Source organism: Humulus lupulus, chromosome 1 (assembly GCF_963169125.1).
Source record: "Humulus lupulus chromosome 1, drHumLupu1.1, whole genome shotgun sequence".
NCBI lineage: Eukaryota > Viridiplantae > Streptophyta > Magnoliopsida > Rosales > Cannabaceae > Humulus > Humulus lupulus.
This window is the reverse complement of record NC_084793.1, coordinates 267,294,004-267,366,092: the sequence shown is the minus strand read 5'-3', so window position 1 is coordinate 267,366,092 and position 72,089 is coordinate 267,294,004. Positions and strand designations below refer to the sequence as shown.

General features: G+C 38.9%; 2 protein-coding genes across 2 annotated transcripts; both read left to right on the top strand.

The window, feature by feature from the left end:
* Positions 1 to 36,152: 36,152 nt before the first annotated feature.
* LOC133834036 (protein XRI1-like) lies at positions 36,153 to 39,580 on the top strand. The gene is made up of 9 exons (XM_062263563.1): positions 36,153 to 36,543; positions 37,383 to 37,438; positions 37,539 to 37,661; positions 37,786 to 37,925; positions 38,332 to 38,392; positions 38,481 to 38,586; positions 38,705 to 38,745; positions 38,865 to 38,945; positions 39,456 to 39,580. Exons 1-9 carry the CDS (start codon positions 36,524 to 36,526, stop codon positions 39,578 to 39,580), a joined length of 753 nt encoding a protein of 250 aa, XP_062119547.1. The 5' UTR covers positions 36,153 to 36,523.
* Positions 39,581 to 41,322: 1,742 nt separating this feature from the next.
* On the top strand, positions 41,323 to 42,607 carry LOC133832920 (uncharacterized). The gene is made up of 2 exons (XM_062263196.1): positions 41,323 to 41,792; positions 42,303 to 42,607. Exons 1-2 carry the CDS (start codon positions 41,463 to 41,465, stop codon positions 42,309 to 42,311), a joined length of 339 nt encoding a protein of 112 aa, XP_062119180.1. The 5' UTR covers positions 41,323 to 41,462; the 3' UTR covers positions 42,312 to 42,607.
* The last annotated feature ends 29,482 nt before the right edge of the window (positions 42,608 to 72,089 follow it).

Genomic DNA, 72,089 nt, shown 5'->3' with positions numbered 1-72,089 from the left:
TGATGCTCAAAACTGGCTTTCCTTAGGCCAAGTTGATGAATTTCGTTGTGCTGGATCCTCTTACACATGGTCGAATAAACAGGAATTTGGTGACAGAATCTACTCTAGACTAGACAGGGTCTTCATTAATGAGAAATGGTTGGATTTCTTCCCCAACACTGAAGGTTTTTTCAAATGGGACATTCATTCGGATCATAGCTACTGTGTGATCAAAAATCAAGTTATTGGCAAAGTTGGTATCAAACCTTTCAGATTTTTTGATTGTTGGATGTACCATAATAATTTCAAATCAGTGATTCTTGACAGTTGGAACAAATCTAGCCATAAAATTGGTCTTGCTGGTATTGTCCTCAAGCTCCTTAGAGTTAAGCATGTTCTTAAGAAGTTCAGCAGATCGGTAGTGGGTGATATTGAGCACTGTTATCAGTTAGCTAAGGAAAATCTTAGTATGACTCAGGGTGCTTTAGCTAATGATCCCAGCAACACTGTGCTTCAGTTAGCTGAACAGGCCAATATGCAGGAGTTCGTTTTAGCCAGGAAGAGATATGCTAGTCTCCTCCATCAAACTAGCAAGATTACCTGGTTGCAATTTAATGATGAAAATTCTCATTATTTCCATGCTATCATGAAGAAGAGAAGATCTGAGAATAGGATTACCTCTTATATGGCCAATGAGGAGGTGATAGATGACTATGATAAGGTGATAGAGCATTATTTCAGTCATTTCAGGAACTTTATGGGGAAGAAGAGCTCGGCTAATAGGCAGATTGATCTCAACAGTTTGAGTTTTGGTGAAAAACTTACTCTTCAGCAACAAGTTAACTTGATCAGGCCTTTCAAAAAGAAAGATGTTCAAGAGGCTTTATTTGGCATTCACTCAACTAAGAGCCCGGGTCCGGATGGGTTTGGTGCTGGTTTTTTCAAAGGCATGTGGAAAGAGATAGGCAATGACATCAGTATGGCAATTTTACAATTTTTTCATGATGGTTTTCTTCCTACTGATCTAAATGAAACTGTCATATCTCTTATTCCGAAAACTGATTCTCCTAAAACAGCTGCTGATTATAGACCTATTGCTTGTTGCAATACGCTCTATAAATGCATATCCAAGATGCTATGCTCTCGTTTGTCTGAAGTTCTTCCTGTTTTGATTCATGGAAATCAAGGGGCTTTTATAAAGAACCGCCTCTTGGCTCATAATATCCTCATTTTCCAAGACCTTCTCAAGGGCTACACGAGGAAGAATATCTCAGCTCATTGTCTCATGAAGATTGACCTCAGTAAAGCGTACGATACAGTAGATTGGCAGTTTGTGGCTGACTTGCTAAAAGGGCTTTGTTTCCCCTCTAGGTTCATTCATTGGGTGCTGGTTTGCTTAAAGGGGACTTCTTATTCTTTGATGCTCAATGGCCGGCTTCATGGCTCTTTTAGAGGGGAAAAGGGTCTGAGACAAGGAGACCCTATATCTCCTCTGTTGTTTGTCCTGATTATGGAGTACCTAACCAGGCTTTTACTTCAGACTTCTAATCTTAAAGGGTTTGGTTTTCATCCCCTTTGCAAGCATGTTAATCTTGTCAATCTCTGTTTTGCAGATGATCTAGTTATTTTTTGCAAGGGGAATGTGAACTCTATGAGACTTACTCAGTCAGCTATTGCTAGTTTTTGTGCAACTACTGGCCTCTCAATCAATAATACCAAATCGCACATATACTTTGGAGGTATCAATGCCGACTGTAAAGCTCAGTTATTGGAGATCTCTCGAATGCAAGAAGGCTCGTTTCCGCTTAAGTATCTTGGAATACATCTAAGACCTTCTAAATGGAGAGTTGCTGACTGTGGGGAAATTATTGGGAAAATTGAAAGGAAACTTCATTCTTGGACTAGTAGGAACCTTTCCTTTGCGGGCAGAGCGCAACTTATTCATTCTGTCCTTCTTGGAATAAGAAATTATTGGATGAATATCTTTATTCTTCCTCAGAAAGTAGTGGCTGCCATTGATAAATGTTGCAGAGACTTCCTGTGGGGGACAAAAGGGCATCGCAGCAAGCTTCACCTTACTTCTTGGGAGCAAGTCTGTCTTCCCAAAAAGTATGGAGGAGTTGGTTTCTGTGAAGGCAAGAAATGGAATATTGCTATGATGGCTAAGTACATTTGGGCAATTTCTAGCAAGAAAGATTGTCTTTGGGTCAAATGGATAGATGCCATCTATCTTAAAGGAAAGAGCTTCTGGTCTGTGCCATTAATTCATGATACCAGTTGGTATTTTCGAAAACTTCTGAAGTTGAGGACTGCTGTAGATCATTATGCTATTAACTCTTCAGTATTAAGAGGCAAGTTCAAAGCTAAACTCCTTTATCTGTCTCTTACAGCAGCTTCTGAGGTGCAGTATGCCTCTGCTGTTTGGCATCATATCTGTGTTCCGAAACATAGATTCATTTCTTGGCAAATGATAAATGATCATCTTCTTACTCGTGATAATCTAGGAAAAACCTTGGAGCTTCCTTCTTATCTTTGCCTGGTATGTGAGTGTTTCAACGAGTCACACCAGCACCTTTTCTTTGACTGCTCCTTCACTAAGAACCTCCAGCAAGCAGTCAGTTCTTGGTCTGGTTTCCAGGGTTGGCCTCTTACCATGGAAGCCTGGAAGAGTTGGTGCTCTCATGTTGGTTCTGATCTGCAGCAGCTGGTTTGGAATGCTATTTTTGCTGCAATGATCTACTCGGTCTGGTGTAACAGGAATAGATGTCTATTTGATCTGTGTTGTAGCTCAGTGTTGGTAGTTAGCTCCATCATTAAAACTGATATCAAAGCTAGAGTTAAGACTATTTCTTGTACCAAGGCTAAGAAAAAAGTCAGAGATGTTATTAGCTTTATAAATTCCCTGTAATTCGTGCTTTTGTTGTGTGTTGTAGCTGATTGCTACTATTAATCTTGTAATTGGTTTGTGCTAGTTGAATATATAGTCCTTCTTTTCCAAAAAAAAAAAATAAGGTTTAAACATTATGTTTCTTGCATGCCTTTTTTTATACGCGAGTGTACAAAGAATTTTTCGAAAGATGGTGGGATACCAACTATAACTACAATATACACAGTCATATAAAAGAAATTGGGATTATAACTATCCATATGCTGAAAATACTAGGGCATATATTGTTGGGAGAGAGTGAGATTGCACCACTAAAATAATATGAATATACAATAAATTATCCTTGACAGAGACCAAGAAAAGATTGAGTTAGATGATAAAAACCTTAGTTGTAGAACAAACTCCTTGAGTCTTCTTAAAGCGTCAAACCCTTGCTTTAAAACACCTCCTTAAACTTCTTCTTCCTTATGTAAAACGTAACCAAAGGCTTATACATGAGGTGTATTGCTGTTCTAATAATCTTATATTTCCTAGCCCTCCATGAATGCTTGAGGCTTTTCTAAGAGGAAATTAGAATTAGGATTGAACAAGCTTTTAAACTCACAAAGTCAAGCACTTTCTTTACGAGTTTCTTCGAGAAAACTTGAGATCTTGAAAGTTGGGGAGAGAGAGGTTAGAGAGAGATTTGAAAGAGTGATCAAGTCGATCAAAACTCTATGAGAACCCTTTTATATAGTAGGCACAATCATTAGTTATAACTAATAGGATTAGAGCCTTAAAAACTAACTTTGGGAGCCAAAACATGTGCCTGTACGGAAAAGCAGGCGATGCGTTGCCTGCTGGGTTTCTTTGAAACCCTAAGTTCCAGGCGACATGTCCCTTCCTGGTTGGCGATGCAATGCCACCTAGGCATGCCAAAATTCTCAAAATCGACCTTAGACCCCTCCAAATGCTCCCAAATGTTTTTGGGCAACCTTATATACCTCATTCTATTACTTTGGACCCAAAAACACAATTTTTAAGTGCCTACAATTGAAACTCAAATTTCATATCTTCACTGTGTGAAATTTACTAAGTGTTTTATACTTAACTTGCACGCCAACACTTACTCTTTGTATTTAGCTAATTATAACATATAAGGGGAGTACCACTCAAATTTGTAATTTGATTATAGATTAATTATTCGCTAGTGAGTTAATGGTACTTAAGGAACAAGAGGTAATTAGAAGGGTAAAACGATAATTTTCACCAACACTAATTAACGAACCAATAAATGGAGGAAATAACAACATTTATTGATTATATCAATGGTCTACAAGAGAAAACTCTGTAAATATAATTCTATAAATACTTCGAGTGCAATTCCATATTTATAAGGGAGTAATCATGGAATTAATAAATAAGATGATTGAATTAAAGAGTTTAGTTATTAGTCTGCTTTATTGGAGCTTTGTATTATAGCTTCATGGTCTCCAAGTCGCATCTGTCCTACACTATCAATGGTAAGGATGTCACACGGAAAATTTATAAAGAGAATGACTTAATTGCAAATGAATTAATTTTTCAGGGCAATGAAATAATTATGTGATAATTATGGGTAATTGATTAATTTTGACTTAATTAATTAATTAACTATATAGTTTTATTTGAAATTTTTTATATTAAAATAAATATTAATCATGTTTGGATTAATATTTGGGAGAGTTTATGTAATGCCCTGCTATTCCAGAATCATTGCATTGTGTGTTTAAAATAGTATTTAACTCGTTAAGCTAGTCATTTGGACTCGAAAGTGTAATTAAGTTAAAATATGTTTTAGGTACTAAAATTTTTTGTCAATGGAATTTCAACTTCTCATTTGAAAGATTTGAATATACACAAGGGATCCCAATGGTTTTAAACAAAAATATAATTATATCAAAAGTTACAAAAATAGCCGACCTAAGCGGCAAAGCTGGACTAACATCCTAAGTTCCTCAAAATATATCTCGATCGTGGTAAGCGAGGAGGTTGAGTATGTATCGCCTCAATTTATTGGAACATTAATTACATACATTTAATAAGCTTTTAAAGATTAAATATATAATTTAAACTAAATAAAATCAACTTTTCTAAATCAAAATGGCGTATTCAACATTCCTTAAAACAAAAGAAACTCTAGAATCTCATTATTTAGAAAATAAAACAAATGATCCAAACTACTAATCAAAATTCTAAGAAAAAAACCAACTAAACATTTTCACTAATAAATAAAACCAAATTAAAAACATAATTCAAGTAGGCCCAACCCCTAAGGGTCGTTAAATCTTGAACATGTACGCCCTCCGCCAACGCCATCCAACTTGTTGCTACACTACCAACTCTTTCCCCTTACCTACAACACATAGCATTCATGAGCTAACGCCTAGTAAAAATAGATGTGTAGGAAACAACCCCCCCAACCACGACTTAAAACAACTTAATCACACGTATATAATCAAATTATAATACATCACAAAAACTTTTAGAAACAAAAGCTGTAAACAAATACTGGCTTGGTCAAGTGTGCAACAAAGCACGGAAACGTAAGCATGCATTATACTATACACAAGCATGGGAAATTTATCGTAAACATGAAAATTTTCCTGCCATAAGCAAGTCACGCAAAACATACAACAGAAAAATTCATATTACAAATATTCATCTCATAGACAAAAATGATATTATAATCACATAATAAATAGACATACAAGTACACTAAGTGTACACCCTGTGTGCAGGTCTCCACTGTTCTTACCTAAGGTCCAAGCAACGACAATATTCTTCGTTCCTTCAAGTTTCTTTACCGAGCCCTAAGTCACAACGTATACAAATTAAGTTTAAAATTCATAAACCAACCAATAATCATGAAATTTTACTTCCCATTCTAAAATCCAAATCACCTTTGCTATACTCTAAATCTGTAGATCTTCAAACAAGATTTCCAACCATATAAAGAACATCAAATTCTGATAACCAAATAACAGGTTATCCTTAAATTACTAAACTTAATTTTCCTTCAATTTTGTTACAAACCGGTCGACCGATATCCCTCAGTGGGTCGATCGACTTCAAAAACGTCGTCTGTTTGGTACTTAAAGTTCCATACCCTATCGTAAACCGGACGACCGGTTTGCCTTGGCCGGTTGAACCCAGAAACTTATATCTTCGAAAATTCAAACTCCAAATCCAACCAAACGACTTTCAAGTCAAATATAAACATTCAAAACAAATTTTAAATGAGATTATGCCGCCCTATAAATAATGTTCATGCACTCATATCAATTCTTTCATGATTAGGGTGTCTAAACCCTAATTCTATAACTTTCTACTTAAGTTTATTCAATTCCAGCATCATCAAAACCAAACTTCCACATTAATGAATTCCTAAAATGTTTCTAACATCACTTTAATAACCCTAAGCATCTTAACATGAAATTCTATCAATCAAGTCATATCAATACTATTAGATCCCCAACAACAAACATAAACATGATCTAAATGCTATAGAGTAATTAGATCTTACCCAAAATTGTTCTTCAATCCTTCAAGCCTTCTAGATCACACCAAGAATGATTGAGATCCACTTCCGTCAGACAAGAGAGAGGCAAATTAATGAGATATGCTTAACCCTAACTTGATCTCATTCTGTTTATACTAACTCCTCAACCCCAAAAGACTAATTTACCCTCACCCATAGTTCTCTCGTCAATAGAATCAAGTCTTTTTAGTAATTTCATTCTAAGCTAATAGTTTTGAAAACTCTTAATTAATTATTTTTAATGCCCTGGTTAGCCAAGACCGTTACACTGTTGTTGACCACGATTTTGGCCAACGGCGAGTAGATGTCAAAAGTACAATAAACCTTCAAGAGAAAATATGACACTGATAATTTTATAGTGGTTCAGCCACAATATGTTGGTAATAGCCTAATCCACTTAGAGTTGTGATATATAGATCTACACTCAAGATCAGATGAACCTGTGTCAACTGAGTTTCTTAAGTGTAAATAAAAAAAAACAGAGTTTCTCTCTCTAGAAAATACAAGCTTTATCTCTCTAAGCTCTCAGAAAATGCCCCAAGAATGCCCCAAGTAACAATCCCAAAGTTTCAAAACTAGAGAGTTTTTTTTTTCAGTCTAAAAAGATTAGATCCCCTTAAATGATGCCATGAGCCATTTATTTATAGGCTTATGGATCGTACATCAGATGTATCCCTTTGATTAGGTCCTTGGTTCTTCCAATAGAATTTAATTAATAAAATATAAATGAATTTAAATTACAATAATATAGCTATTATTCTGGGATATCTGAGAGATTCCCGCGGCAGTTGAGAATGATTCGGGTTGAAGCCGTTACTGAAGAGTTACTAGACGGTAACTTCTAAGATTCTGATCCGTGGACCGACCAAATCCATCCCCAAAGTGACTGGTTGGCCAAGACAACTCACCGGTCGGCATAAGTAAAGCACTTCTCTAGCACACCTCTGGTCTAACATGACACATCTCTGGTCTAGCATGCCACGTCTCTGGTCTAGCAAAACACTTTAGAGGTTGGGCAAAACAAATGACTGGTCGGGCAAAACAAATGACTGGTCAGCCAAAATACTCTACTGGTCGGCCAGATGATTTTACCGGTCAGTCAAAAATCTTCACCGGTCGGACAAAAACTCTACCTGTTCGGTCAACTCACTTCCAAACCAGATAAATAATTGTCATGACCAGTAATATCACAACTCCGAAGATCCAATACATTTATTGACTATTAATGTGCCATTTACTGACCATGCATTGCCACTTGTCACTTCTGATTTCCATGTCATCGAACTGAAATTTTGGGGATAACATTTGCCCCCCAAGTTTATTATATGATTTACTCGTATAATAAAAATTTTCTCTAGCAAAATGTTTTTGAGGTCATCCAAAAGCTTCCATCCGGTCAGTAACTTTCACTTTTGTAGTAAACCCACGATTGAACTTTTCTTTTGAATTCTTCAAATTCCATTTTTTGATCTTGTTGTAGTACCCCATGAGTAAGAAAACATGTTTGTGCCCCATGCTCTTGAGATTTGTTGTCGCCTTGGATCCTCTAGCTGATCGGTCATTTTCTTGGCCCCTTGAATAAGGGCGTGACTAATAGGATATGATTAGCTCTTCAGTCCCTTCTCAACTCCTCAGAAACATCTTGGCCGATCGAAACATACACTCATTTCTTCAAACCGCTCGAACACTCGGACACGCAGCCTCGGATGCAGCTTCTCAAATGCCCAGCCAACAGCTCCTCGGATATGCACCCCAGCACTCAGACACCACCCAGCCGCTTGGACGCATCAGCTCCTCGGATGCACACTTCCAGCCGCTCGAACACACGGATTGCTGCTCGGACACGTGCCTCTGCTCGAACACACACCCTGCTCCTTGGACACATGCATCCGCTCGGACACACACCCTATTCCTTGGATGCAACACCATCGTCCAGCCGATCAGACATGCTCAATTGGCTCGGAGACGCTACCAGCATCTACTCGGTGGCACCCTCTAGGCTATTTAGACACGCCCCATCCGATCGAACACAACACCATCACACTCGGACACATCCCCAGATGTGCCAACTCCTCGGATGCCCCTCAGCTTCTTCGGATGCACCAGTTTCCTAGCTCCTTGGGTTTGTACAAAACTTTATGGTTCATACATTTATACTTTACTTTTCTTAGTTAACTTGAAACATTCTAAGTCCTTTTATACTTAAAAATGTTATAAGTTTTTTGTGAATAGTAAAGTCACTCTGATGTATGCCTTATTTTTTTGCATGAGTACTTAGTTTTCTAACTTAGAAATTCTAGACATTTCATAAGTCCATACTAAGTATACTTTCTCGCACTCTTATTTCTCTAATATTTTATGAGCATAATGTTTATTGTCACACGAATATTTGCTTCTAACTTGAAATTTTGAAAAATTCCAAGTTACATAAGCTTTGTCAAACAAGTTAGTTTAATGGCCTTTTTTGACTTCAAAATTTTACAAGTCAGCCTAAAAACAAATATGTTTACTCGTACTCTTATTGCCTGTGTTAAATTATATACCAACATACCCCATGTGCCCCCCAATCGATCGAGGGTTGAAAGATCCTGGGTCACTTGCTACTTGACTGAATCTGTTCGAGCAGTTAATTGCTCGTGAAACACATAGAATATATAGACAATATTCAAGCAGTTGAACACTGCTTGAACATATTGACCAGTTGAACACTGTTCAATTTTACCGACCAGTTGAACACTGTTTAAATAATTAACGCACATGCACATTTGTAGCAAGAATCGACCACGCTGTGCGTAATCTTTTTTATTACTTGTAAATTGAAAAAGGACAAAACGTGTCTAATAACGAGTCTTAAACAACAAAAATTGTTCAAAAATAGATGTCTGGTCAGCAAATAACCAACTCATAAACCAAATTTAAATAACAAGTTAAACAACTTGAAATTAAACTACCACTCTGAAAGCGGTATTTAGTGATAATATATCCTCCGATGCTCGCCATTCCAGTGGTTCTTGATCAAGCTCCGTTCACCCAATCTGATCCTAGCACTCCAGCTTATGTCAAAGTATATGGGCATACCTCTCCCTTGCTTTGTTACTATCTTCAGCCAAGTGTGGACCTCCACATATAGTGTCTAAGGTAAAGTCCACAGGCTCGAGTTGCAAGGGTGGAGATCTCTGTCGTTTGAACCCAGGATTGCTGCTGCCTCCTTCTCATTGGGGTGTCTCTGCCCGGTACTTTTTAAACTAGCTCGACCGGAGAAGAAATTCTATCTCCTCTTTGAGGTGATTGCATTCATTTGTGTCGTGGACATAATCTCCATCGAATCGACAAAATTTGTTCATGTCTATCATAGATATCTCTTTCCTCATGGGTGGGGGTTTCTTGTAGGGAACCTCTTCATGACTAGCATGATGTATTCCACTCGGCTAGTCGAGAGTGTAATTAGTGAACTGAGGCTCATACTTGGTTGGCTTTTCGTTTGAACTCAACTTAGCCTTCTTTTCTTCATGGTGGTCAGACTCGTTATTCCCACGTTTCTTTCCACCATTCTGACTATTTCCACCATTCTTAGGAGGGTCAGATGATCTGCCCGGATTGTTTGTGCCATTCTCCTCTTTCTCGATTGCATCATCCAATTTCATATACTTGTTTGCTCAGTCAAGAAATTGTTGAAGTATCGAAATTGGATTTCTATGTATATTATCCCAGAAAGGGCTCCGATAAGTTATCCCAGTGGATATGGCAACCATCTTCCCCTTGTCTCCTATAGTAGCAACTCTATTGGCTTCTCTCATGAATCTCTCTATATAATTCTTTAAAGACTCATCTTCTCATGCATGTTCTCTAGTGTGGTCTCCAACCTTCGATTCTTTTTATGTAACTTGCGAATCTCATCCTCATAGAAGCGAGTCCTTAAGCTAGAACTCACCGAGTGCACTTGGGGGCTCTTGCCTGGCCTGTGTGTCGAGGGACACGGGTCTCAGTGGCAAGAGCATGGTGCCACCGGGGGTTGAGGATGTTGATGCGCTAGTGGCTCTGAATGATCTCCGCCGGGTTGGACATCCTAGGATGATACTTCCTTCTCCTTCCACGGGGCAGGATGTTCCTCCGGCATATCTCCATGCTTAGGTAGAGGAGGGTCTTTCCTGGAGGCTCTTAGCTGTCCTCCATCCAGGTGAACCTCAACATCTTGTAGTTGAAGTAAGTGTTTCGAACACCTTAGCATTTTTCCTTGCTGGAAGTGATGAAAGAACGTTGGCTTGATACTTGTACTTCCCACAGACGGCGCCAAATTGTTGATGACAGAAACTCATCAACGATATATGGATGGAAAACTCAAAGCTTGTTACAAAAAATGCGTAGATTGAACTTAGGGAAAACTTAAGAAAGAAACATGCAGAACAACAATGGAGTAAAATCTCGTTTATTGCTTTGCTATCTCTCTCTACAATGAATTTTTCCAACTCCTTCATTTGAGGGGTCAAAGCCTATGTATTGATGGGCTCTAATGGCCTCTGATAAAAGGTGGTCCCAAGGGACAAGTTCGTACGTTGGTACCCTGTCAGAATAGTGGGGCGTGATGTAGAGGAGCAGAGGATCGTGGTGTCGTTTGTCAGTACAGGGTTAGAGGTATGCAGGTCATGTCACCACCTCTTGTATTGATTCGTACCACAACTACTTGTCGGGCACTGGTGTCGGAATCATGCCCTTGCCTCCCTCAGGGCCATACACCTCGTACATGCTCACGTCCCCCGTACTTAAAGGTCCTTCTCCCATTTCCAAAATATATCTTCTCTCATCACCTTCTAATATTTTGGTAAGTGTTGGACACGCTTACTAGTTCTCCTTCTCTACTTAGGAGGCTTGCGACATATGGTACATGATGCAGCAATGAAGCCCTCATTACGTATGGCCTTCCTCCATGCCCTGACACCATGGCAACAAGGCCCTTTCCATATTTTTCATATAGGCGAAGTGTCTTTTGCTCATAGGGGGTGTCAACATAATATGAGCAATACAGCGAGGCACTTGGTGAGTCGAGGGGTGCGCGAGGCTTAGTTAGCTGCACCATGTGAAGCCTCTTGGTGCAAGGCCCTTGGTATCGCGCGGGGTGTGCGAGGCTGGGCTAACTGCACCATGTGAAGCCTCTCAGTGCGTGGCCCTTGGTGTTGCGAGGGGTGTGTAAGGCATAGCTGGTTGCACTATGTGAAGCCTCTCAATGCGAGGTCGTTGGTGTTATGAGGGGTGTGTGAGGCTCTTGGTAGTTTGTGACATGTGGGGCCTCGCTGTGTGAGGCACTTGGTGTCGCGAGGGGTGTGCGGGGCTTGGCTGGCTGCACTATGTGAAGCCTCTTAGTGCAAGGTACTCGGATAGTGCAAGGTACTCGGATGTCGCGAGGGGTGCGTGAGGCTCAACGAAGCCTTGAGTAAGCAACTCCAGCCTTGCTATGGGAGGCTCTCCCTCGCTTGGCCAGCCTCGCTATGTGCGACTCCAAGGCAATGAGGCCTTCGGAATGAGATCCTTGGCTTCGCGCATGGGCGGGGTGTCTTCGGCACACGGCTTCGCGCATGGGCTGTGTCGCGGCATCCGGAGCAACATGGCAAGGCACTGGGGCCTCGTGTGATGTCTTCATGGGCACGAGGAGTAGTCAAGTTGGGCCTCGCATAGCGAGGCCTTCACCCTCAGATGCTAGTCTTCTTCAATGGAAGGGACATAACTTGTAGAAGACTTGACACATGTTGGCTAGAGCAGGCCTCCTTCTCGGGTGCCTTGCTCCTTTAGCGATTTTCCCACATTCATAGAAGTCTCAGAACTAGGGCTGTAATCAATCGCTACTTCAACTCCTGGAAGATGTTCTCATACTTATCTGACCATGCAAACTTCTGATTCTTGCATGTCAATTCAATCAATGAAATAGCAATCCTTGAGAACCCTTCGACAAAATGCCCGTAATAACCTGCCAATCCAAGGAAGCTCATAATCTATGAGGCATTCCTTGGCTTTGGCCAATCTCTGACTGCCTCAATCTTAGCTGGGTCTACCTTGATTCCATCCCTACGGACAATATGACCAAGGAAAGTTACCTTAGGTAACCACAACTCACATGTCTTGAATTTTACAAACAGTCTATGTTCCCTCAGTCTCTGTAGAAACAACCTTAGATGTTGTTCATAATATGACTCTGTCTAAGAATAAACCAGAATATCATCGATGAAGAAGATCATAAACCGGTCTAGATAATCTTTGAACACCGTATTCATCAGATCCATAAAAGCAGCTAGGGCATTATTCAACCCAAAGGACATGACTAAGAACTCATAATGCCTATATCTAGTATGAAGGGCAGTCTTCGGTATATCTCCATCCTTGATCCTCAGCTGGTGATAACCAAATCAATGATCTATCTTTGAGAATACAATCTTACCCTATAACTGATCAAACATATCATATATCATTGGTAGAGGATACTTGTTCCTGATTGTTAACTTATTCAGTTCCCTGTACTCAATGCACATCCTCAGAGAACCATCTTTCTTCTTTACAAAAAAGAACTTTACCTCTTAAAATTTGACTTCCTTGGATAAGTTGAGATGTTAGCAGCTCCTAATCTCCTCATAACACCCTATTTCTTAAAGAAATTCATTCTGAAACACTTGATCTAAGCTTAAGTGCCTTACATGCTCTTGGTTGAGTTGAAAAAAACTAGAGTAAGAGAGAGAGAGAGAGAGAGAGAGAGAGAGAGAGTGTTTCATGTGTATGAGAGAGGTGCATAGAGTGACTGTTAACACTTAGCAGAATTCTCTAATCTTTTGGATCCAGAGGACAATTTTTCCCTGTTGTACCCTAATTTCAGCACGAATCCTTCATTCAACTCGGGTACAGCTGGCAAAAAAAATGCGGAGAAATAACCATGGAAATGGTATATGTTTATTATCCACGTAAGCAACTCCAATTTCTCATGGGCACGTGTGGTGTTAGGCATCCTGGGTTTTATCCGAGCTACAAATGTGAAGGTTGTGAAGCTTGAGCTCATGATATTCAAATGGCTGCCAAAGTATGAGCTCGGAGAGATATCCAGCTCGTGATAATTCAAATATATTGCGTACATGCATATCCCCAAAGACTCGGGTACTTTTATACGATTATTTATGACCAGCCTATCATATTTAATGTCCCAGATATTAGGAGACCATTTATTTTGTGATCAAATCATACCCCAATATAAATGGGAATTGTTTCTATTAAATGTAATAAATGTGTAAATCTGTAATTGATTCACGCAGTTACCCAAACCTACCCATGGAAGTTCTCTATAAATACTGAGAATATTGGACAGTAAAGGAACAATTATTCTGTAATATTGAAACTCTGCCAAAATAGAGAGAGAAACAACAATATTATAGACTCGTGGACTAGGTGGATTTTAACCACCGAACCACATAAAAAGATTTGTGTTCTTGTAAATTCATTTCATATTTCGGTTTATTATTAAGCACTAATCAACCTTATTATTTCTTAAATACACTGTTGGTGAAAAATCGTGTCAATAGTTTGGTGCTTTCATTGAGATGACGAAATTAGTGCTTTCATCAAAATCCTAGTCAAAATCCCAGTCAAATCTCGCTGAATGCACGACAATGAGATAGAACAGCCTGCTGGGCGGGAGGCCCATCATACAACTGTTTCGAACAAGCATGGCCCTGAAATTCAGCAACGTCTGGGAGAGCAAGCGGCGGGTCATGGCGATACTAGGAATTCAGCGCCATTGCCATTGAATCCAAACCAAGACTACTTAACTGCAGTTGAGTTGGAAAATATGCAGTTAAAAAGCCATCTTCTTAAGGAAAAAAGGAAAATTGAGGAGGTTTTGGCTCGATTACCCCCTCTTGCAACCGACGTTAATGTCGGAAAGAGGCAAAGTGGGTCTCATAATTCCCACGGGAATAACTGATCCAAACCAAGTCAGTCAGTTAGAACTACCACCCCAAGTTCTGTGCCTATAGCGCGAGATCGCCAAAATACTTAACCTAGTGGTCCTCATAGGGGTCATCAGTACGTCAGTCGATCGGTTAGAACTGTGACCCCAAGTTCGGTGCCTCCTTCATGCGTGCCAGGGAATACCCATGGCAACCCATGAGGAGAGGATGAAATAGGTTCATAGAGACAGAATGTTCTAGCTAAACCTCCTGCGTCACGATCGGATCATCAGGCACAGAGAGCTAGAAATAATAGGGTAGAACAGAGGCATGTTAATTTAGTTCGCCTTGATGGCACAAGGATTGCCTCGCTAGTAAGGCATTCCCCATCACCTATTAGACATCCAACACCACCTCGGCCTACGCAGGACATTCCTGCTTATGGAGACAGTAGGAGAAACCTTCCTCTGTCTACCCATAGTTATGTCCCATGGACACGTGTTGAAAATCTAGATCCTTGGCCTCAACCTTGAGCTGTAAGCTTCGCAAATGAAAGTTATTGGACTGAAAGTCGTCGAAGTGGTAGGTCCGAGGGTGATCTAAGAAATCATCTAAGTTTAGTACAAAGTCGTTAATACGATCCACAACTTGATCTGCGAGATCACCTGAATTCGCAGAGAAGAAATTCAGCCCGAGATGAGGGTGTTAGTTATAATCGTCAAGAGGGAGGTCCTTCCGAAGTACGTGATAACGAGAATGCCCCACCAAACCAAGCTTGAGCTTAGAGGGACAACAACCTGTCAAATGTGTACGATAGAATGAGAGTTGTTAAACAGCCCCAAAATAACCTAGGGACTAGGGACCAAACCCTCAAGAGGCTAGCTCAAATGGAGGAGAAAATGAAGAAGCTTCTATCTGAAAAAGACAAAGACGATTGTGACTCAGAGGATGAGCTCAAACTTTTCGCGCCAAATATTTCGGCGCCCACATATTCGGTGGGCTTCAAAATGCCACACTTGTCCATGTTTGACGGAGATGAGGATCCATCTGATCACCTTGGGATCTTTAACACCATGATGATGGCCCACAACGCCAGACCCAATCTAAGGTGCATTTTATTCCCCTCAACTCTAAAATGGCCAGCCAGGCAGTGGTTTAAACAGTACAGGAGGCATTCAATTAGCTCGTGGAAGAAGTTTTCTGCTGATTTCAAGAGAGCATTAAGGGCTTCCCAAATAGCTCGGGTTAAGGCTGATTCATTAGCTAATGTAAAACAACAACCTGTCGAATCGTTGAAGGCATATCTAAGTAGGTTTGCCAATTTCGCTACATGAGCTAGAGATGTCGACAATAGCTCCAAGATTATGGCAATGAGGACAGTAATTCTTATTAGAGGCGACTTGTGGCAAGAATTACAAAGAAATGGAGTTAATAGTGTGGACGAGTTCTTGGCATGAGCTCAAAGATGGGTTAACCTAGAAGTTGCCAGAGCTTCTGTAGCAGGAACTATCCAAATCCCTATCTAGCCTGTTGGAGCGGTAACAGATGCTGCAGCTACGACTCAAACTGTTACCCAGAATACCCAAGGGGGAAATAATAAGAAGAAGGGAAATGGTGAGGGCAACCAAAGCGGAACAAAGAAAAATAAGTCCGTGGAAAAATTCAAACCTATTTACGCAACTAATGCTGACCTCACGGATACTAGAGAATGCATCTTTTTGGCCAATTCTACTTGCCTTCCATGGAAGAAGCCAGAACCACTGAAAAACCAAAGAGCGAAGAGAGATCCTTCGAAGTTCTGCCAGTTTCACAATGATATCAGTAAAAACATTGATGTCTGTAGACAGCTGAATGATGAGATCAAGACCTTTATTAGGGTAGGACCTTTGGCCCAATATGCCCGAAATTGAGTTCTCCCTAGTCAGCCCGCTGGACAAAACCCTCTGTCAGCTCCTGCACCTCCAATGAATCAAGTCGGAGTTCAGGCGAATCAGGACAACCCTCCTCTGATAATAGGGGGAGATATAGCTACCATTTCGGTAGGACCCCATCTTGCAGGCACGGGCAGAGGTTCCTAGAAGAAGTATATTAACGAACTAAAATCCCATAACAGAGTGGAGTTCATCCCAGAACAACGGTTGTCAAAACAATAGCGATTGGAAAAACAACCAATCATATTTACAGAAGAGGATGCTAGTCATGTACAATTTCCACATAATGATCCTTTGATCATAACTGTTCAGCTCGCCAATCGAAGAGTACAGAGGACACTAGTAGATAACGGGAGTTCTGTGAATCTTCTTTTTAGATCTACCTATGAAAAAATGGGGTTGTCTGTAACAGAACTGAAGGCGACCTCAATGATTCCGTACGAATTTTTTGGCGAAGGATCAACAGCCATCAGGACGATTCAGTTAGTGGTAAACTTGGGAGAGGGCTTGCGAACTGTCTCCAAGTTACTCGAGTTCGTTGTGATCGACTGTCCAGCTGCATACAATGCAATTTTGGGACGACCTACATTGATGGCGTTTGAAGCCATAACCTCTATCCGCCACCTAGCAATCAAGTTCCCCTTAGCTGCGGGGATATGCACTGTTAGAGGCAATCAGCTCGCTACCAGGGAATGTTATAGCATTTTTCTGAAGGGAAAATCACAACCCAGGCAACAAGCTATGGCCATAAGTGACGGAGGTGAGGAGTCCCAAGAAGTGGAAGACACTTGTGGGACGGAAGAATCTCAAGAAGCAAAGGATAGCGATGTCGTCCCACATGATGACATTGACCCACGAATGGGTGACGATAGGTCAGAGCTCCAGGCCATCGAGGAGCTCGAGGAAGTAAGTATAAACCCCAAATAAGCTTCAAGAGTTGTTAAGATTGGGAAAAATCTTGACAATAAAAGGAAGAAGGAGCTAGTCAATTTCTTACAAAAGAACCTGGACGTCTTCGTCTTGTCACGTGAAGACATGGTGGGAATAGTCATGCACACTCTAAACTTGGACAAGAACGTGCCTGCGAAATACCAAAAACAGAGGCGTTTGGGAATAGTATGAGATGAAGCACTGGAGGAAGAAGTAGCTCGACTATTAAAGTGTGGGTTTATTCCTGAAGAAAAATACCCGATCTGGGTTGCCAATTCCATGCTGGTCCCAAATCCATATGGGAAATGGAGGACATGCGTCGATTTCTCTGACCTAAACAAAGCTTGCTCCAAGGATTGCTTCCCACTGCCAAGGATTGATCAGTTGGTAGATGCCACGAAAGGTCACGAGCTCATGTCCTTCATGGATGCGTATTCTGGATATAACCAGATTGCGATAAATCCTGCGGACCAAGAACATACTAGCTTCAGGACCCCGACTAATGTGTACTGTTATAAAGTCATGCCCGTCGGGCTGAAAAATGCTGGAGCTACATATCAGCGATTAGTCAATAGAATGTTTGCGGATCAGATTGGGAGAAATATGGAATAATATGTCAATGATATGCTTGTAAAATCCAAGACTGTCGATAACCATGTATCCGATCTGAAAGAATGTTTTGAGATCTTAAGGAGGTATGATATGAGGCTGAATCCCCTGAAGTGTACTTTCGGAGTAGCATCAGGAAATATTTTGGGATTCATAGTTAATACAAGAGGGATAGAGGCGAACCCTGATAAAATTAGATCATTGTTAGAAATGCCCTCGCCTAGGTCACGTAAAGAAGTTCAAAGCCTGACGAGAAAGGTGGCAGCCTTGAACCGATTTATTTCAAAATCCACTGACAAGTGCTTGCCGTTCTACAACTTTCTCAGAGGAAACAAGAAATTTGAATGGACTGAGGAGTGCGAACAGGAAATCCTCGACCTAAAAATACACTTGGTCAAGCCCCTAATACTGTCTAAGCCTATGTCTAGAGAGCCTCTGTTCCTTTATTTGGCCATAATAGAAAATGCAGTCAGTGCCATGTTAGTCCGAAAAGAAGACCGTGCTCAAAAACCAATGTATTATATAAGGAGAGGACTTCTCGGTGCTGAATCACGATACCCACTGATAGAAAAGGTGGCATTCTGTCTGATATTTGCTTCTAGGAACCTCTGGCCATATTTCAAGTCTCATTCAATCAACGTCATGAATGACCAACCTTTAAGGAAAGTATTGCCAAAACCTAAAATGTCGGGACGTCTTTTAAAATGGCCAGTTGAACTTAGCCAGTTTGAGATATTGTACGTGCCACGGACCTCAATCAAAAGTCAAGACCTTGTTGATTTTGTGGCTGAATGCACCGGTTTTCAAGAGGAGCTTTTAAAGGAACCAGTGCAAGAGTTGTAGAAAATATTCGTAGATGGATCATCGAACGAGAACGAATCAGGAGCTGGGATAATATTAATCTCCCCAGAAGGGCATCGATTCCACACAACTCTAAGATTCAGATTCGAGGCATCTTACAACGAAGCCGAATATGAGGCCTTACTGGCTAGACTGAGAGTGGCGAAGGAGCTCAAAGCGAAGGTCATCCAGTGTTATAGCGATTATTAGCTCGTGGTTAATCAGGTGTTGGGGGGAGTATCAAGCTCGAGGCACCAGGATGGTGGCTTACCTAGCTAAGGTGAAGGGGGAGCTAGCCAAATATGGTACAGTACTGTTGAACAGATACCTCACGAGCCAAACTCTAATGCTAACGCTTTGGCAAGGCTTGCCACCACCAAGGAAGCTGAGACTTTGAATGTAGTGCCAGTGGAGCTCTTGGAGAGTCCGAGCATGACAGAAAAAATGGTAGAGGTCGAGATGATTGACACAACACCGACCTGGATGACTCCCATAATGGAATACCTCACAATGGGAAGGCTACCTAAGGAAAGAAAGGATGGAAGAAAAATACTCTATCAAGCTCCGAGGTATGTGATAGTGGATGGTACATTTTACCGACGTGGTCATTCATTGCCTCTCCTACGGTGTGTTCTGCCCGAGGAGGCTAAACCATTCTACAAGAAGTACTTGAAGGCTTTTATGGAGATCATCCTGGGGGGCAAAACCTAGCATTGAAAATATTGAGGCAGGGCTATTTTTGGCCCACCTTAACGAAAGACTCCATCTCGTATGTTCAGAAATGCGACAAATGCCAGTGCTTCGCCACAGTTGTCCGAGCTGCTCTAGTCGAGCTAACGATGATCTCATTCCCGTGGCCATTTGTAGTGTGAGGAATCGACCTAATAGGGTCCCTACCAATGGGCAAGGGAGGAGTTCGTTACGCGGTGGTTGCAATCGACTATTTCACGAAGTGGGTAGAGGCAAAGCCTTTGGAAACCGTCACTTCAAAGAGAGTCCTGAACTTTTTGGTGAAGAATATTGTATGTTAGTTTGGGCTTCCTAAAAAGATCGTGTCGAACAATGGGACCTAGTTCGACAATTATCTCTTCACTAACTTCTATGAAAAATACGACAATATCAAGAGTTTCTCCTTAGTAGCATATCCATAGGCCAATGGGTCGGTCGAGGCTATGAACAAAACCCTAAAGGCAAGCCTTAAGAAGAGGTTAGACGAGGCCAAAGGAGTATGGCTCGAACTTTTCTCGCAAGTGCTTTGGGCATACCAAACTTCTCACAGAACCTCTAGGGGCACACTCCTTTCTCCTTAACTTTTGGAAGCGAGGTCATCCTTCCAGTCCAGTCAAAGCTATGGTAACCACTCACAGGAAAAAGACATTTATCCAGAAATGGAATCATGAATTACTTAACGCATCTCTCGACCTGATTGATGAGAAACGAGAGGATTTGCAATTAAAACTCGCCCATTATCAACAAAAAATCACTCATTACTTTAATTCTAAAGTCAAGAGATGAAGTTTTGAATTAGGCGACCTAGTTCACCGAAGGGTCTTTCTGGCGAATAAGGATCCCAAGGATGGCGTTATAGGCCCGAACTGGGAAGGACCATATCAGATCGTGGAATTTTTGTGTGAAGGAACCTTCAAGATAGCTTGGCTGAATGGGGAGATAGTCCCATGGACCTGGAACACCAAGCATTTTAAAAAGTATTATCAATAGTATGGTCATCCATGTAAGGCTTAATTATAAAATCAATTTAATTAAATAACAGATGGATTATTAAATGATTTTTCTTGTTAAGGTGGTTTTAAATAATTTTTCTTGTTAAGGTGGTATTAGTTCGTGTATTGATGTTTGTAAAAGCAACCAAGAAAGTCCCTACATTCTGGTTACTTGGGGGGCATATAACCTGAGGTGGATCAGAATAATATTGCTAGATAAGTTTAAATTACTTAAAACCCTGGATACAACCAGGTACAAAACTACCCTGGATACAACCAGGTCCAAAACTTAGAAGCTTGGAAAATTGAATATTCGATGGATTTTTTAAGAGCTTGAGATGTCAATAAACCTAGCATAAAATTAGTTTTACTCATTTAAAACCCTGGATACAACCAGGTACAAAACTTGGAAAGTTGGGAAAATTGTTTAAATCAAGGGCTTTTTAAAGCTCGAGTTATTAATGAACCTAACACGAACTAAGTTTAAAATATTTTAAATCCCGGATCTAACCGAGTCCAAGGCCTGTTTTTAACAGGTATGATATAAATCAACACATAAAGTTTGGATATAACCGAGCTCAAAATATCTATCCCGATCTAAAAATTGATTCCTAAAATCTCGAATGTACAAGTCTAAGGAGTCATAAACATGAGAGATAACAAAGGAAAAATGAATGGATAAAAGATATTAGATATATAAATTTAAAATAAAATTGTCTTTAGGAGAAAAACCTCGAACTAAGCCCAAGGGAAATTGTTTACAAACAAAAATAGAAGAAAAAGAGATTGTCACTGAGCTCCTACAGGTTGCTCTGAGGACGTGACCTCCTCGCCTTCCTGCTTGCTCGCCGCAGAAGCATCCCCCATTTCTGACAGTTCTAACATGATCATAGGCTTGAATTTTTCAAGGTACGAATCCCACAGCACGGGAGCCATGAAAGAAAAGTTGCCATTCTAGTTAAAGGCCCAGCAATGGTACAACATATCTTCCATGGACGATAGTGAGGCCGCCTTCTCGTCTTTGACTGCAGTCTCGACCTCGAGCTATTTTGCTTTGGCTTCATCAACCTCAGCCTGGAGTTGTGCAGTTTGATCCTGGACAATAGCCGAGGAAATCTTCACAGCTTGCTCGCTTTCCTGGGACGAGGCGAGGGCAAACTTGGCATCGTACTCACTATTTTGAGCAATTGCAAAGGTAGCTTTGGCGGCCTGCTCGGCCTCTTGAGCAACGGTCAGGGAAGTCTTGGCGACATTGATTTTGGCATACAGCTCATCATTTCTAGCCCTAGCTCGGCATATACTACGATATTGAGCCAGGGCAGACTACAAAATAACAAGGTAAGTCAGAAATATCCTTAGACGCGATAAAAAGAAAGATGTCACCAAGGAAGGATAGCTTACTGTGGGGTTCATCCCCAAGGCTGACTCCAAGACGTTCTCCGGGCTTCGCTCATCGATCTTCCTCAAGTTCCTCGAGCTGGCCTTATAGGCGTGCCCCACCTTGTGGCTCACCGTCTCATAAAGGATCCCCCAAAAGGCTTCAAGGATCTTCTCTAGATCTTGGGGATCTATTGGTATTTGGACGGTCGTAGCTGGGGCAGGTGGAGCTGGAGGATCAACTTGTATTACTTGATCCTGAGGAGGCAGGAACCGAGATGGATGAAGAATTCTCCTCTCAGTAACAAAAGACATCAGAGCCGTCGAGCTCGTGCCTTTCCCCATAGAAGGGAATTTTGAGACATTTCCTGCTGCTGGAAGGGCCTTCTTCGAAAGTCTCGGCCTCTTCACAACAGGGCCTGAGCCAGTTTTCCCGGCCTGGAAAGCAGTACAGTGGTCAGGAGCTCCAGTTTGTTCCATCTCTTCACCTGAAAAGAAAAACATGGGAATTAGTTCACAAATAAAGTAAAAAACATACACAAAGAAAAAAAATAAAGATCCAACCCTCCAAGCTGGAGGAGGAGTCTATTATCACGACCTCGACCTTGGGGCTACTAGAGGAGAAGGAGAGCCTACGACTAGTATTTCCTGGATTCTAGGAGGTTCAAGCTCTGGTTCTACCTCGGGGCTGGACTCATCTATGTACTGCCTAAAACCAGGGGCAAAGGTGCCCTGGAGTAGAGAAGGCCAGGTCCTATGGTTGGTCTCGTACTCCTCAAAGATGGCAAACCTAAAATTTAAACTATTATCGACAACAATGGTGCCCTTAGGGTAACTATTGTCATGACGCACCACCAAGTGGTCTACACACTGGAGCAGGGTGATATTACAGTCTGGGTTGTGAGGATGATGGTGGACTAGCTGATTTGGATTACATCTAACTAACCTAAAATCGGCAATAACCCTATCTAGTACCCTATAAGGATATGTGTTACCTTGGCCGGAGGGACCGACTTCTGCCCCTGACGCAACTGGCTCTAAATTGAGTTCCTGAACAGCCTCGGGAACCCGCCTCTTTCAGAAAAGAGACACCACATCCTCATCCTCGCCTTCGATGGCCAGCAAGGCTTCTTCTTGAGAGGGCGGGAGCTCGTGGTTTATTGGGAGAGTAGCCCGGGTCCTTAAGGTCAACGTCTGGCCTTCGCCAATGAACTTACACGCCAGCATCATGATTTCATTCACAATCTGGCGGTAGTCCTTCTCACTAGGGGGCAGCCCAGAATATTTCTCATACTAACCCCAAGGGACACGGACTTCGCTGTCCTCGTAAATATGGCTGCACAAGAAATAAACTCAGTTAATACATGTATAAGGGAAATATCTTAGAACAGATAAAATTTCATGAGCTGAGGTCAGAGTATAAAGAACTTACGAGGACAGTTAAAGTATCTGTGTTCACAGTTTCAAAGCCCGTTCGACATAAAGAACAAGTCTTTATAGTCGTTAAGGTGGCTTGAGAGCTCAATGACAGGAGCAGAATTGGGAATCTAGTGAGGTAGTAGAACCCGTCACCTCGACCTCTTTGCACCGGGCTGGCTTTGAGGCAGAAGAAGTATAATATATCTGCCGGAGTGGGGACCTCCCACTCATGCTTCAGAAACAACTATTTTAGCCCCGCCAAAAGCCTATAAGAATTTGGGGGGAGCTGAAATGTAGCCAACTTCAAGAAATTAAGACAATCCGCGAAGTATTGGTCCAAGGGAAGGAAGGCACCAGCCTTGATATTGTGGCTCAGCAGGATCTTGTTCACCCTTCCCCTGAGTCGTGATCTTGGATATGATTATTTCCGCCTCGAAGAAGGCGTTGGGGTCTACCACCACCTCTTTCTCCACCCCTGGACCGAAGTGGGGAATAGGAGACTCAAGGATGACCTCCTTCCCTTTGTTCTTTTGTTGAGTAGACGAGCTGGGTGCGTTCTTCTTGGGAGCCATCAAATCGCCTATCGAACATAACGACCTAGTTAGTAGGCAACCTAAGAGGATTTAAAGGTTACGACGCGAAATTACGGGGGGAATGGTTTACTTTTGATGTACGAGCTGAATTAGCCTCGGACCCATCGCGTGATGTCACACGCTACCCTAAGTTACGCCCCTCAGTTTCCTAACAGACCCCTAATATTTAAGGATCCGTGTGTCAGAATATCAGGCCACTACTTTCCTTGGGAGACAATTTAGTGCAAAACCACCCAAGAAGCGTTACCCCTAAGCAACCTGATTTGGACCCTAAAAACTATTCATCTTCTATATCCTGAATGGGTATTTTCTAAATTCGCCATGGATTACCCAACTTTACCCAGAAATTACCCAGTTTTATGAATGTTACAGTTCTAATGATATTTTAGGACCTACTCATTGAATCTAAGTTGAAGCCTATTTGCTAAAAACATTTGGAAAATATCCTAATGTTGACTATGATGAAGTGCGGATGAGCATGGTGAAGAACAAAAATAAAAAGAATAGTACAAGAAAAATTTCTTCAAAACCAAAAGATGAGGTACTTACAATATGTTCTTCGATAGAAAGTAGACTTTGCAGGGGAAAGTTCCTGGAAGACTCCTGAGTATCTGGGTGCAACAAACGGTTTGTGAGTTTTTTCTGAGAAAGAAGAAGGATTCGAAAATACAAAAGAGAGAAGATATAGAAAAATTTCAAATGAAAGGTGGTGAAACCTGAAAAATTGTCTACCCTATTTATACGTAAATGACATAAATTAATTTGGGCCATCTGATTTGGTTAGTACAAGATCCAAAGGCCATGGTTAAAAAGACAAAATGATAGCAAAATGGTGACAAGACAATTATTGTAGACCTTGAAACCTGAGTAGTGGGCAGGCATTGTATAATGCAGCAGAAGTATAAAAGTCCATATTGTGTAGGCCAGAAGATGACGACATGAACCACGAGCATGAACTTGGGGGGCAAATGTTGTACCCTAATTTCAGCACGAGTCCTTCACTCAGATCGAGTACAGTTGGCAAATAAGTATGCGAAGAAATAACCAAGGAAACAGTATATGTTTATTATCCACCTAAGTAAATCTGGTTTCGCATGGGCACGTGTGGTGTTAGGCGTCCTGGGCTTTACCCGAGCTACAAACATGAAGGTTGTGAAGCACGAGCTCATGATATTCAAATGTCTGCCAAAGTACGAGCTTGGAGTGATATAATATCTCATGATAATTAAAAAATATTGCGTACCTACGGATCCCCAAAGACTCGGGTACTTTTATACGATTATTTATGACCAGCCTGTCATATTTAATGTCCTAGATATTAGGAGACCATTTATTTCGTGATCAAATCATATCCCAATATAAATGGAAATTGTTTCTATTAAATGTAATAAATGTGTAAATCCGTAATTGATTCACGCGGTTACCCCAACCTGTCCATGGAATTTCTCTATAAATACTGAGAATATTGGATAGGAAAAGGAACAATTATTCTGTAATACTGAAACTCTACTAAAAAAGAGAGAGAAACATTAATAATATAGACTCGTGGACTAGGTGCATTTTAACCACAGAACCACGTAAAAAGATTTGTGTTCTTGTGAATTCATTTCATATTTCAGTTTATTATTAAGCACTAATCAACCTTATTATTTCTTAAATACACTGTTGGCAAAAAAAATTGCGTCAACATTCCCCTACCTCCAATAAACCTCTTAATTAACCTCTAGAGCATTTTGGTCATTTGCCTAAATTCTCACTAAACCTCAAATTATACCTATAATCTTCAAATTAATTAATTAATCCATTAAATACAATTATTCCACCAATTTATTTCATTTACCAAAAATTCTCAAAATATATGAAATTATCAAAATACCCATTGGCTCTCCCGAGCCAGGTATTTATCCATATTGTGACTTTTTCGCTAAATTGCTAGAAAGGATCAATTGTGCCAAATATCACACATATAACCACATAATAATTTGGTCTCAAGCATATAGCGCATAAAATACAAATATAGCCTAAACGGGTAAAAATTACGAAATTACCCTCTTTTTTTTATTAAAAATGAGTCTTTAAAAACATTTATTACACATAATCATGCACACTCAACCATATAATCATATAAATCACGTAAATCAATTCATTAGAATTAGGAAGGGTGATGAGTGTTTTTTGTTGTTATTTTTAGTTAATTTCATTTTTTTGGTTATTGTGTCTTTTTAGTTTTATAGAGCTGAAAGTAGGAAGAAAAATAAATTTATGCGTGCATTATCCAAGGAAAAAGATAAAAAGTGAATTGGCTCTAAGTTCGTTTGTTTGTGCTGAATTTTCAGATTCATCTGTAGCAAAGGAAATTTTGCTAGGGGTATTTCCATCAGATTCAAGGGGGGAATTTTAGCATATGAAGAAGAGGCACTTGACAAGTCATTAATTGAGTTAGCAAGGAGTGATGAGGTGGCAAAAATTACAGGCAATGAGCATCATTTTAAAGCATTTTCTAGAAGAGAAAAAAAAAAGACAAATGTGGTGGGCCTTCTAATTAGGGAAATATTGGTACCCTAGCATCATAAAAGGAAAGCAGACACCATAGAGGATTCTAGAGCTAAAAAGAAGAGAGCAAAATAACCAAAAAGAGAATGAAGAAGAAGAAAAGAAAAGAGAAAAAGATGTAGAGAAGAGATAATGACAAGGAAGGAGGATCCATCTACATAGTTTCCTCTTTACCCTTTACTCCTTTCGTATTATTTTTCTATTTGTAAACTCATGGATGTGTTGATTTTGGGTATTTTTGTATTTGAGTATGAACTAATTTTCTTGTAGCTAGAATTATTGATGAACTTAGATTGTGGATTTAATTGATGTTTTATGAATATTTTTAGCAATTAAAGTTTTGTTCATTCAAGTGATGCTCAATATTTTATACTTACTTTTGCTTGATCACCAATTTGTAGGTTTCATAGCTAGTCTTGATTTTGAAAAAAATAGGATTAGTGGAAATACTTGAATGATGCATTAATATCACCATGGATAAGTGAGATTTGTAGATGGTATAGGGATATCCTATTTATCTTGTATGACCCATTGGAAATTTGGTGCATAATTAATGTTCTTAATTCTAGATTTTCATAGGAATGTGTCAATTTAGTGTTGAGAACCCATAACATATAGGTTTGGAAAAATCATATGCTCATTTCTAAATTTCTGATTGACAAAGTTCAATTGTTAATGCATTCCTCTATGACAATATATTGAATTTGCATTCTAGGAGGATTTAATAATTCTAGCTCATCATTACATTGATCACTTTTGTTCTTTATTTTATTTAGTTTCTTTCTTAGTTTTTAGTCTAAATAAAATTATCACCATTTCTTTTACCCAAAATGTTAAGTGTTGATTTTACCCTATTTGTTGCTGATTCAATCCCTGTGGAGATGATACTCACTTATCATTATATTACTTGTTGACTATGTACACTTGCACATTATTGATCAAATTATATCACAACATTAACACATAATCATCCCACGTGCCCTCCCAGCATGCTAACCAAGTCATTAATTATATTAAGAATTTCGGGACGCTACAGTTTAATTAATATCTTATTATAAGATAATTTATTTAAAACTGATAGATTTTAAGGTAAAGTTATTTTTGAAATAACTGATATTTATTTTGGGATAAATATCTTCTCTTAAAATTAATTAAACAAACAAATCAGAAAATCAAGGATATGCTATAGTGGCGCCACACACAATAACGTCCCTGAGATTGAATTTCGAATTTCAAATTAATATTTTTTATTTAAATATGATTTAAATTAAATAATTAAAATAGGTTGTAACTGATAAGTTTTATTTTAATTATAAAAATATTAATAAAAATAGTTAATTATCTTAATAAATTAGAAAAGAAGCGATTCTTTCCTATGTCAATTGTTTCTAGGTTATCAGATTCTTTCAAAAGAAAGAAAAGATAGAATTTTCTATACCTGAAATTATAGAAGTTTCCATTTCCTCTCTCTTCTCAAACCATGACTTGAAGACTTTTAAAACCATGTGTTGACGTCGTTTTTCGTCAACTTAGAAATGAAGTGCACTAAACAATGATGCAGAAAAAATTAAAGGAATCACAAGCTTTTTAAGTTGTTCAGCAGTTAAATTCTGCCTAGTCCACGAGCCACAATCAATACTCTCACTACTCTCTCAAAGCTTTTTTAGAAAGCAATTTGGCAGAGTATTCTCCAGTAAAATTTGTGCGTGCATATAATTGAATCAGACCAGACTATTTATAGACATGGTCATGGGAATATCTTCCTTTGATTTAGGGAAGTTACAATCAAATATAAACTTGAAATAAATATCATAAATGCATTGATGACCTAATATCCCATAACAATAGGGGTTTTATATATGATAATAACTAATCCTCATAAAATAGGAATTTTCTAATAGCATACGCATGTGAAACGTGTTGCTGATCTCGATCGTATTGCTGACGTGCTTTCGAGACCAGTCCAGACCTCGAGCTCATCGTTCCAGTTATAACCTCCTCCTCATCTAGTAATTTCGTCAAGTACGTTCCTTGGAGAAGGTCAAGGCCTTCGAGCCTGCAACTCAGGCTCGATCGATGTGACTCATGCTCGATCGCTAGTGATTAATCTATAAGTAAACTAGAATGCTGATAGCAGATCTAGAACCATTTGATAATTCATACAAGTATTTTGCTAGTATTCATATACACGAGCTTGAGAAAACATTTCGAGCTTAAATACTTCAAGCAGAAATTTCGAGGCTCTCTATTTTATTCTCGAGATTTGGGTGTAACATTTTGCCCCCTCAAAAGTGTTGGTTCAAATCCCCGAGAAGGAAAATTTTGAACTTCACTTTCGAAAAGTGTGCCTATCTACCACACTCAAGTGTGAGCATGTGTCATTAGAGGATTGCATACCGAGAGTACTCGAGTACTCTTTTCTTTAAAAATGTCCACTACTATTCCCTTTTTTATGCTAATTCTCTAAATCGAATGTGGACCCTTGGATCATGCCTTAATCCAAATCAAGGGCTCAGATTCCCCCTTTTAGCACCACATTTTTGCCTATTTAAACTCATTCTCCATATTCGACCTTTTCACTATTTCTTTTTAATTTCCAGAAGAAAAACAAACACGAACTAGAGCTCTCCTTGCATGTTCTCCAAACTAACGAAGCAAAGCACTTTTTCCACCTTCGGCTCCATAGGATCGTTCCTGCTACCTTTTCTGCTATCGATGATCTCTTCATACCCACAGTCCACATTCTGTAAGTTCTCTGATCTTCATATATGTATTTTTTTTTACGTATGTTTCCTCTGTGCGTAAAAATTTTTTTTGTTTCTACCAGATTCTTGAAATCTCTTACGCACTAGGTAGTTTATGATTTTGGTAACTTTGTAGTGATTAAAAATGTGTTTAGGCAAAAAGGTTTGGTGAAAACAGATAAAAATGATGCCTTTCTTTAGGTTACATGGTAATAGGTTATAGGTTTCATGTAGCTATCGAAATAGGGTTCTAAATTAGGGATTTAACGCACGTATTCCGATAATATCACATTTTTGAGTAACTGCCCACTTTTACCATAGAAATTTGAGATTCTTTTTAACTAAAAATAACCTCCCCACTCTTGCGTGGGGACACCCTCGATGCCCCGAACTTTGCAATAGTTCGGTGTTGGAATTTGAGTTAATCTCGCCATTTCGAGCCTTCAGGCTCGATTAAGGCGATCTCGTTATCTCGAGCTTGTAAACTCGAGTTATAGAGATTTAATCTTTTCCACTCTTTTTAAATAATAGTCCCTCACCTTTTTTCTTTCTTGTTAGATGTCGCAGTCTTTAGAGAATCTGTGGGGGCCCGAGCTTTCCATCCATTACCATCCACTGTCTCCTCGACCGGAATCGCCATTCACACGAAACTAGTGATTAATCTGCGAGCATAAGGAATAGCTCTAACAAGAGGATATACGAGCCCATTTTCGATGTTAGATCGACAAAATCAAAGAGAATAAGAGAAAGAAACTTCGAGTTGCAGCATATCTTGATCTGGAGCCTGAGATATGACCTGTTCCACTAAACCCCAAGCTTAAAGTCACCATAGCCTACTCTCCCGGTACCCTTTCATTCAACTTAATGGAGGTTTCCTTAGATCAACCGTCCACAACTCCCGAATCTCTTTCCATCCCGGCCTCGGACGAATCCTTTTTCAAGGCGGAACATTACCAAAGTTTGGTCATCTCGACTCACCAGATTTCAGATTTACTATCCTGCCAAAGGCTAAATCTGTCTGGCAAGCTGGTGTGTCGGCCCGCCAGTTCTGACGAAAGGATTTGCTCCACTCCTGGTAAAGACAATTCTGAGAGGAAGGTTAAGTTCGTAGCCTGGAGTCACGAGCACCTGCGAGCTGGGGATTTATTGCCTCTGAAGGACTATTTCCAAAGCTTCTTGGATTAAGTTGATATTGCCCCATTCTAACTCCAAACCAACTCATACAGAGTCTTGACTACTTTGAGGTCGCTTTACCATGAGAGGAAGTGGGAGGGACCCTCAACGCATGAGATTCTCTATCTCTTCTGCCTCAAGAGTAACCCTTCCTAAGCTCATGGGAGATGGCTTCTACTACCTCTCAAGCTATCACAAGGAGAAGCGGTTATTCGAGGATATCCCCAACCATCCTCCTAACTTCAAGACCATCTTTTTCTGGATGGACGGTCTCGCTCCCTCTTGCTTTTACTCATTCCAATGGATTCATAAGTACCATATCATTATTCTTTGGTATATTATTTTATTTCGAATTTGAAATACTCATCCAATCCTTTCTTGTAGCCATTTACCATCGCCCATAGCCCACCGAGGCCATGAGGGACCATAGGGAAGCAATCCTCAAGCTCCCCTACGATTAAGGATCCCTTAGCTATCTTCTTCATGAGGACAAGCTCCAACTCTACAACCTCCTTGGTGAAGGCGAATCTGTAGACGACTCGGGAATCTGCAAGTATGCAAGGTGGGAGGAAGTCCTTGTGCCAATGACCAAACTCCCTTCTAGGGGAAAACATGCGGGCTCAAGCTCGGGCGTCCCAAGACCTTGGCCTGCTGAGTCCTCATATTTGGGTAACGAAGCTCAAGACGAGGCCTCAATGAGCTCAACTGAAGGATGGAAAGTCGTGCTTGACTTGTCCAAATGGTACCCTACCTTACTTAGACAAGGGCCCACTACCATAGTTTTCTTTAACAATCCCCAGAACAATTTTATGGTTTGGTCAACCTTAAGGTTCATAGGTTCGATAGCAGTATGGGAAAATACCAAATGATGTATAGTTTAAACGATGTTTTGGATGGATTAGCAATACAATACAGAGTCAATGACTATAGGGACCTTTCGAGGATGTCCCCTACATTTAGGGAGGGGACTCCATTAGCCTTGTGAGAAGAATGGGGAATTTCCTAGTCCGCGAGCTCGAGCTCAAATGAGTCCTCCAGTTAGGTTCTTGATACTTAGTCATCTTGTGTATAGTTTTTCTTTTCTTCGCTTAACTGATCTTCTTTATTCTTTTCGAGGAGATGGATTCTGACTTGGACAACATCTTTGCGATGCCACCTAAGGCTCGAGGAAGTAAGTTGAGACATTCCACCTTGAAGAAGGGTGACCCTCCACCGAAAGCCATGAAGGTGGCTAAAGACCCTCTCCTGGCGACCTCAAAAGTTGTCTCCAATGAGCCAAAGGTCCAGACTCCTATCACTATGGATATACCATCACCCACAACCTCAAAGGCCATCGCAAATGAGCCCCTAACCACTATGCCATCTCCTCAGGGAAAAAAAGACTCCTCTTCCTCCCTATTGGGGACAAAGGCAAAAAGGTTGTATATTCTTCGGTCCCAAAGCCTATGGGCGCCCCGGCCCTGACCGTGGCTTGACAGTTCATGGTCGCACCACATATGATCGAGTACCCCCTGACAAACGTGCCTGGGATCCTAGGGGCCAACCTTTGCTCGGACCTGCTCTCTCGGGCAGGCCAATCATGCAGCAACCTCGATGCCAATGTGTAGCGATTTCTGAGGGGAGATAACACCACACTCCTTTTTTATTAGACTATGGATCTTGGGATTTTGGTAAGTCTGCATCGTTTGACTTTTACTTTCTTGGTTACTTGCTACATAATTTTTCTAATTATTACAATCTTGTGCTTCAGACTCTTCTTGGTGTCATACGCCATAGCTCCCTTTTCTCCCCGAAATTGGCTGCTGCTGAGACCTTGGTTCACGATGCCCACCAGGCTCGAATTTGTGTTGAGGTTGAGTTGAAGGGAGCTAAGGAAGCCCAGGCCAAAGCCAAGAGTCTGCTCAAGGAAGCCTCAGAGGCCCAAGACCATGTTGGAAGATCACTCCAAGAGGTCAAGAAGGCCCAAGCCAAGGTTGAGGATGCCCTCAAAGCCTCCAAGGCCAACATCAATAACTTGAAGGCCAACTTCAACAACCGTTAGGGATGAGATCGATTGTTTGAAGGTAGAAATGAGTGTTGCCAAGGCTGAGACCGAACGCCTAAAGAAGAAAAAGAGCCCCTCATTCGAGATCCTCGATGATGAGAAGAAACACTTGCTCAAGGAATTCAAGGCCAAGAGGATTGGGCTACTAACTGGGCCATGAATGTGGTCTTTGAACCCCAAGATGGACACCTCATTCCTCTTGGATAAGGAAGAGGAGTTCATCTCCAAGTGGATGGCTCTGTTGGCCGAGGAGGAGGTTACTGTCACCACCTTGAATGGCGGAGGTGAAGAGGAAAAAGGCGAAGAGGCGGAGTCTGCCCCTGCTGGCCAAAAATAATCTTAAAAGGGTTGCGCCCCTTATTATTTATTTTTTGTAATTAAGGATTTCTTTTTATGCCCCTTTTGGGCCAAGAAAATTAAAACTCAAGGTTTGAGTTTTTTATATTTTGATGATAGTTTACATTTCTTGCTCGAAATATTTATGCATATTGTCTACCTTGAATGCTTTTCCTTTATTACACGCTTCACATTACTAGCCTCGAAACATTCTGAGCACGTGCAAAAAGTACTATATTTGTTTATCTACACAAATACTTGTTGCGCTTGAGCTCGAATTTCCATGTATTCATACATAGTTCGTTCGATTGCACATTTTTTCGACTTTGTTATTTTCAAAATTGAATATTACTTTTACCTCGTATCTTTGTTATGAAATACTTATTAGGTATGTAACCTCGTTAGTCTAGTTATTTCTTGCTTATTGATAGTAACTTTTTCTCATCCTCGAGTATGGTCTCGGGGTTGCAAGGTCAAAACTTATTTGCAAAAAAATTCCATCTATCTGTCTCGACTTGTAAACTGTTGTTGGTTTATCAGAGTTCCAACTTGTGATCTTGCCAATTAGAGTTTGCTAGTTTGTTCCAGACTTGTTTAATTCGTGTTAGGTTAACAATCCATACACTATTATTGTTTACTTCATGTTTGGTAAATAATCCATACACTTCTGTTGTTTACATTTGGATTGATTTTATTTCATTTTTATTGATGCTATATTTTGGAGCTTATGGTATTATTGCATACCACTTATGCCCCCTTAATATCCTACGATTGCAATCTTAGATTGTAGAATTTTGAGAGCTTGCAAAAATATAACAAGAAAAATACACCAAATTTGAATAAAAATCAATACTTTATTGATGAAGGATAAAAATCAAATACAAGTTGGGTTCCACATGAATAAACATCATTAAAAAATTACTGATAATAAGTTTGTAGATGTTTACCATTCCAAGCTTGTGGGACCAATTCTCCAATCAATCTCGCTAGTTTATAAACACCAGATCGAATGATGGACTCGATTTGGTATGGTCCTTCCCAATTAGGCCGGAGCACACCCGTAGAGGGGTCTTATGTGGCCAAAAACACCTATCTAAGCACCAAATTTCCCAATCCAAATTTTATGTCTCGAACCCTTTTGTTGAAGTATCTTGTAGCCCTTTGATGTTATGCATCATTCCTTAGTTGGGCTTCGACTTGTTTTTCTTCAATTAGGTCTAGAGTTTCTTCAAGCTGGGATTGATTTAAGGCCTGGTCATATGCCACGCACCTTATCATTGGGATTTCGACCTCAATAGGTAACATGGCCTTGTAACCATAAGCCATGGAGAAGGGGGTATGTCCCGTTGAGGTCTGTGTTGTCGTTTTGTGTGCCCATAGGACTTGTGGTAGTTCCTCTGTCCATCTTCCTTTAGCTTCTTCGAGACTTTTCTTAATAGAACTCTTCAGAGTTTTATTTACCACTTAAATCTGGCCATTTGCATGCGGGTGGGCTATAGAGGAAAAACTTTTGATTATCCTGTTCTTTTTACAGAACTGGGTGAATAGGTCACTGTCGAACTGGGTCCCGTTGTCGGATAATATTTTCATTGGTACCCCATATCTACAAATTATATTTTTCACCATGAAATCCAAGACTTTCTTCGAGGTGAAGGTAGATAGAGGTTCAGCCTCGGTCGACTTTTTGAAGTAATCAACAGTGACTACAACATATTTTACTCCCCTTTTTCCAGTTGGTAAAGATCCTATGAGGTAGATTCCCCATACTGCAAATGGAAATGGGGAGCTCATCATGGTGAGCTCGGTAGGTGGATCTCATGGGATTGAAGCAAACCGTTGACACTTGTCACATCGCTTAACGTATTCGAACGATTATGCTTTAATTTTAGGCCAGAAATATCCTTGCCTAATCATCTTTTTTGATAGACTATGGCCCCCAGTGTGGTCTTCGCAAAATCCTTCATGGATTTCTTCTAAAAAAATTATGGCTTCGAGCAGAGTTACACATCTTAGAAGTGGCATGGAATACCCTCTTCTGTACAACATACCTTCCAAGATGGTGTAACTTGGTATTTTGTACATAAGTTTCCTAGCCTCCTTCCAGTCTGCTCGGAGGGTCCCAGTTTTGAGGTAGTCAAATATAGGAGTCATCCAGGTAGATTTTGAGTCAATAATGTTGACATCTTCTTCTTCAGGCTCGACTATGCTTGGGACCAGTAGGAATTCAACTGGTACTACATTCAATGCCTCGGCTTCTTTGGTCGTGGCGAGTCTAGCTAGAGCGTCCAAATTTGAGTTTTGTTCTTGTGGAACATGTTCAATGGCATAAAACTCAAACTGCCTGAATTCTGCCTTAACTTTCTCGAAATAATCTGCCATTTTAATGCCATGAGCTTGATATTCTCCTAAAACCTGGCTAACGACTAATTGGGAATCACTATAGTAGTGAATAGCCTTTACTTTGAGCTTGAAAGATATCCTAAGTCTTGCTAATAGGTATTCGTATTCGGCCTTGTTATTTGATGCTTCGAAGCCAAACCATAAGGCTGAATGAAAATGATTTCCCGTCGGAGTGATCAAAATTGTTCATGCTCCCAAACTGTTCTCATTAGAATATCCATCGACGTAAAGTTTCCACAGCTCGCGAGCTGGGATTATGATTTCCTCGTTGGTGATCCCCGTACATTCAACTATGAAATCTGCTAAGGCCTTTCCTTTTATCGTTGTTCTTGGATGATAAGTAATCTCAAACTACTCGAGTTCGACAACCCATTTTCACAATCTCCCAAAGGCCTCACGCTTTGATAATACTTGTCTTAACTGTTGATCAGTCAATACATGCACAAGGTGTGCTTGGAAGTAAGGTTGGAGCTTTCAAGATGCATGTATTAGGCACAAAGCCAGTTTCTCCATTAATGGATATCTTGACTCTGCCCCCAGTAGTCTTTTGCTAACATAGTAAACACGTTTTTGCCTAATTATCCTCCCGAACAAGTACTGCGCTGATTGCATGTTCAGTTGTGGCGAGGTTCAAGTATAATACTTCCACTGTGATTGTCTTGGATAAGATCTGTGGTTCGATGAGGTACTTCTTAAGGGCTTGAAAAGCAATCTCACACTCGTCCAACCATTCAAATTTGCTGCCCCCTCTCAAGAGATTAAAGAATAGGAGGCATCTATCTGTAGATTTCGAGATGAACCTACTTAAGGCCACCTTTCATCCAGTTAAACTTTGGACATCTTTATGTTTTTGAGGTGAGGGCAGATCAATTAATGCCTTAATCTTATCCAAGTTTTCCTCTATGCCTCAAGCATTTACTATGAATCTGAGACTCTTTCCCGAGGACACCCCGAATGAGCATTTCTGCGGGTTAAGTCTCATATTGTACTTCTGGAGTACATCCACTACAACAATTTTTAGTATATATTACATTAAAAAATAGCATATATTTAGAAGTGCTATTAATAGTGGGGGATTAAAAACACACGAAATATATTATTTTGGCGCCATATGAATAAACCTCAGGCGCCAAATGAAAAAAAAAATTTGAGTCTCATCTGCCAAATTTTAATCCCTAAATCTAAGTTACCCGAAAAATTTCTCTCAGCCTCCATCTCTCACTCTCGTCTTTGAGCTTCATCTTTGAGCTTCCAACCCATTCCCCTTCATCACCGTTCATCACCGCCTCACTCTCCATCTCATCTCTGAGCTTGAATCCAAATACCTTCATCACCGTTCACGAACCCAAACGCCTCATACCCAGAATACCCAGATGGCTTCTCCTTCTCCGTAACGGCTACTTTTTTTCTTCTCATACGGTCAGAGCAGGAGGAGACCTCAAGATTGACCTGACTCTCTCTGGTTTTGTGGTGAAGAAGGACTTGTTCATCGCTTTGTTGCTTCAGTGAATGGACTGCGATAACGACAAGTAAATCCCTCTTTCTTTTTTTATTTTTATTTTTTGATATCTATGATCGGTTTTCGTATCTAGGTTTTGCTCCGAATTGCATTTTTTTTAGTTTGTTCTTGGTTGTGGTTACTATACTTGATTCTTGGTTTCTTGATATCTATGGTTCGGTTTATATTTAAGATTTTTTTATTTAAGTTAGATGTGTGGAGATGATATGACTTAATGTGCAAATTTAAGGAGAATGAGTGGAAATGAATGAATGGACTATGTGATTTGGTTGTTGGGTCATTTTGCTTTTTCCTTTTATTTTGCCCTTTTATCACGTAAATCTAATGGTCTATGTTTGGATTATGATACCCTTTTAGTAAGCATTTTTTGTAGCATTGTCCTTTTATTTTTATTGTTTTTATTTTCCTTCTTCATTTTGGAATGCTAGTACTGGATCCAATTTCCACTGGTACTTTTTGTATTTTTTTTGTGTGTAATATATATATATAATCTCTTCAAATGATATATTGTTGTGCTTCAGTTGCCTGAATGGAAGATATTGAATGAGTTGATTGGTCCTTCACCACTGAATGGTTATCTATTTTGGTGATGGTCATGGTTTTGCTAATTGGTTTGATGTTGAATTCAACCATTTTCATTTCTGTAATATTCTCCAGCTAAAGGTACATAGAGTAGAATAGAAATGCAGTAGCTCAATTCAATGAGCTATATTTGTAATTTAGGTTCTGAGCTTTGTTTTATGCACTTGCCTTGTCCTTTTACTTGACCATGGCTTTTATTTACTTTGTTCATCTATGTTTTTTTAATTGAACTTGTTGTTTTCTCATGTTATGATATAAAATTGGCAGAAGTGCGCAATGGGGTTGGCAAAAGGATAGTTATTTCCAAAAGGATCCAAATTACGGTATGTTCCACAATGTGGCTTAAAAAATTACTAACTGTCGACATATTTGAAAGATATCTGATTTGGTATTTAACTATTTCATGGTATGACTGATGAGCAGTCATGTCTGAAGGTCTTTGGAATGGAGTGGCTCATAATGAAGAAGATATTTCTTATATGTTTGATGAGGAAACAACCCCAGTTAAGGCCTGCATGGATTTGGAATACCATGTTGACCATAAAGGTTAATATATGTTCTTTTTTTCCTGCTTCTCTTCCACAATGTATATTGACATTTTTTTAAACTTTCTAGAATTGCAACTTAATGCCCTATATATGCTCTTTTAATGTTGTTAAGTGGGTTTCAGATACTATGAACAAGGAAGTTGAAGAATGTAGGGAGTCCTTTTCACAATTGAAGAGGCGCCGAATGCTACAGTTTACCAATGATGACTTTGATAACTCCCTTCTCTGTGATGAGATTTCTTCCGTCTTCCTTAAATCAAATGTTCGTTTGCAATATCCCTCTACATTGGATTGTCATACTAAAAGCATTTTATAATGTTTTAGTAGAATGAACTTTATAAACCATGAGTTACTACACATTGGAGCCATTTGATCTTGAACATATAAATTGAATTAAATTCGTTGTTTTCTACTTTTGTATTGAAAAAGTTTCAGAATCTGTAACTTTAGTCTTCATGGATCCATTAATTTTTATGTGAAGCTGATGTAGATGTTATCACTGGTGATTTACAGTTTTCCTACGGGTATATCTGTGGGTATATAATGCCCTGCGTTTCTATTATGTCGAACAAGTCAAGTATCAAGATTTTCGTGAAAATTATGCATTTTATTTATTAGATGACATTTTAGTACCCAAACTGCATGTCTCATATTTTTCTGCTCTATAGGAGGTTGATTCACTTGAGGAGGCTTTACCTTCTGCATCTGATTGGATCTCTGGATTTACAGGTGTTTTTTCTTTTCGTTTTGAAAGCATTCCAATATAATACGTACAAAATGTTTGGATTTTCAACATATCTAGTGTAACTTGTTTCAGAAGATACATCTGCGTCTGCCTCTGGATATGAGACCCTGGATCATTCAGACGAATGGATTACTGATTGCCTTAATGATAATGAGATGCATTTCAGCTCTGATACTATGTATGCATATTTAATTTAAGTCTTGTTTGGATGTTTATTTTTTCCTTGGCTGAAATCTTGTTTGGATGGTTCTCAACTACTTCTAAGTGTAAGGATTGTTGTGTTATGTGAAATTCAGGAATACTTCTGGCACATCTGATTTTCAAATTGATATTGCAGGTACACGAAACTTTGTCTTCTCTTGCAACGTGTACCTTTTTTCTTTTACTATTTATTTCTGGTCTACATTTATCTCCTCGATCGCTCTCATCTCATGTATACTTTGTTTGGTGGTGTAGAGTTTTGCGAGATTGCACCCGAGTATGAAAATAATTTGCCACAACAACGTGTTTCTACTCCACAGAAGATAGTTTTCAAAGGTACTTCCTTCTTTGTTTTCTTTTTCTGTCATTAAAATCAGTTTGCGCTACTTGTTATTAATGCACAATCATCTGGAAAGTTTTCACTAAGTATCAAATAGGTCATGACAGAATTTAAGATGGTTAGAACAGCAAGATTTCTTACGTGTTGCAAATAGAAGGAACTATTTTTATATGGTTTGTTTTCATGTGTCATAGGTAGGTAGTAAACTCGAAGCCAATCGAGCTCCGTGTGAGGTCGAGTTTGGAAAATGAGAGCAGTGGCACTGAGGATTCTGGTCACTCATCATCAAAACCTCTTAAGGTAAGGGCTTCATGCATTTTGGTATCTAGCTAATTATCTCTGATTATATTGTTTATTATCTTTTACTTGCAAATCACTTATGTTTTCTTAAGAACATGGTTTTAGTAGCTAGCATTGGGACATGTTATTGTGCTATTTTGGGCAATTTTCAGGCTGTTTAAACTTTATGATAAAATTTACTTTTGATGTTCTGTCTTCTTTGTAAGATGGTGTAGATTTTCTTTCTCATGGTCATGATTTAGTCTTTTGGGGAATTTTAGTTGGCACTTCAGATTTGATTAGCTTACAATATTCTTGTACAGTTAAAGAGTACACAAAATTTGCTGCATGAGCCAGTATGTCTCTTTTCATCTCATCTCATCTCATCTTGAGAAATTCATAAACATTGTTTGGTAAATGAAAATTGTATTGTTCTGCTTTACTAACTCTGTTAGATCATTCCTTTTATTCTGTTAACTTTCAATTTTATACATATTTGTAAAATTTGGGCTCCTTAATCTATTTCTAAAATTTAAAATGTATTTGAATGAATTAGTTTAGTGATAGTGCTAGTTCTCTCAATATCCTATCTTTCCATATCAAGTTTGAAATTCATGTCTAGATCATTTCACTGGTAGTCCTGTGCATATTTTGTAGATGCATTCATACTGTTAACTCTTTTTTCTGGACTTTTCTTTGAACTTTCTTTGTTTCATGTACAAACCTTGTTGTTTCTTTTTCATAGTTTAGTTAGCAAGAGAGTAAATAAAAGGTTGTGCTTTTTATGATTGTTGTTGTTTAATTTGATGAATGTGTATATATGTCTATTTGCTAACTCAGGTAGCTGGAATTTATAGTGGTTATCTCTTGTTTATTTCTCTGAATTGGTATATTTTTTGAGTTATTTTATTTTGTTTCTTAGTCATTGAGTTGTTATAAAATATGGCTTGAGTGTATTCTAGTTTCTTGTTTGGCCTTTTATTTTCTTGAGTTATTTGATTCCTTCTAGCTTTTCCTTTATTCTGAAGTTGTTTAGAGAGCAATATAAGGGAATTATTTTCTAAGTAGTTGCAAAGAGCAACAATAGAAATAGAAAACAAATTAAGAAAACAGGGCATAAAAAAAACTAGATGATTCTTTTTACTGCAATATGTGGAAACTTTTCGTTTGAGCAGTAGTTTTTATTCCCCTCCCCCATATGTTATTCTCATAATAGAGGGGATTTAGAGCAGTGATTGGTAATCCACCGCTTCAAAATAAAACCAAAACTTCCCCATTAGTTAGTTACAATGCCCCAACACTCGTACTTTCTCTCTCATTCATCACCACTGTCCTATACATATACATAATTCCTCTTGTTTTAATCTTATTGTGCTGTGAAATCATTTTCCCTTGCTTATACTCTTTATGCCTGGCATAATTTTTCTTTTATCATTTCATCTCTATAGGTACAATGTAGCAATTAAGTGTGCAACTATTACTCTTGCTGGGCACTCCTAACCAAAGTAGAATTATGAATATAGATTACTCTCTGTCATTTTAGATTTTTCTCTTAGAAATCCAAGTCTCTCATCTTTTTTTTTCTGCAATTTTGGGTAAAATCTGAATCTTTCTATTTTATTTCAATCTCTTGCCCTAACTTCTCTCTATTCAATTCTATTTCAGATTTTGTTTTTAGAAATTGGAAAATGTTGTTGAGCTATGGGGTAAGCTCTTTTCACTCTGCTATTGTGTGACTTAATATGATTAAGATCTTGAGGTAATATCATTGATTTTATTATAATTATTTTATTTTGATGTTAATATATGTGTTGGCTATTGTGTGACTTAATATGATTAAGATCTTGTTTCCTAGTAGTGCATACAATGGAATAATACCAAATTCTGATTGTATTACTAAGTTATTAAGAATTCAGTAGGAATATGCTTGCTCTTATAAACTCTAGTTAAGATTAAGTTGCATTGATTTGTATTTCCTTGTTTTAATATCAGTAAAGGACATATAGTTGTTTTTTTTTATTATTTGAAAAAAAAACTTTGCTTGATTATGTTTGTAATGTATCAAGCCTTTGCCTTTCTTTATGAAGAAAGTTATGAAACACTTTATGTCTTCATTGCTCCCTACTGTCTGAAAAACTATAATGTCTTAATGGCAGCAAGTTGTTTGACAAGTTTGATTTTATTTGCACTGTATTCTCTTTTCTTATTTATAGCTTTGGTAAGTTATAGTTTATATGATAGTTATGGGATTGGATTTGCATTCAGTTGTTATATTATTTATTTATTTTAGTTTTCATCTTGCAGATGTTCCCAAGCTTTGTTTGAATCTTCATTTTGTTTTCTATTATGCTTATTTATATTTTGATATTTCTTTGCTAGTTGATTTTCTGGCATTTCAGGAACTTGTTACTGCTTGGGTTGTCATCTTGGCTTGCCTTGTCCATGGGTTTGTTACAGTCTTAGTTGCTAGTGAAGCTCATGCAATAACTCTGGCTGTTGAGGGTTTGTTAGGAGTTGTGTTTACAGTGGCTGCATTAACAGATGAAGCAATGGATGTTGGTGAGGTTTTTTTTTTTTTTTTGCTATAAGAGTTCTCTGATATGTCTACAAATTAGTTTATGAATTTTGACCTATATCTAATTTGTTCATGAAATTGTTTAAAAATCATGCTTTAAAGTTTAATTAAGTGCTTGTTCTCTTTGTTTAATTAACCCTGTTCAATCCCCAAATAACATCCAGCCATTTACTAAAATTCAGAGTTGTTTCAGTTCTTAGCACAATGTTCCAGTGATATTTCATTATAATTTAGGGTATTGGTTAAAAATAAGGACTGTCAATATGAATATGTATGTTTTCCAAAGTTTATGAGAAGTATTCATTCTATACTTACAGTGAGAAAATGAATTGAATTTTTTTGTTACCTATGATGATAATGATCAATTCTTATTATTTAATTAAAGACTTGAAAACTTGTCATAATCTTTTTTATCCTTTTGTCCTTGTAATTGTGTATTATTTAATTATCGTACTTGATAGTTATTGTATATTTCATTCTCATATATCCTCATCCTCAGGTACTTTGACCGCGATGTTGAATGTGTCTTCAAGTTCTTTAGAAAGAGGTCAGTGATATGTTTTTTCTTTTGTGTTGGAAGCTTTCTCATCTGCTTCACTGACTTGCTCGCTTATTTAAATCTACTGAGTTTCATTATTTGAGATTGCTACTCTTAAAAGAACTCTCACATATCTTCTACTGATGGAGGATTGAATTTTGATTGCTGACTGTTGATGGGTTGATAATGCTAGTCCACTTAAAACTTTAGATGATCATATTTTTCCTGAATTTAGCTGTAGTTTTTTGTTTATGCTTCTACGCCATGTTGTTGTTTCAGCTGTTGTGGTATTGTTCTTGATAGTCAATTTTTGTTGGTAGTGAAAGTCATTTCAATATTTTCATTTGTGGTCAATAAATTAGTTGAAGTGGTATATATGTGGTTCTTATATATTTTTCCAGAAGTCCTTTTTTTTCCCAGTTTCCTTGATTTCTTGAGTCATTGGTGTTTGTAGGATGCTAGTCCATATTGTATATTAACTGGAGAGAAGCTTCAAAATCAAATTCTTGATTTCTGGGGATTACACATGGACATGTGGAAGAAAGGGAAACAGGTATATGACAAGTGCACAACAAATGGACTCACAACAAAGACAAGTGCACAAAGGATGATGAATTGAAGGATGGAGCAAGTTTCATGCATGGTTTACTTTTGTGTATCTTGTAATGTTTTTGTTTTTCATTTTTGAAGAAAAAAATGTTCAAGAAACTTTATTATGTTATGCTTTCAAACTTAAGTTAGAACTAAGATCTCATGAAATAGACACATTCATAGTTTGAATTAGTTATTGTTTAATGTAATACTTATGGTTTATCAATATATTGATAATTACATTTTATGATTAATTTTGATTTTTTTTTATCAAAATACAATAATGAAAATCTTTTAATTAAAAAAAAAACTTATAAGTACTCTTATCACAATAAAAAACCTTAATATGTTATGATTTAGAAACATATTATAAGTGTAACAAATTGTTATGATTTATATAATATAACAAACTAAAAACGCTATCAAAATAATCAAATGTAACAGTTGAAAAGTGTTATGCAAAAAGTATAATATTAAATTTCAAATTTATAACCAAATACTCTAACTAAATGTTATTATTTGAATATTATAGCAACTAAAAATGTGTTATTGAATAGTTTAAGATAACATCGAACATAACATTCGAATACTGTTGTAGAAAAGACAGGACTTTTAATAACAGGGGCTACATTAGCATTTTTAGAAGCGTTATCAATACTCCCGGTTAGCAGTTTTTAAGTGTTATGAATACTGTTTTTTCTTGAAGTGATCGAAGCATTCAGCGAGATCATCTACATGGTTATATTTATGCTTGGACTTGACCAACATGTCATCCACATAAACTTCCATGTTATTCCCTATTTTCTTGGAAAATATCCTATTCACCAATCTTTGGTATGTGGCTCCGGCGTTCTTGAGCACGAAAGGCATCATATTGTACTAATACATGCCTTTATCGGTCATAAAGCTCGTGTGTTCCTGGTCAGGTGCATGCATGGCTATCTGGTTATACCTAGAGTATGCATCCATGAATGACATGAGGTCATGACCTACAGTGGCATCTACGAGTTAATCGATTCAAGGTAAGGGAAAGCAATCCCTTAGACATGCCTTAATGAGATCTGAATAATCAATCCAATCGAAGTAGAAAGCATCTCTGATAAACTGATTTGCCTTCAGCCTTTTGACCTTTTCTTTTAGGGCTTTCTACCTTTCATCGTCTAGGAGCCTTCTTTTTTGTTGTTTTAGAGGGAAGCTTTTGTATATGTTGAGTGCATGGCTTATAATGTTTGGGCTGATACCAATCATGTCCGAGTTCGACCATGCAAACACATTGTGATTTTCTCTCATTGAGCTCTACATCCTCAAGCTCCTTGATTGGTCTGAGATCGGCCCTATCCTCTTCTATTATGAGGTCTATTTCTTCTTCGACTTCGAAGGCTATCCCGCTTATTTCCCGGATGACAACAAGTGCCTGCGCACTTGTTTGGCCCTTCCCTCTCAAGGAAATTCTATAATATTCTCAAGTGGCCAGCTGACCTCCCTCCAGCATCCCAATGCCACTGGATGTTGGGAACTTGATGACCAAGTGCCTCACAGATGACACTGCCCCCAGCCCAATCAGGGCTGGTCTCCCGAGTAGTACATTGTAGGTGGAAGGGGTGTCCACCACTATAAACTCCATCATCTGAGACTTGATAATCTCCCAAGGTTACCGAGAGCTCAATGGAACCCGTGCTGGCTATTCGTTCTCCTAAAAATCCGTACAATGTCGTTGCGCAGGACTTCAAGTCTCAAACTATGAGTCCCATCTTTTCCAAAGTGGCCTTGTTAAGGATGTTAATCGAGCTCCCATTATCTATCAAGACCTGGAGCACCCTTTTATTGGCGAGCTATAGTGTGATGACCAAATGGTCATTGTGGGGAAACTGTACGTGCAAGGCATCTTCCTCTGTGAAAGTAATCGGTTGAGTTTCAACCCTTTGTTGTTTTGTAGCTTGTGGTTCAAGTTCGTAGGGAGATCATTCCCCCATCTTGAGCTCATTGAGATATCTTTTCCGGGCATTTCTTCCCAACCCAGCGATATGTGGTCCTCCGAAAATGGTTACCACATCCTCCCCATCTATCGGGCGAGGTGGGTCATCATCCCTTGATCATGAGGCTATGTTCTATTGGGCAGGTTGTGTAGGGTATGCCCTCTATCCAGCCGACGCTTGGGCTAGAATTCTGTTTCTTAAATACTACCCAAAATATCCTCTTGAGATCAGACCTTCGATCCCGTCCTTCAGTTGTCTACATTCATTGGTGGTATGACCAATGTCCCTATGGAATCTGCAGAATTTATCTGTATCCCTCTTTGACTTTTGATTTTGAATTAGGTCAGGTCGTCTAAACAATACCGGATTTTCATCTGCAATAAAAATGTTTTCTCGAGTTTCTATAAGCTCGGTATCAACTGTGTAAATGGAGAAGTATTTCTCTCATTTTTTCTTTTTTCCCCTATCAGCCTCAGAGTTATTCCCTTAATTTTTCTTTCCTTTTTAAGGGTTGTCTCCTGAGGGCCGCAACATTGAGGGGGCAGCCAAGGTCGAGGCTGAGTTGACATTCGTCGTTGTAGTTATAACATGCTGAGGGGCAGTTTTAATGATGACCTCGCCTCTTCTACATTGACGAATCTCTAAGCCCTATTTTTGAACTCAGTTATTGTCCTTATTGGTTTCCTTTGCAAATCATCAAAAAGGATACTTTCTGGCAATACCCAAGGTCGTACTGCCATATGATGACCAATGTCATCGACATTCCAAGCTTGTGCCACCTCTATGTTAAACCTTGCCAGGTAGCTCTTTAATTACTCTCTTGGCTGTTGTCTAACATCAGTCAAGGTCGAGGTTTCGGGCCTGACACCTACCATTGCCTTGACTTGCTTCTTGAATTCCTTAGCCAGTTGTTCCCAAGATGAGATCAAATGCCTTCAAAACTTGTCAAACCAGTTTTTTGCTGGTCCCATCAATATGGTTGGAAAAAGCATGCATCTGAGCTCGTATCTGATGTTGTTGGCGTGCATTATTGTGTTAAACATACTCAGATGGCTATATGAGTCTGAGGTCCCATCAAATGGTGCCACGTGGGGTATCTTGAATCTGTAAGGAAATGGAGTGTTCGATATGTATGGAGCAAAAGGCTCAAGCTCCTCACCAGAGTCGTTAGCCTTGTCCTTATTTTTCTCCTCTTCAAGGAGTCTGATCGCTCTTTCAATTTGGTTAATTATTTCTTGGACTAAATCCACTGGAGGTTGATCTTGCACTTGGGCAGCTAGTTATTGTTTGTGAATTCTCCAGCTCCCTACCCCAGTACAAGGTTATATTGATTCCCGTATACTGGCTGCATAGGCTCTTTTCGACTATTCAAATGTGTTTGTAAATTCGAGTTTGAAGGGTTAGCCTGCCTCCAGCTTTGATTAAAATGATCTTGAAGATTAGGGTTGTTGTTCTCATAATTCCTATTATTCTTGAGTTCGGTGTTGTATACATTCACCGATCTACTGAGGTCCAAACTTCCACTTATGAAGCTAACATTTCTCTCAGGTTATTGTGTGGCTCGATGGTTGCGAGGTGGGTTTTCCACTGGCCCCCTCGCTCCAGTTGTTTGTGACCTCGACATATGACTTCTAGCTGGCTGGGATGCCCTATGTGCTCAGGAAGCTTCTCGTTCACCTCCATGCCCAGGTCAAGCCCTATGGTTTCTATCTCAACTACCAACCCAAGAGCGTCTTTGGGATGTCTGTTCCCCCACCCGGTTCCCATGAGGAGCTGGATGGGGTGCCTCTCGAACAGGAGAGGCGTGTCTTATTGATGATGAAGGATGTCTTATTAGCGATTGCAGGGACCTTCTATTTTTGGCTCTGGAAGGTTCAGAATTGGCCCGAACTGGCTCCGGGTTGTTTCTGACTGGCTCGAGGCTATAATTCCGAGCTACAAGAGTAGCTCGATTATTCCACGTTCCAGCGGTTACACTCACCGTAGGGTTGCCACTAGTAGCATTTTTAGCACTTCTCCCAGGGCGACCGTTGCCAATATTTTCCCTAGGCCTCAGTCTGGCTTGTTGGGTCCTTTGTTCGGCCATTCTGACGGCCGTACTCCCATGGGGATGCCCTCTGGTCCTCCGAGGAGGTGCCTATACTTCAGCGGCTTGCCTAGTTATGAAGATGTCCAACTGTTCGCCTAGTTTGTGATTCTCCAATTCCACAATGGGCATATATCATTTGGGATTATAGATAAATCCTCGTCAGACCTGGGGGTTGGACCAGGTGGCCCACTAGAGTTGGATGATGCATTTCCTTCATCCGGGCTCTAATCTGCCATGGGCTGCTTCCCAAGCTTTCGCGTGTCGTTCACAGTTTGAGGAGTTCTTTCCTCAGGGATTTGTAGTATTGCTTGCTCACCAGTTCTAGGATTGTTTGTAGAGGCCATTGATGCTATGCAGGAGGCTTTTGATTAAACAATATAAAAATTTGTTTAATGCTCTCAACGAAAGCACCAAACTATTGACGTCGTTTTTCGTCAACTTAGATATGAAGAGCACTAAACAATGATGCTATTAAAATAAAAATAAAAGGATTCACATGTTTACGTGGTTCAACAGTTAAAATCTGCCTAGTCCACGAGTCACTATTATTACTCTCACTACTCTCTCAAAGCTTTGTCAGAAAGCAATTGGCAGAGTATTCTCCAGTACAATTTGTACGTGCATACAATTGAATCAGACCAGGCTATTTATAGACCTGGTCATGAGAATATCTTCCTTTGATTCAGGGAAGTTACAATCAATAATATAGATTTGAAATAAATATTATAAATGCATTAATTACATAATATCCCATAACAATATGGATTTTATATCTGATAATAACGAATCCCTATGAAATAAGGATTTCCTATCAGCATTCCAGTGTGTGTAACGCATTGCTGAGCTGGATCATATTGCTGACATGCTTTCGAGACCAGTCCAGACTTCGAGCTCACCGTTCCAGTTATAACCTCCTCCTCATCTAGTAATTTCGTCGAGTACGTTCCTTGGAGAAGATCGATGCCTTCGAGCCTGCAACTCAGGCTCGATCAATGTGACTCATGCTCGATCACTAGTGATAAATCTATAAGTAAACTAGAATGTTGATGACAAATCTGGAACCATTTGATAATTCGTACAAGTGTTTTGCTAGTATTCGTATACACGAGCTTCAGAAACCATTTCGAGCTTAACTACTTCGAGCCAACATTTTGAGGCTATCTATTTTATTCTTGAAATTTGGGTGTAACACCATACATAAGTAGTAACCCCTTTGACCCCCAGGACAACTGATCATGACATACACGCATCTGACCAAGCCTGCTCCAACTCATCACCTCACACACTATGCTTATGCCTTTATGTGCAACACAAAGTACCCGTGAGCTGACGCCCAAGAAGAAGAGCTATATATGACACATTCCCCAAAGCCCAACAATATGAGATATAAAACATAGACATAAACTAATTCATATAATCACAACCTAAAACTTATAGTACCCCTAACTTATACCCGTACATACATTATAAAGTTCAGCAATAATTCATATTGTATCGTAACATGCTCGTAGCATAACTTTACATACCATAGCATAACATAACATACAATAATCATAGCATATCACAAAACAATCATAACATGTATTCCTAGTGTCATTATGAGCGTAAACCAGCGTTGATCTGGTTAGTTGTGCAACCGAGCACAAATTAATGTAAGTATGCATTTTCATAACATAAGCATGCAATTTGTTGTAACATGAACATGCATTTTAATATCGTAAGCATGCCACGTGAACATACAACATATTCACACATAATATAGTCACACACAACATCCATAACCTATAGTATACCTCATAGCATATCCCATAACATAATTCCTAATATAACTCATAACATAATTCACATATCATAGTTCATAGTATAATTCTTAGCAAAGTTCACAACATAATTGCCAACATAACTCATAACATAATTCATAGCATACATTGCGCATACACCATGCATATAGGTGTCCATTCTTCTTACCTCAAGTCCAAGCAGCAACAATAATTTTGTTCCCTTCAAGTATCCTTGCCGAGCCCTAGTACCTACATATAAATATTTACATTAACTTATCACTCAACCTAATAGCATGCAATTACTTATAATCTTTCTAAGAACCAAACCACTCTAAAGTGCCTTAAAGAAAGTCTTAAAAGTCCTAAAATTATCCCCAAGAAATTAGGGAGGAAGCCCCCAATGTACCCTATGTGAAACGACTTCAAAACGACCTAAAAACAATAATAAAAAAATATGCCGCTGACGTTGCCAAGCACAATAATGCTATCATTTGGGCATTGGGGCACTAATTATACCCAGAATTTTGGCGGCATTGGGCGCTGCAGTCGGGGCGCTACTTCGAAACTTGCTCGCTGACTTAACTTCGAACATCCATAAATTTCTCAATTTAAATCTTTTTTTGATGATTCTTTTTGGGTTTTTCCTGTCTTGAACCCTTCTATATCGCCACAAAAATTTTAGAGACCAATAAATACCAAAATTATAACTTTGTAACCCTAATTTATATCATGATAAAACTTCTTCTTGCCCAAGTTATGAACATATATCACAAAACAAGTCCTCATATCATCATTAATTATACCATGTCATGTTTATAACATTAAAACATATTCATAAATACCCTAACATGATATTCTAACAATTAATTCATAACATCCACCCTTAAACCCTGTGAACAATTATAAACATGATATAGATTGTAAAGAGTATAAAGATCTTACCTTCAAGTTGATTCTTAGTTCTCCAACCTTCTAGACCTCAACCTTTTTATTTCAAACGAAAAGTTTATAAGATAATTAATTCTTATCAGTCTTGTCATATATAATTTCTATTATATAAAACACATTTACTAAGATGTCTATCCACATCAATAATCTGAATCTAGATCACTTGCATCTCTTATGCTTAGCAAACCACACTAGTAGTCATTCATTAAAGATTCCATACTTTAATATGTCACTGACTATTTTATTCATTATATATGATCTTAATTCTCTCGTACTAATACAAGATCATATTATCATGAATGAATAAGGAATTTTCTTGATATTAATTATTATATAATTAATTCAAAAAATAATTATAATATTCAAATATAATAAAATTGTTCTTTTATTTAATTCAATAAAATGTCTTTACTTGCTTTTAGGGTATTAAACCTAACAAAGGCACCCCCACACTTTGAGATACCCTAGGTTGGGTCTCTTTCCTTTCCATATCTCATATGGTGAATTTTGATTCTTCTTTAATCCGGTGTAGAATATGACAAGCGAAAAGCAAGGCTTCTCCACATAACGCAAAACTCAAATTTGCATGTAATAGCATAGCACTTATCATTTAAACATATGTTTTATTCTTTCTTTCTGCTATACCATTTTGTATAAGTAGCTATACATTTATGTATTATACCATGCATTTCACAAAATAAATGAATTCACTGAAGAAGTATTCACCGCCCCTATCACTTCTTATTACATTGATTTTCTTTTCCAATTGATTTTCTATTTCGGCTTTATAGATTTTAAACATGCTAAAAGCTTCATCCTTATTCTCGAGCAAGTACACATATGTGAATCTATAAAAATAATCAATAAAGGTAATAAATTACATATGTCCAACCTAGTAATTATTCCATTCAATTCAGATAAATCAATATGTATCAAATCTAACAAGTTAGTTTCTCTTTCAATACTTGGATAAGGTTTCTTTATCATCTTAGATTTAACACATAATTCACATTTGTCATGCCCAACATCATTGCATATAGTTAAACCAAATTTAATAACTCTTTTAATTGTACTATAACCTATATGAGCAAGTCTATTATGCCCAACATCATTGCATACAGTTAAACCAAATTTAATTGTACTATCAAAGCAAAGCATATATGAGGAAAATGTGCGTGCATTATTATCAAAACTTGATTCTTTAGTACACAATTTAATCATCCCATCATACACTTACCCTTTCCCCACAAAGTAATTCCTCTTTGAAAAAATTAGCTTGCTTGATTCAAACACCGCTTTGATGCCCGATTTGCTCAGCAAGTTCCCACTTATAAGATTTCTAATCATGTCCAGAACATACAACACATTTATTAGAAGAACTTTCTTTCCGAATGTTAAGTAGAGATCAAAATTCACCTTGCCCATCATGTTGGATCTATGCTTATTCACCATTTGGATTTTATGACCATCCTTTGATTCTTCAAAGGTCTTGAAGATCTCTCTATCATAAGTTACATGAATGGTGGCACAAGTGTCATACCACCTGTTACACTTAAATTTCAAGAATAAATAAGTAGCCTCGAAATGTGGGCTCGTAAAGAGTAAGCTCGAAAATAACAAGTGTTAGAAGCACACTTGTATAATTTGACATACGATTCAAAATCTGTCATTAGAGTTCGAGCACGAGTTGTAGGCTTGAAGATACCAACCTTCTCTGAAGAATGAGTTCGACTGAATTAATGAATGAGGAGAAGGAAATAACTGGAATGATGAGCTTGAAGCTTGGCTAGTCTCAAAAGCCCGTCAACACAACGTTCAAGCTCAATGACACGTTTTCCGCACGTAGAAGCTGTTAGGAAATCCCTATTTTATAGGGATTCGTTAACACCGTGCATTAAATCCATATTTCCATAGGATATTACTTTATTAACACATTTAATTAGTATTATTAATGCAAATATTTTGAATTTAAACAGTTGATTGTAACTTCCCTGAACTGGGGGGAAGATATTCCTACAACTATGTCTATAAATAGCCTGCACTAGGACATTTGTAGACACACACAAATTTGTACTGAGAATAAACTCTGCCAAATTTCTTTCATTTGAAGCTTTGAGAGAGTATTCATAATAATAGTGACTCGTGGACGTATACAGATTTTAACTGCTGAATCACGTACACATCTCTGATTTCTTCTATTTTTTCTATACTATTTCTTATTGCTCTACGTAATTAAGTTGACGAAAAACAACGTCAATAGTTTGGTGCTTTCATTGAGAGTATTAAGAAAATCTCTATATTGTTTAATAAAAACCTCCTACACAAGATCAATGGCCGCCTTGAACATCCCCGGGACCAGTGGGCGACCATTACCCTGAATCCCTGATGAGCGTACTCCTCAGGTTATGAACCATCCACGGAAGCCTGGGAAGCAGCACGTGCTAGATCAGAGCCCCGATGAGGGGAGTGCATCATCGGCCTCTAGGGGATGGCCTGATCAGACCCCCAGGCCTGATGAAGACTTGCACTATAATCCTGAAAGGTACATACCAATTGTGGAATTGGAAAATCGCAGATTGCAAAAGCAGCTGGCCGAGGCTACACGGCGAAATGAGGAGTTGGTGAGGCAGGCCGTTGAAGTACAAGTACTGCCTCGAAGGGCCAGAGAATGACCTCGAGGGAGTACGACTATCAGGATGGACGAAAAGAGCCCAATAGCCTCAACCAAAGCCCAGGACAAACACCGACAATTGTCGACCTGGAGAAAATGCTCAAAACATGCTAGGAACAATCCTATAGGAATTGGCCCTGCTGAAACTAGGAATAATCGAGCTCATTCGATAGCCCAGAACGATAACCCTGAACCTATCAGGAACAACCTGGAGCCTGTCCGAGAAAATTATGGACCTTCCAAACCAAATAACGAGAGGCCACTACCCTTGCCAATAAGGAATCCACACTCTCCAATAAGACATCTCTCTCCAGAATGAAAGGCACACTAGCCAGTTCCCAGTAGGAACCGAGCAGGGGATCGGGCACCCTAGAGGCCCTTTTTCGGAGTGCTCGAAGTGGGAGTCGAGACAGAAGCCATAGAGCCCAACTTGAGCACAGGGGTGAACGTGAGGCCCCATGAGAGGCTAATCGAGGACATAGAGCACCTCAACCATCTGGAAGTCATATGACGAGGTCACAAACAACTGGGGCGAAGGTGCAAGTAGAAAACCCACCTCGTAACAGTTGAGCTACGCAAAAATTGCAACCAGAGAGGAATGTCAGATTCCTTAGTGGAAGTCTAGACCTTAGCCGGTCAGTGAGTGTGTATAACACCGAGCCCATAAATAATGAGAATAATGAGAATTACGAGCACTACTACAAAAACACCCTTTTAGTAAGGACTCCCCAAGCACACCTATGACATTCATACCCGAAAAGTAGTGGAGGTAAGACACGGTACAAGTAGTGGAGGTACGACCCCTGACATATACTGGAGATGACCACCACTTCTCCAACACCACTACCACCTACAGCCTAGATATGCAGCTCCTTATCTCTTCGGGACCACAATGTACCAAGAGCCATTAGAGCTCACCTATAAATAGTGCCTCACTTCATCATTGAAGTGGGTTGGAAAATTCATTTTATACTCAGGCTATTAAGCAATATACGAATTTTTACTCCATTCTTGATCTGCATTTATCTTTTCTCTAGTCTATTCTAAGTTCTTACTTAGTTATCTTCTTACTAAGGTTTGGGTTTTCCGACCTAATATAGTTGACTAGTTCTCACCGTCAACAATCATGTAGATCATGGACGCATATTCTATATATAACCAGATAGCAAAGCATGCACCCGATCAGGAGCATACGAGCTTCATGACCGATAAAGGTTTATACTGTTATAATGTGATCCCTTTCAGACTCAAGAATGCTAGTTCCACTTATCAAAGACTGGTAAATAGGATGTTTGCCGAGCAAATAATGAACATCGTGGAAGTATATGTGGACAATATGCTGGTCAAGTCCAAGCATAATTATAACCATGTTGATGATCTCGTCGAATGCATTTCCATACTTCGAAAGTATAACATGAGACATAACCCACATAAGTGCTCATTTGAAGTATCTTCGGGAAAGTTTCTCGGGTTCATTGCAAACTTGGATAAGATACAGATGTTAATTAATATGCCCTCACCTTGGAAGCATAAAGATGTCTAGAGTTTAATTGGACGAATGGCAACCTTTAGTGGGTTCATATCGAAATCTATAGACATGCCTTTTGTTATCTAATCTTTTGAGAGGGGGACAGAAATTTGAATGGTCAAACGAGTGCGAGCTCGCTTTTCAAGCCCTTAAAAAGAACCTCGTCATACCACCAATCTTATCCAAACCAATCACATGGGAAATATTGTACTTGTACATCGCAACAACCGAGCATGCAATTAGCGTAGTACTTGTTTGGGAGGACAAGAAAGTACATAAACTTGTTTATCATATTAGTAAAAGGTTATTGGGTGCAGAGTCAAGATATCCATTTATGGAAAAGCTAGCCTTGTGCTTGATACAAGCATCTCAAAAACTCTGACCTTACTTCCAGGCACTTCCTGTACACGTATTGACTGATCAACCATTGAGACAGGTATTATCAAAATCTGAGGCATCCGGAAACCTGTTAAAATGGGCGATTGAACTCAGACAATTCGAGATCACATATCGTCGAAGAGCGACGATCAAAGCACAAGCCTTGGCGGATTTCATAGTTGAATGTACAAGGATCATTAATGAGGAAGTCATAACCCCAGCCCGTGAGCTATGGAGACTTTATGTCGATGGGTCTTTGAATGAGAATGGATCGGGGGCATAAATTATCTTAATCACTTCGACAAGAAATCATTTTCACCTAGCCTTGCAATTTGGCTTCGAGACGTCAAATAACGAGGCTGAATATGAAGCATTGTTAGTAGGACTTCAGATAGATTCTGAGCATAAAGCAAAAGCCATCCACTTCTATAGTGATTCCCAATTGTTTGTCAACTAGGTTTTAGGAGAATACCGAGATCGGGGAATCAAAAGGGCAACTTACTTGGACAAGGTCAAACCAGCAGTAGGGAAATTCGAGTTTTATGCCATTGAACAAGTTCCGTAGGAGAAAAACTCAAATGCAGATGCTTTGGCTCGAATCACCACAACCAAGGAAGCCGGTACACTCAATGTTGTGAAATTCGAGTTTCTACCGGAGGTAACAGGCACCACCTTAGAGGGGGGTGCTGAAGAGGAGAAGGGCGAAGAGGTTGATTCTGCTTCTACCAGCCAGAAGTAATCAATATTTTACAAGGTTTGTAATTAATTCTTTTTTATGCCCTTCGGGAAAATACAATTATAACTCAAGCTCGAGCTATTTGACAATTTTTATTTTAATGGTAGCTTTTTATGCCTAAGTGTCTTTCTCGAAACCTTTATGCACATTATCTACACATGATTTTTGTGCTATCTTTACGCATCATACTCTAGGTTCAGAATATTTTGAGCATACATGGTCTAGATTTTAATCTGTTTATTTTTACAAATACCGTGTGCTTAAGTTCGAATTTCCATATATTCATACATAGTTCATTCGATTGCACATTTTTTACATCTTTATCTTTAAGGTCGAATATAACTTTTACCACGTATTTTTATTAAAAAAATACTTATTAGCATGAACCTCGCCAGTCTAGTTATTTTTTGCTTAACTATAGCAACTTTTCCTCATCCTCAAGTATGATCTCAAGGTTGCACGATTGAAACTTATTTGCGAAAATTTCCAGCCCTGTCTCGACTCATGACCTTGGTTGGTTTATCAAGAATTCTAACTTCCAATCGTGTCAATTAGAGTTTACTAGTTTGTTCCACCTTGTTTAATCTGTGTTTGGTTAATAATCCATACACTTTTATTGTTTAATTCGTGCTTGGTTAATAATCCATACACTGCTATTGTTAAATCGTGCTTGGTTAACAATCCAGACACTGCTATTTATTTTTTGGTTGTGTTATATTTGATCAAGGGTATGGTATGATTGTCTACCATTTATGCCCCCATGATATCCTATGATTGTAATCTTAGTTTTTTGAATTTTGAGAGTATGCAAAAAAAAAATATATATAATGATCAAAATATAAAATTGGAATAAAAATCAGCGCTTTATTAATGAAAAGTAAGAATTAAGTACAAGCTTGGTTACAACTAAATAAACATTTGGTAGGGTCCCTCCCAATTAGGCCCGAGCACGTCTGTAGAGGGGTCTCATGTAGCCAAAAACACTCAATTGAGCACCAAATCACCCAATCCAAAATTTCTATCTCAACCCTCTAATTGAAGTATCTTGCAGCCCTTTGCTGATATACGGCGTTTTTAAGTTGGGCTTCGTCTCATGTTTCTTCAATTAGATCCAGAGTTTCTTCAAGTTGGGATTGGTTTGAGGTCTGGTCGTATGCCTTGTGTCTGATTGTTGGGATTTTTAACTCAATGGAAACATAGCTTTACAACCGTAGGCCAGAGAGAAAGGGGTGTGGCCTGTTGAGGTTAGAGTTTTTGTCCTGTAAGCCCATAGGACTTGTTGTAATTCTTCTAGCCATTTTCCTTTAGCCTCTTTGAGCCTTTTCTTTATGGAGCTCTTCAAAGTTTTGTTCACAGCTTTGACCTGGCCATTTGCTTGTGGATGGGATACTAAGGAAAAGCTCCTGATTATCCCATTCTTTTCGCAGAACTGTCTAAACAGTTCGCTATGGCACTGGGTTCCATTGTCTGATACTATTTTCCTAGGTACCCCGAATCTGCAGATTATACTTTTTACCACGAAGTTCAAGACTTTCTTCAAGGTGATAGTGACCAAAGGTTCAACCTCAGTCCACTTAGTGAAGTATTTAATAGTGACTATGACATATTTTACCCCCATTTTTCCTATTAGTAGGGATCCTATGAGGTCGATTCCCCATACCGCGAATGGCTACAAGGAGCTCATCATTGTGAACTCGGTCTGTGGTGCTCGCGAGATTGAAGGGAACCACTGACACTTGTCATAGTGTTTGACGTCTTCGAACGATTCCACTTTAATTGTAGTCCAGAAGTATCTTTGGTTAATTATCTTTTTTGTTAGACTATGCCCCCCAGTGTGGTCTCTGCAAAATCCTTTATGGATTTGTTCTAAAAAAATTCTAGCTTCGGGTGGAGTAACATATTTTAACAATGGCATAGAATATCCCCTTCTGTAAAGTTTCCCTCCAAGATAGTGTACCTTGGTATCTTGTACATAAGTTTTCTTGCCTCATTCCGGTCTGCTCGGAGGCTCCTGATTTCGAGGTAGTCTATAATTGGAGTCATCTAGGTAGGATGCTAGTCTATCATCTTCTCTAGGCTCAGCCATGCTCGGTACCCATAGAAACTTGACCGGTCCCACATTGAGTGTATCGACTTCCTTGGTTGTTGTGAGTCAAGCCAAAGCATCTGCATTTGAGTTTTGCTTCCGCAGAACTTGTTCAATGCCGTAAAACTCGAATTGCCCGACTGGTGCTTTGGCCTTCTCCAAGTAAGCTGCCATTTTGATTCCCCGAGCCTGGTATTCTCCTAAAAACTGGTTGACAACCAACTAGGAATCACTATAGCAGTGCATGGCTTTTGCGTTAAGCTCGTAAGCTATCCGAAGTCCTGCTAATAGTGCTTCGTATTCAACCTTGTTATTTGACACCTCAAAGCCAAAATGCAAGGCTGAATGACAACAATTTCATGTCGAAGTGATTAAAATAATTCCTACCCCTGATCCCTTCTCATTCAAAGACCCATCGACAAAATGTCTCCATAGCCCGGGGACTGGGGTAATGACTTCCTCATTGGTGATTCTTGTACATTCAACTATGAAATTTTCCAAGGCTTGTCCTTTGAACCTCATTCTCGGACGACATGTGATCTTGAATTGTCTGAGTTCGACCACCCATTTTAACAATCTTCTGGATGCCTCAGGTTTCGACAATACCTCTCTCAATGGTTGATCAGTCAATACATGTAAAGGATGCGCTTGGAAGTAAGGTCGGAGATTTCAAGATGCATGTATCAAGCAGAAGGCTAGCTTTTCCTTTAATGTATATCTCGACTCTTCCCCTTGTAACCTTTTAATAACATAATAAACAAGTTTTTATACCTTCTTGTCCTCCTGAACAAGTACTACTCTAATTGCATGCTCGGTTGTGGCGAGGTACAAGTACAATATTTCCCCTGTGACTGGTTTAGATAAGATTTGTGGTTCGGTGAGGTACTTTTTAAGGGCTTCAAAAGTGAGCTCGCACTCTTCTGACCATTCAAATTTTTGCCCCCTCTAAAAAGATTAGAGAACAGAAGGCATGTTTGTTGATTTCGATATGAACCTACTTAAGGCTACCATTCGTCTAGTTAAACTCTGGACATCTTTATGCTTTCAAGGTGAGTGCATATCAATCAATGCCTTTATCTTATCTGGATTTGCCTCTATGCCCCAAGCGTTTACTATGAACCCGAGAAACTTTCACAAAGATACTCCAAATGAGCACTTATGTGGGTTAAGTCTCATGTTGTACTTTCAGAGTATGGCAAAGCATTTTGCGAGATCATCAACATGGTTACAGTTATGCTTGGACTTGACCAACATATCATCCACATATATTTCCATGTTCTTTCGTATTTTCTCAGCAAACATCTTATTTACAAATCTTTGTTATGTGGCCCCGCCGCTCTTGAGTCTGAAAGGCATCACATTGTAACAGTATATACCATTATCAGGGATGAATCTCATATCCTCCCTATTGCATCGATGCATGGCTATCTATTTATATCTAGAATATGAGTCCATGAATGACATGATGACGTGACCCGCAGTAGCGTCTACGAGTTGATCGATTCGAGGTAGGGGAAAGCAGTCCTTTGGAAACGCCTTGTTGAGTTCCAATCCTAAAGAAGATTACATCAACATGATAGACTCGCAGCCTACCTGGATGACTCCCATTGTAGATTGCCTCGAAACCAGGAGCCTCCCAGCAGACCAGAATGAGACAAGAGAACTTATGTACAAGATACCAAGGTACACTATCTTGGAGGGAAAATTTTACAGAAGGGGAAAATTTTACACTATCTCGAAGCTAGAAATTTTTTAAAAGAAATACATGAAAGATTTTGCACAGACCACACTAGGGGGCATAGTCTATCAAAAAAGATAATTAGGCAAGGATACTTTTGGCCTACAGTTAAAGCGGAATCGTTGGAATACGTCAAATGTTGTGACAAGTTTCAGAGGTTCGCTTCAGTCACACGAGCACCACCGACCAAGCTCACCATGATGAGCTCTCCGTAACCATTCGCGGTATGGGGAATCAACCTTATAGGATCCCTAACAACAGGAAAAGGGGGAGTAAAATATGTCGTATTCATTTTTTATTACTTCACTAAGTGGAATGAGGCTGAACATTAGCCACTATCGCCTTGAAGAAAGTCTTGTACTTCATGGTAAAAAGTATAATCTGCAGATTCGGGGTACCTAGGAAAATAGTTTCAGACAATGGAACCTAGTTCCATAGCGAACTGTTTAGACAGTTCTGCGAAAAGAATGGGATAATCAGGAGCTTTTCCTTAGTATCCCATCCACAAGCAAATAGCCAGGTTGAACTGTGAATAAGACTCTGAAGAGCTCCATAAAGAAAAGGCTCAAAGAGGCTAATGGAAAATGGCCAGAAGAATTACAACTAGTCCTATGGGCTTACAGGACAATAACTCTAACCTCAACAGGCCAACCCATTTCTCCCTGGCCTACGATTACGAAGCTATGTTGCCCATTGAGGTCGAAATCCCATTAATCAGACGGAAGGCATACGACCAGACCTCAAACCAATCCTATCTCGAAGAAACTCTAGATCTAATTGAAGAAAAATGAGATGAAGCCCAACTTACAAATTTTGCATATCAACAACGGGCTACAAGATACTTCAATAAGAGGGTTTGAGACAAAAAAAATTGGATTGGGAAATTTGGTGCTCAAGTGCGTGTTTTTGGCCACACGAGACCCCTCTGCAGGTGTGTTCAGACCTAATTGGGAGGGTCCCTACCAAATTGAATCCATCATTCGACTTGAAGTTTATAAACTAGCGAGATTAAATGGAGAATTGTTCCCACGAGCTTGGAATGGTGAACATCTACGACCTTATTATTAATAATGTAGGAATGATATTTATTCAGTTGTAACCAAGGTTGTACTTAATTCTTGATTTTCATTAATAAAGCTCTTATTTTTATTCCAATTTTATATTTTTATCGTTATATTTTTTGCAAGCTCTCTAAATTCAAAAATCTAATATTACAATAATAGGATATTAAGGGTCTAATAAGTGGTATATAATCACACCATAAGCTCAAAAAAATATAACCCCAATAAAATAAAACAATAGAAATGTATGGATTGTTAACCAAGCATGAATTAAACAATAGCAGTGTATGGATTATTAACCAAGCACCAATTAAACAATAGTAATGTATGGATTATTAACCAAACATTGGTTAAACATGTATGGAGAAAATTATTAACTCTAATCGACACGATTGGAAGATTGAATTCTAGATAAACCAACAAAGGTCAGGAGTTGAGACAAAGCTGGAAATTTTTGCAAATAAGTTTCAATCTTGCAACCTCAAGGCCATACTTGAGGATGAGGAAAATCTGCTATAGTTAAGCAAAAATCAACTAGACTAACGAGGTTACATGCCAATAAGTATTTTTTTAATAAAAATATGTGGTAAAAGTAATATTCGACCTTGAAGATAACGAAGTTGAAAATGTGCAATCGAATGAAATATGTATGAATATATGGAAATTCGAACCTGAGCATGATATTATTTGTATAAATAAACATATATAAAATCTTGACCACGTATGCTCAAAATATTCTGAACATGGAGTATGATGCATAAAGATAACACAAAAATCATGTGTAGATAATGTGCATAAAGGTTTCGAGAAAGAGACTTAGGCATAAAAAGCTACCATTAAAATAAAAAATCATCAAATAACTCAAGCACGGGTAACAATTGTTTTTTCCCAAATGGCATAAAAAAGAATTAATTACAAAAAATTATAAGGGACGCAGCCCTTGTAAAATTATAAGAATTACTTCTGGCTGGTAGGAGCAGACTCAACCTCTTCGCCCTTTTCCTATTTAGCGCCCCCCTCCAATGCGGTGCATGTTACCTCCTCCTCAGCCAATCAAGCCTTCCACTTGGTTAGGAACTCCTCTTCCCTGTCCATGAGGAACGAGGTGTCCATCTCAGGATTCAACGACCACATACTTTACATGGCTCAATCTATTGCCCACTTGTTCTTGGCCTTGAATTCCTCGAGGATGCGTTTCTTCTCGTCCTCAAGGATTTCATAAGCAGCGCTCTCCTCCTCCTCTAGACGCTCGATCTCGGCCTTGGCAGCATCGAAGCCAGCTATCCTGGTGTCGAGCTCTACTTTCAAATGACTAGCATCAGCTTTGAAAGAGGCGAGCTTAGCCTGAGAGGATCTGAGGGCATCCTCGACCTTTGCATAGGCCTGTCTGGCCTCTCGGAGCGAGGTTTCGACTCTTGCTTGGACCTCCTTGAGAAAAATCTCATCTTAAGTCCGGGCTCCCTTGACCTCCTTTAGGTCATCCTCAGCCTGGATTCGATCTTGGTGGGTGTCATTGACCAACATCAAGACAGTCGCTATCTTCAAAGAAAGGAGGGAGCACTGGCGAATAAATCTGAGGAAAGTATAAAAGACAAAACAATATAAGTTAGAGAATAAAGGTCGAGTAAAGTAGACCACAAACCCTGAGCTCCATAGTTTGGTCGAAGAGGACTGTTGTGTTATCTCCTTTCAGAAACCTCCACACGTTAGCATCGAGGTTGCTGCACAATTGGCCTGCCCGAGACAACAAGTGCGAGCATAGGTCAGCCCCTAGGGTCCCAGCCACGTTTGCTAAGGGGTACCTATCTGGGGTCCCAATCATTCCCGTTTACTGCCTTGGACCCTTGCGATAATCCCAAGGATGTTGTCAAGATCTAAATCCATCTCGCCTCAAAAAGAGGACAAAGATCGATTATGTTGAGAAAAGATAAGCTATATACGTCTAACATTGAAAACTAATAATTGTAAGGAACTTAACTGGAGGACTCCTTTGAGCTCGACGGGGACCAAGAAATCCCCTTATCTTCTGAGGAGGTTAAGGGAGTCCCCTCCCTACAAGTAGGGGACATCCTCGAAAGGTCCTTATAGTTGTTGGTCCCATATTGGACGGCTGTCCCATCCCAAACTTCATTTAATCTATACATTATTTGGTATCCCCCAACCAACTATCAAGCCTATGTACCTTAAGAACTACCCCTAACCAGACCATAAAATTGTTCTCGGGATCATTAAATAGGGCTATGATGTTGGGTTCCTGTCAAAGCAGGGTAGGAGACCACTTGGACAGGTCAAACACAACTTTACCTCTATCAGACGAGCTCATTGAAGCCTCGTTTTGTGCTTCATTACTCAAGCATGAGGGTTTGACGGAGCGGGGAGTAGGGCCACCTGAGCTTGAACTCACGTGCCTCCCTTTGGTAAGAAGCTTAGCTGTTGGTAGTGGGACGTCTTCCCACCTCATAAATTTGTGAATCCCGACGTCGTCTGTAGACTCGCCCTCTCCCAAGAGACCACATTGTCGAAGCCTATCCTCGTAAATGAAGTAGTTGAGGAATCATCGGTCATGTGGGAGCATAAAAATTTCCTCCTAGTGGTCCTTCATGTCCTTAGTGGGCTGCAGACGATGATAGTTGGCTGAGAAAATTGAATAAAATGAGTATTGTGAGCTCGAAGTATAAAAAAGGAGAGGATTTAATTAAAGGGGATTGAAACAAATTGTGACAGTACTTACGGATTCGTTGAAAAGAATAAAATCTAGACGGACAGAGGCCATTGGTCTAGAAGAAGATGGTCTTGAAGTTAGGTGGATGATTAGGGATATCCTCGAAAATCCTTCTCATCTTGGGATAGCTCGAAAGGTAGTAAAATCCAATTCCCCCGTGAGATCAAGAAGGGTTACTCTTGAGGCAGAAAATGTATAGAATCTCGTGCACCGAAGAGTGACCTTAGGTTTGCTAGGGCCCTATAAGAGTTAGTCTGGAGTTCAGACAGGGCAATGCCGATGTAATGTCCCAAGTTACCTAATAAGGCTTAGGGCCTTAATTAGGGGGCCAGGATGGCAATTTATGGAAATTATATGTTTATGTGATATATATGTGCGTAATTATATGATTATGTGAGTTATATGATAATATAACTAAATATGCATGTTTAGGTTTATTAAATATGCATGTGGGTTTGTTTCTTATTAGAAGGGCAATTTTCGCAATTCAGCCCGTTATGGGTATATTTGGCATATATGTGATATATGTGTGAGACCACAATATTATGTGGATATATTTGAGTTACTCGGCATGAGACGATCCTAGGGAACAAGTTAGCGGGAAAGCCACAACGGGACCTAATACCCGACTTGGGGTGAGTCAAGGGGTATTTTCGGTACCTAGTATATTACCAGGTTATCGAGTAATGGGAATCAATATTCGAGGATATATTCGGTATCAGTGAAATTATGAGGGAATTCTGGGATTTTGGACAATTTTTCCCTCGGGGACGTTTTGGTACCCCGAGCCTCAGATATTGCTTAAGGTTACTTAAAGTCTAATTAAACCTCACAAAATACCAAAATAGAGGAAAGCACGTTCAACATACTCTCTCTCTCTCTCTCTCTTGTTCACACACTTACTCAATTTCATGGGAATTCTTGTGGTTTAAGGAGAATCGAGGCTAGCTTAGGCTCAAGATTGCTTGGGGAAAGACTTACCATCGATTGGGGCAATAGAGGTATTGAGTTTTAGCCCTAAATCTATGTGTTTTCTAGTTTTTAGTTAAGTTCTTGGAGTTTTAGAAACTCAGTTCTGAATTGGGAATTTGAAGGGGTTTTGGCCAAGCTTTTACTTGGGTTTGAGCTACTTAATTGATTGGGGACTTTACTTTTGAGTATTAGCTATGTTGGGATAGGATTTTGGAGGGATTTTTTTTTAGGAAAATGGAGAAAAAAGGGATTTTCATGTTCATTCGTGGCCCTGTTCTTGCGGCACCGACTCACTTGAATTCTGGGAAAAGCAGGTGGCTTCGAGCCATTTAAGTCGCGGTGCCTGCTAGGGCACACCGCGACGTGTCTCGAAGAAGAGGAGAGCATGGGCTCTCTGACTTGGGGTGGGTCACGGCTCCTTTGTTTTGAGCACCGCGCTTGAAGGGTTTTGAGCCCCATGAGGGTTTTTGAGTGTGGGAACTCAAAGCTAAGGGCTCGGGATCGAACCTACTACCCGATTTAGTAGAATTTAATGTCCCGAAGGCTAGGACTCAGGAAGATTATTTATTGGTTATGACTAGGTTATTGCTAGGGGCTCGGAACTAGGATCGTGCTCGAGGGTCATTCTTAATATTCATTGCACTCAGACCTAAGGTAAGAAAACTGCACCCAATACGTGATATATGTGGTTAGGGCTTGGCCCGATTGTTGATTATAGCTATGATTAGGGCTCGTCCCCTGAGAATGAACATGATCTAGGTTATGCTCAAATGCTTCGTGTCTATATAATTGTTTAATGAATGTTTGCCTTGTTTGCATAGGTAAGGCTCGACCCCATTAAGGAACATGGTTATTACTGTGTTTGTGTTTGATTGGTTAAGATACCATGATTTATATGTATGCATGCTTGTATCGTCTAAAGTATTCTTATATGTATCTGTATCTGTATATGATTGTCTGAATGTCTAATTTAAGCCTTGACTTATTAGTCAAGAGCAGCAATAGTGCGCTGCGCACTGGTCGAGAGGCTTAGGTCCAATCAGGGATGTACTATTACGTTGGCCAACCCTATGGTCGTCAGAATACAAAGCGCTTGGCTAGCTCTATGGCTAGTTACTTAGAGCTAAGGGCAAAGGCCCCAGGTGACTCTATGGTCACATAGCTAGGGAATATGGCCCTAGGTTGACTCTATAGTCAACTATTCAGGGCAGCGGGCCCCAGAATGAGCCAATGAGAATTTATTTGTAATTGTATGCATGCATGAGTAGGTTATTACTGCTGGGCATGCTAGATATGTATTTGGAACTTGTATTTACCATTCATGCTCAAGTTTAAGTTTTCTTGCTGAGCCTTGGCTCACAGGTGCTATGTGGTGCAGGTAATGAAAAGGAAAGCTAGACCAGCCATGAGTTGGAGAGCTTCAGTGGCGACGTGTACATATGTCAGAGGAACTAGGGTTGTGTCCCTTATTTTGCGTCTTAGGCCAGCTGGTTGTAACTTTTTATTTGTATATACCCTTTAAAACATATGTTTGTAATCTTTTGGGAGCCCATGTATATATAAAACTTTCAAATGATAAGTCAATGTTTCCTTTGACCAAAAATTTTAACCCTAACCCGTGACATTAACCTCAGTTACATGTTTATAACCAAATGACTTGATTAGCAATTCTGACACTACTTAAAGTACATAGTGTAATGGTTCTATATTAGGAGGACGGTATAACTTGGTATCAGAGTTGCCATGGTTTAAGGGTTCCTGAATATTGGCCAGGCATGTACACTCGCCACTAAAGACAAGCTCAACTCAAGGTTTGGTCACTACTTATGTGATTAAGGGCTTAAATTTTTAAATAAATGTATATACCTTATCAGCATGCCTGACTAGGGAGCATGAGATATTCTGTTAGGTTCTAGCCCTTGACTATTGCATGAATGAAAAAGAACATGTTTATTAGCATCGTTATTGCTTGTGAATGCAAGGAACCGCTTATTAACGTTGTTATATGGACCTATAGGTTAGAATGCACTTATTAGCGTTGTTAATTGCACATAGGCTAGGGAATGCTTATTAGCACTGTTAATACTAACAGGGATTAAAGAACATGCTTATTAGAATTGCTATACATGTATAAATGCTTGAACATGCTTGTTTGCATCATTAATTGCTTATGAATGTGAGAAATGCTTATTAGCATTGTTATTTGCTGATGAATATCAGGAAGTGCTTGTAAGCACCTTGATTGAATGTATTATATGTTGGCATGCTTATTATCATTGCATCTATTTGTTTGTTTTGTCTTGGAGCATCAAGCATCAAAAGGTATAGTTATTACTTAACTAACAGCCAATTTGATCACTACAGAGTGGGCTAGTTATTAGTATGCTTCTTCGAAGGTCAGAGAGGTTGGCTGGTCAAGAGATAAAGGCCAGGGAAGAGAATGACCATGGCCAGGCCCCACTTCCAGCTCTAGAAAACTGGCAACAGGTGTTTGCTGATATTCAAGCCAGGTTACAAAGGCATGAAGATGAGATTCACCTCTTGAGACAGCAACAAGTTCCAGCATAGAACATATAGCCTACACTACCTGTAGTGTTACAGCCAGAGGTACCAGAGGTACCAGCGGAAGTGCAGCCCTAAGCAGAGGGAGATAGATGGGAACCCCTGTATGAGAGGTTCAAAAAACAGCACCCTCCAATTTTTTAGGGCAGCTCAAATCCATTGAAGGTTGAACAGTGGATGACTATGATAACCACTATCCTAGATTTCATGAGGGTAGGTGGTAATGAGTGAGTGGCATACGCCACTTACATGTTTTGGGAGGATGCCCGAATATGGTGGGAGGTGGTATCCCAAACTATGGTAGTAAACACTATGGAGTGGGAAGAATTCAAAACTTTGTTCAATGAGAAATATTACAATGATACAGTTAAAGCTGCGAAGGCTGAAGATTTCAGTAAGTTACTTCAGAGGAACATGACAGTGACTGATTATGCCTTGAAGTTTGACAAATTGGCAAAGTTTTCTGGGGATCTGGTGCCCACTAATGGGACCAGGAGAGAGAGGTTTCTCCAGGGGCTACAACCTATGATAGCCTGGGATGTTCGTATTACCATTGTGCCAGGGGTGACAATCTATGCACAGGCTGTGGAGAAGGCGCTTACAGCTGAGAGCGCCGAGAATAAGATCTGGCATGTGAATGCAGCCAGAAGAGATAATAGGAGGCCAGGACCTCCATTTTCAGGCTTTGGTAGGGGCGGAGGCCCTAGTGACCAAAAGAGAAATACTATAGATACATTTTCAGCTCTAGGGCTAGATATGAGGCCACGTGGCATACAGATAGGCCGCCAAGGTGGCGCTAATACCTGGAAGGCATTCCCAGAGTGTACTTAGTGCAGGAGGCACCATATTGGAGAATGTCGGGCAAAGGCCTACTTCATCTGTGGGAGTGTGGGACACTTGAAAAAAGACTGTCTGAAAGCCGTAAAGGAAGAGCCCAAGAAGGTGGACAGCCTGACACCAGCTTGGGTGTTCACCTTGACCCAGGAAGACGCCGAGGCTAGTCCCTCGATGGTTATAGGTCGGATTTCTGGCCCTATGACCCTTTATATTGTTTTGATTTACTCGGGTGCTACGCGCTCTTTTGTTGCTAGTAGGATTGTAGATGGATTGTGTAGACTATGTGACTTTTATCCTATGGGGTTTGGTACTATGCTTCCTACTGAGAATTATTGGTTTTTAGGAGATGTGTTATGTAACATCCAAAATTACCTAATAAGGCTTAGGGCCTTCATTAGGGGGTCAGGATGGCAAATTATGGAAATTATGTGTTATGTGATATATATGTGTATCATTATATGATTATGTGAGTTATATTGTAATATGGCTTGATATGCATGTTTAGGTGTATTAAATATGCATGTGGGCTCGTTATGGGTATATTTGGCACATATGTGATATATTTGTGGGACCACATCATTATGTGGATACATTTGGGATACTCGACACGAGACGATCCTAGGGAGCCAGTTAGCGGGAAAGTCACAACGGGACCAATATTTGACTATGGGTGAGTCAATAGATTTTGTGATTGAATGGGTGCCAGGGACAAAGCCAGTGTCGAGGGCACCTTATAGGATGGCTCCAGCAGAGCTGAAGGAACTAAAGGTTCAATTACAGGAGTTACTAGACTTGAGTTTTATCAGGCCCAGTTTCTCACCATGAGGCGCACTAGTATTCTTCGTGAATAAGAAAGATGGTTCTTTGAGGATGTGTATCAATTATAGAGAACTAAACAAGTTGACTATCAAGAACAGGTATCCTCTGCCAAACATTAATGATATGTTTGATCAGTTACAGGATAAGACAGTATTCTCCAAGATAGATCTTCAATCTGGTTATCATCAGCTAATGATTAGAGAGGAGGATATACCGAAGACAGTGTTTCGCACAAGGTACGGGCATTATGAGTTTTTGGTGATGTCATTTGGACTGACTAATGCCCTAGCTAGCAACATTCATGGATCTAATGAACAAGGTGTTCAAAAGATTACCTGGATCGGTTTGTGATCATCTTTATCGATGATATACTAGTATACTTTCAGTTGGAGACAGAGCACGAGCAGAATCTCAGATTTTGTACCACAGAGGTTGAGAGAGCACAAGTTGTATGCGAAATTCAAGAAGTGTGAGTCCTAGTTGCCACAAGTGACTTTCTTGGGTCACATAGTCAGTAAGGATGAAATTATGGTGGATCCAGGGAAGATTGAGGCAGTCAGAGATTGGCCAAGGCCGAAGAATGCTTCAGAGATCAAAAGTTTCTTGGGATTGGCATGTTATTACAGATGCTTTGTGGAGGGATTTTCCAGGATTGTGTCACCACTAACAGAGTTGACATGCGAGAATCAGAAGTTCATATGGCCAGACAGGTGTGAGGACAGTTTCTAAAGACTGAAGAAGAATTAGATCACCGCTTCAGTTCTGAGTCTTCCTACAGATCAGGATAAGTTTGTGGTTTATTGTGATGCCTCGAGGCTGGGCTTAGGTTGTGTCATTATGCAGACAAGGAAGGTGATTACTTATGCATCACGTCAACTGAAGGAGTGTGAGCAAAGGTACCCCACACATGATATGGAACTTGCAAAAATGGTTTTTGCACTAAAGATATAGTGGCACTACTTATATGGTGAGAAGTGTGAGATATACACTAATCACAAGAGTTTGAAATACTTATTCACCCAGAAGGATTAGAACATGAGGCAGAGACGTTGGTTAGACTGGTAAAGGATTATGACTTTGAAATCATCTATCACCCAAGGAAGGCCAACGTGGTAGCAGATGCCTTAAGCCAGAAGGGTTTAGAACAGTTGTATAGTGTTAGGCTTATATCTAGGGAGTTGGCTAAGGATATGAATAGAGTGGGTATTGAGCTAGTGGTGGGCCAGTTAGCCAACATCACCCTGTAGTCTACTCTTTTGGAGAGGATTAAGGAGAAACAACTGAGTGATCCACAATTGGGGAAGATTAGAGGGGACATCCTAGCTGGAGGAGTACACATTGTCAGACATGTGCTTATTGAGATACCAGGATCGGAATTGCGTTTCGATAGACATTGGGATTAGACGGGAGATTTTGGATAAATCTCATACTACCCCTTATTCTCTACATCCAGACACCATGAAGATTTACCAAGATCTGAAAGTTTTATATTGGTGGCCTGGGATGAAGAGGGTCATGACTGAGTACGTGGCAAGATGCCTAACCTATCACCAGGTTAAGGTGGAGCATCAGAGACCAGCAGGGCTGTTACAGCCTCCACATATCCTAGAGTGGAAATGGGACGACATCACGATGGATTTCGTTGTTGGATTGCCCAGGACAATGGGCCAGCACAATTTAGTTTGGGTCATCGTGGATCTGTATACGAAATCAGCTCACTTTCTACCAATGAGGACAAATTACACGGTTGACTAGTATGCAGATCTCTATGCACAACACCAAAAACTTCTTTCAATAACACATCATTATAAGACAATTGAAAAAATATTATAATAGATATAAAGTAAATGTGGTAAACTAAATTTTGTACAAATAAAAAAAGTAGTAAATTAAATGACGGTAAATGAAATGTAAGTGATATTTTGTTTCTCTTGTATGCACTCTTTTTGCCCACTCTATTTGTGTGTCTCTCTCATTTCCCATCATTTGTTCCTTTCTCTTTCCTTTTCTTCCAACTACCCCTCTTTTTTGGCCCAAACCCTAGTTGAAAAAATTTGTAAAGATTGAACATTTAACACCACCACCTCTCTTAGAGGCAACCTCCTACTCGAGCTCGTCGAATGGACTTTCGGCTTGTAGCTTCCTGTATTCATCTCAAACTTTCTCTTTAACGTTTATCTCCGGTTAGATGCATTTCAAACTATTTTATAATAGAAATCTTTAAAGTTTACATTATATTGACCTTTGGGGTCTTCTTTGTAATATATTGCAGTTTTTGGCTCCACAAGCCTACCAAGCCTAAGAGTCATCCTACCCATGTAGTTTCTCTTCAATCTCTCTCATTCTATTTCTCTTTATATATATATATATATATATCATCACTGTCTTTCTATTTCTCTCTTCTGGGCGACAATCTCTCTCATTTTATTTCTTTATATATATACATATTTATGTCATCCTCTATAACCTTGTGCAAATTCTTTTTCCCTTTGTATTCATGGTTTTTGGATAAGGTGAATCTCAAACTATTCTTTCTCATCCCTCGTTGAACATTGGAAGGTCACTACAAAGTGTAACCTTAGTGAGTTATTTCTTTGTCTATAATTCTTTTCCTTGGAAATTAACCAAATTGTATAGGTCGACTCATATATATATATATATATATATATATACTAGTAAAAGCAACATGCAATGTATGTTTGCTTAATTTTAAAGTTGTAAATATTTTCTATAATTTTAATAAAAATGGGTTCACTATTTTAAATATATATATATAATAGAATGAATTATAGTTCTATAATATATATAAATATTTATATCAATAATATTTACATATATGATATCTTAACACAACGTTGACATAGATATATATTTACATGACTATATGACATATATATAAAATACAATAATATTTATAAATAAATTAAATAGAAATAGTGTAGACAGTAGTATACATGCATAAACTATTTTTAGTTTCTGATGTATCTCACAATGTCCTTTGTTAAATTTGATGAAGAAAAAGAGCTTCAATCTCTTGATAAAAAACAAACTATCACACAAATTTATAAGAGAAAAAAAATGATATGTATGCATTTATTGTTTTTAAATAAATATGATTTAATTATTTAAATTATCATAAAATATCTTTAAAATATTCTATTTTAATTAATTTATTATTTTTTTGTTTAAGTTTATGTTTGTTCTAGTTTTTGAATTTGTCACTGACAACAAAATATTATATATTATATGTTTAATATAATATTAAGTTAAAGTTTAATTAAATTTTATTTAAGTTATAAAATATATGATTTTATTATTTTTAAATAATTATTATTGTAAAATATCTCAAAAATATCTTATTTTAATTTATTTATTTTATTTTATTTAAGTTTAAGTCATGTTTACAATCTACCGTTAAATATAAGAATATTTTGTTAAATATAAGAATATTTCGTTAAAGTTAACGAAAAAAATAAAAAACTGTTAAAACCAAGAATTTCTGTTATCTACACATTTTTTATGTAGAAGAGGAATGGGCAAACCCAGCTAAAGACTAGCCCCAGCTGAACAAAAAATATAACATATGAAAGTATGTGAATTTTCATTGTTAAAAATAGTAAACAAAGAAATGTGACCCGTGTGATTCGAACCATGGATCTGAGAGTGTGAATGTCAATTTTGACATCCCACCAATTGCATTCTATGAAATAAATAATCATAACTAATATTTAATTACATGTGAACATATTTTTAGCACTAAAATAAAAAGAATTACAAAGTCCCACATTGTTTTTGGAGTTAAAGTTTATCTAATTTTCAATTATATAATCACCAAATTCGGTTTTAGTTTATCAAAAACACTTCTTTGAAACTTTTGTAGTCTTTAACAAGTGTAGTTTTTATTTTATTTTTAGTTAATTTTAAATTATTATAATGATCTAAAAAAATTATAATAGAAGAATTATTGGGATTCACTCGTCACTTGAAGAAGAGATATCTCTTCAGGTATGTATGTGTAATTATATAAAAATAAAATTGTTTCTCTATATTTATTTGATATTTTTATCAATATAAATGTGTATTTATGAATACAAATTATGTAAGAAATGTATGTGTGATTGTTCATAAAAAAATTGTCCTATAATTATTTGCTATTTTCATCAATATAAATGTGTAATTTATAAATACAAATTATGTAAAAAAAAAATTATTCTATATTTACTTGATAATTTTATTGATATAAATGTGTAATT

Coding starts and splice junctions, on each gene's coding strand:
- LOC133834036 (XM_062263563.1), top strand. CDS start 36,524: ATGGACTGCGATAACGACAA. Junction 37,926..38,331: donor CCGTCTTCCTTAAATCAAAT/GTTCGTTTGCAA, acceptor TCTGCTCTATAG/GAGGTTGATTCACTTGAGGA. Junction 38,393..38,480: donor TTGGATCTCTGGATTTACAG/GTGTTTTTTCTT, acceptor AACTTGTTTCAG/AAGATACATCTGCGTCTGCC.
- LOC133832920 (XM_062263196.1), top strand. CDS start 41,463: ATGATAGTTATGGGATTGGATTTGCATTCAGTTGTTATATTATTTATT.